At 41.1% G+C, this 72,089-nt stretch overlaps 1 protein-coding gene across 1 annotated transcript; it reads left to right on the top strand.

Annotated features, from left to right (window-relative positions):
- Nucleotides 1-23,508: 23,508 nt before the first annotated feature.
- On the top strand, nucleotides 23,509-53,798 carry TH (tyrosine hydroxylase). Its single transcript, XM_089523443.1, has 14 exons — nucleotides 23,509-23,598; nucleotides 29,824-29,832; nucleotides 31,997-32,203; nucleotides 36,207-36,381; nucleotides 38,960-39,048; nucleotides 42,568-42,635; nucleotides 43,042-43,092; nucleotides 43,602-43,747; nucleotides 46,617-46,752; nucleotides 46,881-46,950; nucleotides 48,934-48,990; nucleotides 49,313-49,408; nucleotides 50,231-50,364; nucleotides 53,397-53,798. The coding sequence occupies exons 1-14, from the start codon at nucleotides 23,509-23,511 to the stop codon at nucleotides 53,554-53,556; spliced, it is 1,488 nt and encodes a 495-aa protein (XP_089379569.1). The 3' UTR covers nucleotides 53,557-53,798.
- The last annotated feature ends 18,291 nt before the right edge of the window (nucleotides 53,799-72,089 follow it).

The raw sequence follows: 72,089 nt of genomic DNA, 5'->3' as shown, positions 1-72,089 counted from the left end.
TCAAAACACTGTCTTTTGTGACATTTATTTCACGTTCTGAAGTGTTTCCTTATAAATGAATTTAAGAAGCTTATCGCACACAGTTTTTTAAACGGTCTGATGTTCAAATGTGTCTCATTAACAAGACGTTTTCACCCAGTTCCCTTTCCGTTCCATACGCGTGAAATGTTTCTAATGATTGTCTTCTGTCCTTTCATTCCAGTAAACATTATAAGGCTGTAAAATCTACTGTGTGCAATATCTTTGGCATCTTGATTGCACCCCCATCCGATCTCTACTGTTATAATGTGCCATGAGACCTCTCCTCCAGACTTCTCTTCCCTTGCTACTTTTCCTTCCAAGATGTGATATCGACTTGATCTCCTCAAAATGATTGAACATTTTGGATTAAAGACATTTAATAAAGCAGGATTCAGTGGATGCTACCAGAACAGGATTTGAGGACAGGCCACTGTAGAATAGATATTTTATATTGATACAGTCTTCTTTTTCCAATCCCCTCTTTTATAATAACAATATCCTGTTTTGAGGAAAAATAACAATTTGAGGATGCAACATGGGAAATGTATAGAATGCTGGTGCCACAAACATAATTGCTCAATTATTTTCTGGGACACTAAAGGTAAGGTGATTACATGTGAATTGAAAAATATTTTTAGTATGATGTATTTAATGTTAAAGCATAATGGCATTATATGTGTTTGATTATTGGTACTTAATTAAATTGCCATAGAAAAATATTTTCTTCTTGTACACATTGTAATCACCATTGTTACCATTACCAGTTTTATTTTATTTATTTGTTTTTTGGATATGCATGCAGCATGTGTACAATACAGATATATTTGATGTGTTTAATAAAGATGTGGAAATTATGTCTTTTGGTGGATAAGACACCACAGAACACTGCACGATGGGGGACTGTGGAACTGCCCTAAGCTCCCTTTGAAAATCGCACCCAATTCTATTTCTCAAGCACGCATGCGCAGCAAAAGGGGATGGGTAGGGCACGCTTGGGATGGGACCTGGCTGTGTGGTGATATCCATTCACAGCCAGGTCCAAGAACAATAACAGGTTGTCTTCTCCTTTAACGGTGTGCGATAGCAATCATTCTAATCATGTTAACATATTGCTAAGAACACTAGACATGGTAGCATTAGTCCTCATCCCATTTCATGATCTGTCCACTTTGTTAACAGGAACAGAATGGGAAAACTGTGAGTGCAATAAGCTTCTAAGACTGTTGCCTACATTCAAGTAGTTATGCTCGATAAAGGCTGTGATCAGCTACTGTTTACTCATAAACATTTGGGGGGCTTGGAGGAAATCTTCCTCCCCCATACCTTCCTGCAATTACATGGCTGGCCTAATTTGCTCAGGTCCTACTCATTTCAAAAGTAAAATTAAACTATAGAGAAGAGAAATCAAAATGTTACTGATGACAGATGGAAAAAGGGAAGTAGACACAGAAAAAGACAAAGAAATCCTTCTCATATTCCATTGGCTGAATGCTGAGAAAGGCTTGAGTGGGCCCAGGGCTCACAATGAATATTAGCTTCAAATGGGCCTTAACGTTCCCAGGAAAGGTGCTGGTATTCACCTTCCCAAGACTGGAACAAACAGAACCCATCTCCCCAATGTGGGAAAAGAAGTAATTAGAGTAATTTATAAAATTAGTAAATTACATGCCAGAATGTGAAGGATATGGCAACCTCTCCTCTTGTCTAGGTGGTCTCTACTTGCATAACTGAGTCAACTGGCAAGGAATGGTAGGGTCAAAGATGGTTGGAATAGATTATATTGGTGACAGCATCTTTGACAGTCTCTGGCTTGGTCGTTTTCTTTTGTGCCTGTAGAAGTTCAAATTAGTCCAAATTTTGATCAAACAGGGGCTTAATAGAGACCTTTGCTACTCTGTGCTCTTGCTGAAAGCAGGAATTGCGTCAAGGGTGGCAAGAATCAACAGACAAACGTCCATGCCTTTTCCCTGCATGGTTTATCCACACACCAGCTCAGGCTCCTTCATTGAGGGCAGTGTTTGCTTAGACTGAATGTGACTTTGAGATAGGGCTGTGATGGGTTATATGGTGCTTTTTTCCATTTCCTTTCCCCTCTGCTGTGACGCGAGTCCTTATGTTCTCTACTTATACAGGATTCTGATTGGATTTATTTTCTGGTTTAAATGCATTACATTGAGGCTACAGTCTTGCTGTTCTACTGAGCCCATGTATCCTCCTCAGGATCCCATTCTGTGAACAAAGCAAAAGCAGGCCAGGGTGACCTTACGATAAAGTGAAATGAAGCAGGTGCCCTAGGTATCCAGCTGCACAAAAATCCAGCTGCACAAGTAATGCCATATAAATAAGAACTGCAGCAGGAGGATAAAATATACACATCTATAAAATTCAACGTGTGTGTGTGTGTGTGTGTGTGTGTGTGTGTGTTGCATGCCTTCAAGTCATTTCCGACATGGAAACGCAAAGGGTAACCTATCATGGGGTTGTCTTGGCAAGATTTTTTCAGATGAAGTTTTGCCATTGCCTTCCCCTGAGGCTGAGAACATATGACTTGCCCAAGGCTACCCAGTTGGTTTCCATCACTGAGCTGGGAATTCAGCCCTGGTCTTCAGAGTTGTAGTTGAATGCTCAAACCACTATGCCACACTGATTTCTTATATCTAATGAGCACACAGGAAGCTGGATTATACTATGGATCTTATCCCATTAAGATGGCTTACCTCTTCAGGCTTGAATTCAGGATCCGGGATTCCCCAGATGTTATCATCCCTAAATCACTACCTATCCAGCCAGGATGCCACTGCCCAGGTGATGCTGGGTTGAAGCCACACTCAGCCAACACTTTTTCAAAGTTGGGAAGCTTCAAAAATTGGCTGGCTGAGTGAGTGTTCGACCTGGGATGCATCCAGGCAGCAGCATCCTGGCTAGATTTAGGTATGTGAACATCTGGGGGTATCCTGGATCCTGAATTCAAGCCGGAAGAGATAAACTGGTTTATTTGTTAATAGGATAATCTCCTATGTCAGACCACCTAGGCCAGTGTTGTCAATTTGGACTTCCATCCCCTCCATGAATTTAGCCAGGATATTTTTCTAGATCTACCTGGAGAGTCAGGATGATACTTTAGGTTTCAGGAACCATATATTCATCCGATGGGAAAATCAGACACATGGAGTAGCATGAATTATGTTTTTTTTACCTACTGATCTGAAGTGAAATGTTTAATTTCAGGGTTGTGATGGAAACTTGACTAGGTGTGTATGTACATGTGCATACATGTGTGTGTGCCTGTATACATGTGCATGAATAATTTGCTGCCCTTTCCCAGCCTGAAAAATTGGCACTGAAGCCAGCTATCTAGAAAATGTCTCCTTGTCCCCAATGCAGACTCAGGATTCTTACATTCCAAGGCTGAGATCCTTCATCAGGCTTGTATTATGTATTGATTGTGCTACACAACCCTTGTGTTGAAAGACAATGTTGTGCAACTGAATGCACAGGTGAATATGCAGTTTGTAGGCACACTGTGCATGCACGTATACATATGCACCACAGGTACATCATATGTTCATCATAAGCATACGTCCTTGAACTGAATATGGATGTTCCACTCTGGACATAAACGTTCAGCCACCTCCATAGAGAAATTTATGTATAACACACACACACAAGATTATGGTCTACGCATTTTTTTTTTTTTTTTGCAGCAGACTCTGGTTTTGCATCCCAAGGTTCTTGTAAATGTCTCCAAAGTATATACTACAAGCCTGAAGTCTGCTCGCTTTGCTCTAGAACTATTCTCTGTATTTTAACAAGATTGGAAAAATTACATTCAACTGACTTGTAAGTTCTGGAAATTGTAGTCCAAAACATGATTGGAAAAATTACATTCAACCAACTTGTAAGTTCTGGGAATTGTAGTCCAAAACACAACATTTCTAAAATCTGTTGTTTATAGTGTTGGTAGATAATGCAAGGAGTGTATGTAAATGAAGAAAGTGCTCCCCCCAATATCTGCTCTCCCTCATTGATGGACCTTTGAATTAAATGAGTTTCCAATTTTTATTCATTAAAGGGAAAAATGCATTTTTTAATTTAAATTTTTCACTGAATCATACTCTAGAAATTAAAATAGAGTTTCAATACACTCTGTCCAAATCCAGATCAATGGAACTTACTTTATAGAAAATAAGTTAAGGATGGGGACGTTTATTTATTTCTCGTTTTAGAAATCTGATGTATGAGACAAAGCTCATTGGGCTCTTTCACATGGACAAGACAAGAATTAATAAAACGTGATTAAAATGTGGTAATAGCATGATTGGGGGAAAGATGATTACACCCCTGCATGTTTCTCCCGTTCATGTCCTATGTGTATACTGTAATGGAGGTGTCATTGGGTAATAATGGGAGTTTTTGTTATTACCCAATGACGTGTCCATTACAATTTACACATGGGACACAAACAGGAGAAACATGTGGGGGTGTGATAATCTTCCCCTCAATCATGCTATTACCACATTTAAATCACATTTTAACACTTACCTCCTGTGTGAAAAAGTCTATTCTCCCCTGAAATCCACCTTGTTTGCTCTGTCTCTCCACTTCTAATTTCTCACCCCAAAGTTCCAGCACTGTTTTGGCTTTTTCTTGATATGTGCATGCTTATCCACTACTGTTCATTGTCTTTATAGACAGTGCAGATTACACTTCATGCATCCAAATCTCTTGATTTCCTTTGGAAATCTAAAATGATGTGGTTACATTCTATTGAGTGCTAGAGACACACAATGATATTGAGGTCACAACCAATCACACTTATAAGAGTCGGAAGGTGCTACAAGAAAATTTCTAAGCCAATTTTAGAAATGCAATCTCCAGTCTCTCTGTAATGGAGGGCTTCTTCTAATGATGATTTTACTATACCAAGGAGAAAGCAGTGTGGCACACAATATAATTACATGCTGTGATCAGTTGTCAGTCTCCTTCATCATAAACATTTACTTTTGCATAACTACAAGCTGACTTGAAAACTTTTCTCTGTTTTGTTCACCCAAATAATTTCAGTGGCCTGCAGCACTTCTCTGGGTATGATCTATACCCTCTATGGGGTCATGTCTTGTTCCCTACACACATAAACCAAGGATTTCCCAATCAAGAGATGTTCTCCTTGGCGGGATACAGACGGGCAGGGGAAGACGTCTTGGAGGTGTATTCTGCTGAATACGGAGCCTCCAGACCGCCCGCCCTGGGGGCATGGCTCAGGAGATGGGGCTTCCACATGGGGGGCAGTGAAGACGCCTCACCTGGGGCCGTTTCAGACCCGGAGTTTCCAAACCGCCGCCTCGGAGGATGCTGCAAAGAGAGAGGCAGCTTCCTCATGGGCGGCCAAAAACGGGGTTTTTTTCTTTTGCCGGCTGGCGGGTGCGCAGCTGCAGCGCTAAGCAGTGGCGGCAGAAAGCCTATGGGCACATTTAAAGTGCCCAAGCCCCTTTAAAACTTTTCCCCCCGCTCTGCCCAAGAACAATGCGTTTTTTATTGTTAGGTGAAAATGGCACAGGAATGTGTGTAGGGGTTCGCTTTAAAGTCCAAACTTTCCCCAATTCTAGCAGCGCATGCATACATGTTGCTCTAGGGTTAGGGTTAGGGTTAGGGTTATGAGTCTTAAAATGCGCTGCAGCTGTGCTGCAGCTTCCACACCTGCATGGCAGCTGACGCTGCAATTAAAGCCTGACTGCAAACTGCGCATGTTCCAGGACCCCGACTCATTATGCGACGCAGCAGACACGGAGCTTTTAAATGGGCAACTTAAATTAGCGGCGTAGCAATTCTGGCATACCGGTGCAGCAGCTTACAGACGGAGCTGCGCAGCTGCGCATCAAACGGAAAAGAAGCGGAGAAAAGCAGCACCTTTTTAATGCCGCTTCTTCCCGTTTGGGGCGTGCGGGGGGCGTGTTCATGGCGGCATTCAGGTAAGGCCCGTCTGAAGGCTCTACCTTCATGACGTCATGAATACACCCCTTTTTGCCCGTCTGTATCCCGCTCTTGTATGCTTTCTAAGACACATTTGTTTGGCCACTATGGAGGAGAGAATGCTTGTCTAGAGATGCCTTTGGTGTGATCTAGGAGCATTCTTCTGACATTCTTTTAAAAGTCCTCACCTGGTACCAAAAGTAAAACCAGACATGGTGTCCAATAAGTTTCCTTGGGAGTAGGGTTGCCATAATTCTCTACTAAAAACCGGGAAAAATGTAGGACAATATTTATACCAAAATATAGGACAATTGTAGGATAAAATTTAGCCAAAATGTAGGACATTTAAGAAAAATGGAAGACATTAAATGTCCTACGTTTTGGGCTAAATTTTAGCCTACAATTGTCCTATACTTTGGTCTAAATTTTGTCCTACATTTTGTCCCAGTTTTTAGTAGAGAATAATAATAATAATAATAATAATAATAATAATAATAATAGGATTTATTTATATGCCGCCCAATGACTGGGAATCCGGGCGGCTTACAACAGAGGGGATAATAGATAGTTCCCTGCCCTCAGACTTACAATCTAAAAAGACATGACACAAAAGGAGAAGGGAATGGTGATGGGGGAGAGGACAAGGTCCAGTATTCTTCTCTCCCTCTGAGGCCTGGACCAAGGCAGATGGACCAGAGGGAGGGCTCTTCTTCTTCAGGCTAGCCCTGGTTGAGCTGGCCCAGCCTATTCTCTCCCTCATAAGCCGAAAGATGACAGTTAAGGAGGGAGGAGCTTCTTTCTTCAGGCTAGCCCTGATGGAGCTGGGACAGCCTATTCTCTCCCTCATAGGCCAAAGGATGACAGTTATGGAGGGAGGGTGCTCTATCTTCAGGCTAGCCCTGATGGAACTGGGCCAGCCTATTCACTCCCTCACAGGCCAAAAGATGACAGTTATGGAGGGAGGAGCCTAATGGCAACCCTACTTGGGAGCAGCATTGCTAAGATGGGTTGGTTCAACTGAAAATACCCTTTTCAGAGATCATTGTAATTTACCACCTCAGATCTTCAATTAGAAAAAAAAAAAATCAGATCTTGGAGAGTATTTATTTATTTATTTATTTACTATAGTTCCTAGAATCCCCCCAGCTACCATGTTTTCAGATGATTTTTGCAAGTTGCTGTAAAAAAAAGTAATTTTTCTGAGCTGTGTTCAGATTTCCTAACTTTTCATATATGAATTATTTTTTATTTTATTTTATTTTTATGCTGCCTTTCCCCGAGAAGGGACCCAGAAGGACTGAAAAACTTGGCACCAGTATTTTTCATGACAGAATATTCAAATAAGTAGTCACCAGGCTAAGATGCAGCACCTCAGTCACTCTTTCAGTTATTTTTCAGATCATCCCAGTAAATCTGTGATATTCCTTTTCTGCACAGGTTTTGAAAAGTTCTCTTATTTGCCTTCTTAGCAATCCCTTCTTCTCCATTTCTTCAAGTTATATTAGTTTTTTGTGATATTTAGGATCTGGTTGAAAGTGACATTTGCCATGTTTCTACAGCAACTTCAGAACAATAATATTCTTGTAAACCTTTTGCTAGGCTCACCTAATCCTCATGCCCTAGTAGCTCTCCAAAGGATTAAAATAATAAAATAGTCCCACCATAAATGTGATACCAGCCAGACCTACCCCCTACAGTCCACGCCTGGAGAAGACCACCTTACCTGGAGAAGTTTCAGCCTTGATTTCACTAGTTAGTGCGTAGAGCTAAGCTCATGCTGCTCAGATGGCATTCAGCTGTTGCAGCTCTAGTGATTTTTTAAGTTATCAGAGCTGGTTTAATGCAGGTTGTTTTAGGATAATGATTTCTCTTGGTGCTCTATTTTTTATTTGAAAATGTGGGTGGGTGGGTTCCACTATGAAAACTGGTGTTGAAAGGCAGCAGAGAATTTTCAAAAATAAGAAAATAAGAGCAATTTTAAAGGAAGGTCTCTTTCACATTATGAAATTATGAGAACTTTCTTACCATTTCAATTTCTATGGTTCCATCCTAGTATCCATAGTTTTGTAAGGTATTTGGAATACTCTGTCAGAGAGTCCCATTCCCTTCTGGAGCTACAAATCCCAACATTCCACAGGATGAATTAAACTGGTATCAAAGTCTTTTTAATGTGAAAGAAGCAGACATTTTGTGACATAGCTTCAGACTTTTCTGCAAAATTTGGAGCAAAAGGTAAGTCTTTAAAAACTGTTTTAGGCAGGGATAGGAGAGATTCAGTGGTTGGCCTCACATAAAGACAGGCCACACTCAGATTGGAGATTTGGCCCTGCATCTTGTAGACAGGTCATAGCGAGGATGGGGGGAGCTGATTTAGTTGGCCTGTGTAGACATGCCCAAAGTCCGTAGGTTCCTGTAACAATTTTGTTATTATTGAAGAAAGCAAATAAATGCTTGTCCCTATGTTAAAACCAGTAGCACATTCTCCAAGTAACAAGTTAGACCAGACAACGCAGCATGTGAAAAAGGTCTGAGAGAGCAATTTGGTGTAACAATATCTGGAGCAAAACAGAAATCTACTATTCCTTTCATCCAACTTCCCTCCCAAGCTCCATCTCTTCCCACAAAGCTGGAAGCCTTAAAGGAACAGGTCTTTACTGTGAAACTTCTCCATCTCTCCAAGATATTATGCTTTTGGTGGAGATTATTGCACCATCAATTTGCCTGCAGGATAGACACAGGATTTAACAGTCAAAGATGGATTTTATCACACTGCTTCGTGTCTAGACAATATGCAACCTGTATGCAATCTGCCCTTCTCCAGGTTTCTAACACAGTTTTTCAAGAACAGGAAAATTCCATGTTTGAAAAACTGCACGAGAAGCCCAGAGAAGTGTGGATTGCATATGGGTTGTATAGTACCCAGCTACAGGGCAGTGCAATAAAATCCATCTTTGACTTTCAATTCCCACATCCCTCTCCCATGGGCAGAATGACTTCAGTAGGCACAATGATTCCACTGACCTCAGGGACATAGCCTTGCTTCTTAACCAGACTGGTTTCCCAGACAAAGTACCTTCCCTGCATGGGGAAAGTAAAGGAAGAATGCAGATGGGGACACTTAATTGATGCCTTTAGAACTAGCTGAGTGTTCTCACTTCCATTCACATAATATGAAAGGAAAGCAGAATCACTGACAGCTGGTGCTTCAAGAACTGAGTCCAAAAATCTAAAGGCAAGTAAAGGAAGGGAACATGATTAACAAACAAACAAACAAACAAACAAACTTCAGACAAAGAGTGGTGAATGTAATTTTCCCCATCCTTATGCCTTGCTGACAGAAAACACTATGTTGGCTTCTTAAGTCTCAGGACATTCTCATCATCCACAGTATTGCCCTGCCCAAATCCAGTATTCATAAAACTGGCATGCTGCATCAACAGCTCTCACAGAATTGAAGTTTTGGTGGCTAGTGTTGTAGCAAAGCCTGGGCTTATGGAGTCAAAATGCTGGGACTTTTCCTAGTAGCAAGGGCAATGATATGATTTGTCATTCCCCATGTTCCCTCTTAGCTTAACTGCAATCCTTACAGTACTTGGAGAGATGGATAGATTTTCCCAGCAACTCTCTTTCTGTATATGTACATATAACACACACCACACACCACACCACACACCACACACCCACATGCACACATGTACAGAGAGAGAGAGAGAGAGGCTAAACTAGAGTAAATCCATACGATCAGTGGAATTTATGTACAAGTGTACACTTCCAACTCAGGAACTGATCATATGAATTTGCTCTATTTAGGGCTACTGAACAGATTCAGGCCACAAAGGAGAAGTGGGATGTATAATGCCCTCCACATGTTGGACTACAACTTCCACCATTCCTGGAAGTTGGCTATGATGGGTAGGGCTGATGGGAACTGCAGTCACTCAGTTGCAAGATTCCCAGCCCTGCTGTAGATATAGGGGCTGAACAGACTGCCCCTATGGGGCGGCCTGCAACCACCCCTTTCAGTGCCAGATTGGAGCTGCAGCAACTACATGCCGCAGCCCCAATCTGGCCTTTCCATGGCACAAAAAGGAGCTTTTTTGCGCTGTGGAAAGGGCACCATAGCTGCCTTCGCCATGGCTTTTTGGCACTCCTTTGGCACTGTGTCATCTGGACACAGTTCCAGAGGAACATCATGACACTGCCTGCCATGTGGTGGGGCACGTGGCATCATGCCAGCATTGGAGTGGAGTGGGGGCATGTGTCATGTGGACACCACAATCCCACTCTACCCCAATCCTGGCCTTTGATGCCGATCTGTTGAGGCTCATAATCATCAATGTATCAGCAACCTGCTTTCAGGGGCTCTGCTGGTAGGTGTGGCTAAAAGGACAGTCTTGATGAATGAATGCCCTTTAGAATTTGTCACTAGACCTTCGTTGGTGACTGTACCATGGTTTGGGGAATCAGACAGAAAGCTTTGCCTGATCCAATGCTTAAAGGAGTTGCAGATGTGAAAGGATACTGGCCAGATGTTTCTCTGACACAGAGGAAATCACAGGAAAGTGTTAAAACAACTCTCCCTTTTCTATTCTTTATGACCCAAAGAAAAGGAAGACTCACAAAGGAGATAATCCTTGCTTAAATATCACTACTAGCAGCTGAGACAATGGGAGCCTAAGACTGAAAATGTCAGGGAGGAATTTAGATTCTCTGAACAGTTGAGAGTCTGCAATTATCATAAGTCACTTATGTGGTCCCTCTCAACCTTCCTTGGCCCCAAATGATACATCCCCAGGAGGGAGAAAGGGGGGAAAGGGAGGGGAACACAAAACAAGACTCCTCAGAGCAGAGGGAAGAATGAGTCAAATGTGACCTGAGCCAATGGAAATAGTGTAAGCTCCTTTCTGGCAGAAAGGAACTGCAGCAAAGCAGGACTCAGGAGCCCAACAGAAGGCACTAGTTCAGGAGTACATGACCTTTTTAGGTTCAAGGGTCACATTTGGTGCTAGCTTGGATATAGGAGCCACATGTGCCATGCACCCACATGCATAACTCATTCTGTGGGGAATGGGATTTTTTTTTAATTTAAATATTTCTTTTCCGCCCTATATTGTGGGGTCTTAGGGTGATGTGCAAGTAAAATTATTTCAAGCAGTTTAAATCACTTTAAATTTTAAAACAATAAAAATAATTAAAACAGACTAAAAACACTGGACAAGTTAAAACAGAGTTAAGAAAGTTAAAACAGTATACAACCATGCACATGTAGATTTTGGAATAAATAATTTAGGTCCCCAAAGCTTAAACAAAAAGCCATGTTTTAAGGGGCACCAGAATGAACACAAATCAGGTCTCCAAAGTGAGAGCATTCCACAAGCTCTGAAGAGGCTCTCTTCTGTGTCTTGGGGCAGTCTATTGCCACTAATGGGAGATCTCAGAGGCCTCTTCTAGCAGATGTCAGTCCTTGGGCAGATCTGTCTACCTGTTTCTATTTTGAGAGAAGTCCTTCTTAAAGTGTGCAGGCCCCAAATTTCTCCTTCTCGTCTACTAAGATCTAAAGATTGCTGACAGCAGGGTTGGAAAGTATAAATAAGAAAGTCTCTTCTATCCAAAATCTCCATTCAAACTGCTGTTCTCCCACCACTAATAACAGTGGAGGGAACAGCAATCTTGAAAGTGTATAAACATCTGCCCAGCCCAGCTAATCGAGTGGACTATGTGGAAAAGTGAGTGGTACCTCTTTAGTTTGGGAGCTGCACAAATCGTGGGCAAGGAGTAAATGTACCTTTTCCCTACACTTTATTGTGAGAGCCACCTGAGAGGAAGCAAGAGGCCAAGAAGGATATAAGGGCTTGGTTTATACTGGGGTATTGTTTCCTTTTCCCAACTGTATCTGGGTGGACATCTGCCTTTATGTCTTGGTTTAACTCTCCTTTCTACAAACTAGTGACAGTGAAATGTAAATCTGTTGCCATCAGTAAAGTCAATCCAGACCTTGGAGAAGTTACTTTGGTGAACAACAACTCCTAGAATTCCTCCAAAAAATGCTCATTTTGAATGAGGAAATTATGGTAATCATAATCAAAACAGTAACTTTTCCAAACTTTGAGTTAATTGTTGTTCTACCTGGAGACAGAGAGTTAGACCATGGGTGATTAGGAGGAAATGTTAATGTGTGAGACTGTTAGTATGGGGATGCTAAAGTATAAACTTCATAAAAGAGGTCTGCATTGAGTCATACATTTGGGGGGGGAAAGTGGGATACAATAAAGAGATTTTTTACATTACTCTTTGTCACAGCTTAACAGTATCAAATATTCCAGAGCTCCAGTCTGGAGGACCACAAAATCTAATTCAATAGTCTCAACCTTATTGTTAATCTAAACTAGATTATGCAATCATCCTATGGATGTAGATAATTCAACAGTTCATTCAGTGGATCTACTGTATTTGGGACTATCCAATGGGATTCAGGTCATCATCTCCTCTGACTGACAGCAGCTGCTCAAGGTCTTTGGTAGAAGGACCTTCATCATTTGCAATGTGGTTCTTTTCATTGAAGATTGACAAGGAGTCTGCTGCCTGCAAAACATATACCTACAGAGGGTGTAGGCCTAGAGTGGACAAGTGAAGTTGGGTCTAGGGGCTAGTTTTCTGCTCCTGTGACCCTTCAAAGACCACACAGACTGTCAAAAATGTCAAAAACCAAAAGTGGCCAAAAGTAAAGTTTTAGTTTTGAAAAATGGCACTTCTTTAATGCTATATTTTGAAAAAATTCATTGCTTTCCTGGGAACTTTCTGGAAAAGCAATTCATCCTTTTTCCCATAAGAACAAGCACTGCCAAGAGAGTTTGGAGCGGCCATGGGTGATGCAAAAAGCATTGGGGTACATATCTGGTGTAAATATGCTCCCTTGTGGAATTCAGGTGTTCAGTGAACAGATGTTTTGGCCCATCATGAATGGATTGCTTTCAAGACATTCACATTAATATCCAGTTTTGCCGATAATAGCAAATCAGTTATATTCCTTCATTGTTGTACGTAAAGTGATCTATATTTAACTATGACTAATCTTCATTTGAAATGATGACATTTCAATGAGTTTAGACCCTTGAGTTTATGACTGAATTTTTCTTGTATCATATGGGGTAGGCCAGTTTCTGCCCGAAGCCCTCCTAATATGTTTTAATAAAATTGGGGTGGATATTATATTTTCTTAGTTGTCTTGAACTCCATGGTCCAAAGGAAGTAAAATGGACCAGAAAGAGTGTGCTGGAGTGGGAGTGTGGGAGGATATGTGTGCATTTTGTTCAAGTAATTCTTTGTTACTGAGGGCAGAAAATCATGCAGCAGACAGTGAAAAAGAGATGATATAGAGTGGGAAAGTGATTGATTTTTCTGACCTTGCCATTTTTCATTTGCAACTAGAGCTAGGTCCCGTGGTCTGTGGTAAGTTATTCATATGTGCAGCACTATGCTGTAAACATCTATTCATGGTATATCAGTAGCTTTGGCTTTTCATACACAGCTGCATAATTTTGCAATCCTAACCCCAAATTATTATGGAAATTATAATAGGACCACAGCATGAAAAACAGTAGTCAGCAGCAACACTGTCCATACATTGAAAGTACAATATACAACTGAGAGCCTGTGAAAACTCATTGTTGCCTTCAAGTTGACTGTACCTTATGGTAACCTTATAGATTTTTCTCAGCAAGACGTAGAGAGAGGAGGTGTGCCATTGCTTTGTTCTAAAAACTTATAACACATGATATTCCCTGGTGTTCTCTCTTCCAAGTACTAATCAGGCCTGATGCTACTTAGCTTCCAAGATTAGCTAGGCTCTTGTTATAGTGGAACCTAATACCCTGTTCCTTTTCCTGGGCTCCCCAAATGAGTGAAGAAACATTGCCCCTGGAAGAACTACAGAAGATTTGCAAGGACATATGTGCTCAGAGGCAACTCCTCATCCCTTGTGATCCTTTGAGTAAATCACCCCACCCCAATATACTAGGCTCCAAGTATGCCCAAAAGATTTTCAACCAGGTCTCTTCTCTTTGCAGTTCTTTCAGCAGTGAAGTAAGAATCAGAACTTGGAATCATCATGGCCAGGATGGAGTCTTATACATGTATAAGTTCCCCTAAGGAAACAACTGGACATTTTTGTTTGATGTTGAATGTCTGCCTTCAGTTAAAGGTTCTCAAAGTGGACTTGCCATGCAATGATGCTGTTCATTCAGTTGCCTAGTGTTTCTATTCAACACAAAAACTGCATAGCACAATCAATGCACAACTCTAAATGTGGATATTTATATTTTATAGTGTTTAATGGGGGGATTTTAAAATTGTTTTTACATTTTTACTGTAAACATGCTTAATTTTTAATCTGCTGTTTTTGGAACCCATCTTGGGTCCTACTTTGGGAGAAAAGTGGCATATGAATGAAGTAAATAAAAAAATAAAAAAATTAGGATATGCATCCTCAATGGAGCATCTTAGACTATTTGTTTCTTGAACCACAGAAACCCCCTCAAACATAGTAATTGGATTCTGAGAACTGCAGTTTGCCAAAAGTAATGTTTCTAGGTTTTGACAGCAATATAATGAAAAGATATGTTTCTTGGGAACTGCCAAATATGAAAATCCTGTGGGAGACTAGTAGTGTAAGCCAAGAACTCTTGCAATGTGAAAGTGGTCTCAGCAGAGTCAATCCACCCAGCAGTTCCTTGTTTTGGCTGAGCTGAGCTGAGTTGAATTACCCTTGCTTTCCCGTAACAAATGCCATTTAAACTTACTCCTGAGTCCTAAAACCAGGGTCTGAGCTTGGAGAGACCAATTGCCAAGTAATATGCCTGGGATTGCAGCCATAAGCAAATATGAACATTATGTCATTGTGCACATAATTTCTTTGCTAAACATGGATGGAGATATATATAAAAAGGAAGAGCACTTTGATAACAGCCACATGTACCTAAACCCTAATTTTGTTTTTTTCTTAATTGAACCCTTGAAATCAGATGGAGCATAAATACTTCCATATCAAGCATCTTAGAGGATATCAGAAGAAACTCTGCTATAATAGCCAATGGCTTTCCCCATTTTACTTTGTGAATTTTAACTAGTGTAACGAAGGCTACATCCACACTGCAGAAATAAGGCACTTTGACACCGCTTTAAACACTCAGTGCTATGGAATCCTGGGATTTTACCTTTGGACACTTAGCCTTCTCTGCCAGAGAGCTCTCATGCCACAACGAACTACAAATCCCAGGATTCCATAGGATGGAGCCAGGAGAGTTAACACACTTTACAACTGGATTATTTCTGCAGTGCAGATACAGCCAATATATATCTATTTTGTCTCTCCATTTCTTAGCACAGACCATAATTTCAAATAACCTTGCTCTAGCTTAATTCTCCAGACCATTTCTGAATTGTAAATTCTATACAATTATCAAAAAGAAACCTTTGAGGGCTTAAAAATTAACAGATTCCTGTAGTTTTCATTAAAGTTTTCTCCATCATAAATTAGAAGATAGAAAATGTAGTTAAAATAGGAAATCAGTTGGGGAAGTAGAAGAGTGTGTGTGTGTGTGTGTGTGTGTGTGTGTGTGTGCAAGAGAGAGAACATCCCAATTGTAACCATCCATGGTTCCTTACCACAGTACAGCTGCTGATGTGCCTGTCTGATGAACTAATATCTCACAACTTTGGGATACCACTAACTGTTTGGTATACTGGTAATTTGTCCCAGGTTATTAACAATTGAATTTTGATTATTTCACAGGTATTAAGAAAGGAAATTCTATTCAGGAGAATTCTCTTTAAGTGAAAATCTTACAAAGGCCAACTCCAGACACTAAGGGCTCTCTAGCTCAATCTGTTGCAGGAATCCACAACTGCTACATCCCTGAGAGATGGCCATTAACCTCTTCTTAACAATTAGGAATGTGTGCTTCCTCAGATTTTGTTGGACTGAAAATCCCATCAGCCCTATCCAATATGGATAATGGCAAGAAATGCACTGCAGCCCAAGATTAGCTCTGATTAGTACTTGGATGGAAAACTGCCAATGAACATGCAGCACTGTAGGCTATATTCCAGAGGAAGGAACTAGCAAAATTACTGCCGAGTATTTTTTGTTTAAGAAAACCCTATTAAATTCATGAGGTTGCCATAAATCAGCAAGTGACCTGAAGGCACATACACATACAAAATGACACACAGACATGGCTTCTATTAAGACCTCAATGCTCTAGAGCCACTAGAAACCATAGGAATAATATTTCCTATGGTCTTTAGTTGTCTTTTTTTCAATAGGTAGGATGAAAATTGGAGTTATGAGCCTTTCCTGCTATTACTGGATATGTGTCTGTCAGTGAAAGCATGGAAATGGACTTTCAGGGGCCAAGGAGCAGGTTGCAGGCCACTGAGTCATGTTTTACTTATGGATGGGCCCAAACTTTCAAATAAGTTCTTTTTTTTTAAGGTTGTCTTTTGGGTTTATTTTGATAATAAATGGTATGTGTTCCAAATCAAGTCAAGCAGAGTTCACCCCTCACAACTTTTTATCTGCAACCCTCCAACTTTTGTCTTTTGCTGCCAATATTTTGAAAGACTAAATTATACATTAGTGCTTCCACACTGACTGAAGAGGAGATCATTGTTTGGGACTTGGCACTGCTTTTTGAAGCAGCAATATGACTTGTCAACATTTTTGGCTTGCCTGCTCCTTTTTCTCCAGCCTTCCTTGTTGAATTTAATTGCTACTGTAGCATTTCTGCCTCTCAGATGGAGCTCTACCCACTCCATTTTCTTACTCAGAAATAAAAGCTGACTTTCTAATCATACAACAGAGCCAAAACATTGTGCTTTCTGTTACAAATATAAAATTACAGCTGATTCATGGAACAAGAATCCCTCCTTCTACTGGTGATGAAGATTTCCCCCTCCAAATGCCCTCACTCCATTAAGTCAGCTGTATGATATGAAAGGATTTTAAGGCTTGTTTTTCAAAGTAGTTAATGTTTTGCTTAGAAAGATCAGAAAAAATAGATCTGTACTATACTGGAAAGGTTTATATATTTAACTTTGCTTTTACTAGGAAATCTACTAAACAGTGCTAAATTGGTGGTAGTTCTTATATTGGACCATAATATCTTGCTGAAACAAAGCAGAATGAGATGGGGAACCCTTGGGAACCCTTGCTATGCTGTCATGCATTCCATTATAGGAAAAGGATAAGAAAGAAATGCTATTAATTAATAAATAACTTGCACCAAGATATCTGCACCTGAGTAACTATGAAATTTTCTCTTGAAATTGCATCATGGCCAATGGTGAGGGTTGTTGGAAGCCAAGTTGTAGTTCAACGATATCTGGAGGACCACACCTTCCTTACCCTTGCCTGGGACACTGGAGAGGATCTGTAGCACAATAGCTAAAGTGGTTTGACAAGAAGAAGAAATAACAGTGATTAAACAACAAGAAGAAATAATAGTGATTAAACCTGGGAGCTTCTGCATGCAAAGTCTGTGTGTGTGTGTACCTTCAATTCACCTGTTTCATAGGGTTTTCTTAGGCAAGGACTACTCAGAGGTGGTTTTACCAGTTCCTTCCTCTAAAATATAGCCTACAACATCTCATATTCATGAGCGGTCTCCTATCCAAGTACTAACCAGGAGTCACCCTGCTTAGCTTCCATGATCAGACAGGACTTGGTGCATTTAGGGTATTTGGGCCTCTACGTTTATGTTTACCACAGTGTGCCAGGTTTTGTTCCCTCTTTTACACCTATCTCCACTACCAACCCAACACACATGTGGGTGACAAACAACTGCGGAAGAGGGAGGGGAGGGATTACAGTGGAAACTGCCTGGAAAGGGAAGAGTTAAGCAGTCTCATTCATCTAGTAAACTGACAAAGCTTCTGAGGCCATTACTGGTTTTCTTTTTTTAAAAAAGAAGTTTTAATAAAATAACCTATGTTTATTTGCAGGGGAAAACACAGATGCTGGCACAGTCCCATTGACTTTAATGAGATGAGAGAGGAGTACGTAGTTTGCATGCTAAAGCCAGCATCCCAGTCTTGCTATAATGAGAGGCTGCAAAGTTCATGTAGCAATGTGGATTTTAATTCTATTTTTCCTGTTGTTGCTTAAGTCCGAGAAAGGTTGCTGGTGGTGGTAAGGCGTGAAGTATCATTATGGGTTATTAAACTCTATTGCTTTGGGTTTTGTTGATTGGAGCTGTAAAACAGGAATGGCACTGTTTTACAGCGAAAGCTAAACTGTGCTGTAATTGCTTCGAGTGACAGACTGTAATTATTCAAGATTATAGGAAGGAGAGTGTGGCGGAGAAGGAAGGGAAGAAGGGACAGAAATTGAGAGGGGGGGAATGGCAGAGAGAGGAGAATCTGATGGCAAATGGGAGATGAAAGCTGGTGTTATTCCGTGTTGATTTCATCCAGTAATATGAACAGAGAGCAGCTGTCATGCCCACAACCTTTACACAGGTTTTGCTCAATAACAACACAACTTCTACTGCTTGTTAAAGATACAACTAAAAAAAGTCACACCAGAGAAAAGTTTAAAATGTCATTAAACTAACAATAGAATTAAAAGCAGTTAAGACTGTTAAAGGCAATATAACAATTAAATAATATTGTACATTCTCAGTGGTCATCCTTGCCCTGAACAATCAGCCCTCAAAGTCTTGCCAAAAAAAGGGTCCCCACCTGCCTATGAAAGGATAGCAAGGAGGGTGCCAGTATAGCCTCTCTAGTAAGGGTAGACAAATTGTGGCCTGCAGGACCTCTGTGGCCCCAAGACTGTTTTTGTGGTGCTCAGGATCCCCCAGGCATAAACTGAACATGCTAGGGTGTGGGTTGAACAGCAGGTGATCCATCTGTTGTGAGGATAAAGTATAAGATGAAGAAGTAAAGGTCACATGAATATGAAAGGAACTGTACTAGGGCTGTAACTCTTCTGTCTGTGCCTTTTTATGTAAATTATTATGTTGAAAGATGTTAGTATTTTATTTATTTATGTATTTATTTATTTATGGCCAAATATCACAGAAGGTCTAAAAATGAGGCGCATCAATGGTGGCTCACAGCATCCATGTCAATGGGTCAGTAAATCTCTGCCTTTAAAAGAGCTATCCAAGGTGCTGAAAATAGGATTAGCACAGCAGAGAGATCCTTCAGACAAAAACCCAGATTAGATTCATCACCCCACTGACATGAGAGCCACCAACTTCATGCTATTCAGTCTGACCCACCCCACCTTCTCTCCCTAACACAATACTGTGAAGAAAAAGCAGGCATCTAAAGGATGCCCTTGAAAATGCTGTTCTTTTTATCTCCTTTGGACCTTTGTTTGATCAAACTCTGAATTATATCTCTCCTTTTGATCGGTTTAGCTAAACCAATCTTCAGGGTAGCTTTCTGTTTTCCAGCAACCACATCACACACATTCCTTAATTCATGTACTCCCGTATCCTTACAGATAGCATCTTTTTGTTCAGATGTTGGGAGAACAAAGTATGTATGAAGTGCACTGAGTGTCTCTTTTTTATGTGTAATTCCCTTCAAACTCTCCCTACTGGCTTGTCTGTCTCTATTAAGAGGTTGACTACCTCATTAAAAAACAGAGACCCAAATACTAAGAGGGGTATATATTCTCAAATCACATTTGACATTAACACTAAATGTCAATAAATTGGGATGGAAATACTGCCACACCTAACCAAGCGGTGGGCAACTGCAGAGGGCAGGGGAAAATTTTCATTCCTGCACTCCTCCAGATGACTGCAATAATATGTAAAAGCCATCAGACCCCATTCATTTTTAATTCAAGTTTCTCGGTGATTTTTAATAATAATAATAGTAATAATAATAATAATAATAATATTTATTTGTATATCGCCCTCTGGCAAACCAATCCGGGCGGTTAACAACAGTAAAATATAAAATATGACAATTAAAAACCCTTTATCCCTCCCCCCCCTTAAGACAGTATTAAATAGTATAACATATTAAAAACACAATATCAAGCATAAAAACAGCAATTAAAACTAAAAACCCTGATATCCCTCTGTTGATCCTCAACCATCACTAAGATGGGGCCACGGGAGGAATGAGGGAATCAGGGAACCTGGGAACCTGGGCCGGGATGATTAATCTGGAAAGGCCTGCCGGAAGAGATCCGTCTTGACCGCTTTTTTAAAGCTGTCTAATGATGTTATCTGACGGATCTCATCTGGCAGGTCGTTCCAGAGTTTGGGGGCGACAGCAGAGAATGCCCTCTGGGAGGTTGCCGCAAGCCTAGATTTTAGAGGCTGCAGTAAGTCCTTCCCAGAGGACCGGAGAGCGCGGGGAGGATTGTACGGGAGGAGGCGGTCCCTGAGATAGCTTGGACCCAAGCCATTTAGGGCTTTAAAGGTGATAACCAACACCTTGTACTGGGCCCGGAAGCTGATAGGCAGCCAGTGGAGGGACCTCAAAACCGGAGTAATGTGGTCCCTCCTAGATGTACCTGACACAAGCCTGGCTGCCATGTTTTGAACCAGCTGTAATTTCCGAGTCAAGCACAGGGGTAGCCCCATGTAGAGTGCATTACAGAAGTCAAGGCGTGAGGTTACCAGCGCGTGCACAACCGTCTCGAGATCCCTTACTTCCAGAAAAGGGCGCAGCTGGCGTATCAGCCGAAGCTGATAACAGGCACTCCTGACCGTCGCATTTACCTGATTTGTCATCAGGAGCGATGAGTCAAGGAGCACCCCCAGACTGCAAACACAGTCTCTGGAGGAGAGTGTGACCCCATCCAGGACTGGAGGTTGCAACCCAATTCTTGGTTTCGGGGCCGCTACCATGAGCACCTCCGTCTTGTCTGGATTCAGTTTCAATCTGTTTTTCCTCATCCAGCCCATTACCGCCTGAAGACATTCATTGAGAGAAGAGATGCCATCGGAATTCGAGGCCGACGAATGAGATACGGAGAAATAGATTTGGGTGTCATCAGCGTACTGATAACACCCAGCACCATAACTCCGTATTATCTCACCCAGCGGCTACATATAGATGTTAAATAACATCGGGGACAAAATAGCCCCCTGAGGAACCCCACAAGTGAGGTACCTCTTACTGGAGCTACAGTCCCCGAGTAGCACCCTCTGAGACCTGCCCGAGAGGAAGGACCGGAACCACTGCAAAGCAGTGCCCCCGATACCTAACCCCTTCAGGCGGTCCAAGAGGATGCCGTGATCTATAGTATCAAAAGCCGCTGAGAGGTCTAAGAGCACCAACAGGGTCACACTCCCCCTGTCAATGCTCAGACGCAGATTGTCGGTCAAGGCAACAACAACAACAAAAAAAACCTACCTAAAGATGCCACAAAATCACAGCAAAACATAGCAGTTTTGCTTCCCCACCATCCAAGCTCACCATATATTTTGAAAGTCCTGTACGTCAATTGAAAATTAGCTGGAATAGAAACAGGAAGTGAGCAATACCACCTTCTTCCTTTTTTTCCCTTTCTGTGTGCTTTTCAAGGTGTTGGGATGGGGAGAGGGCTCAAGAGGGGAAAACTACTACACTTTGCAGAAGTTTTGTGCAGTTTTGAGGGGGATTGGATTTTAAAATGGTCATGTAAAATTTAAAGAATTTAAAGAATTGTACAGTTGACCCTCCACATTTGCAGTTTTGACTTTTGCAGATTTAATTATTTGGTCTTTTGATTAATATGTTCTCTCTAGGAATTTGTCCTCCAGTACAATTCTGCTGGACTTTGACCATAGAGTTGTTCTGGAAGACCTAGAAGTTCCTAGAGAAAACACTTCTCTAGGCATTTTTAGGTCCTCCAGCATGATTCTATGACCAACCTTTGGCAGATATTGACCACAGAGTTTCTGTAGAGGACCTGGAGATTGCTAGAGAGATGTTCTCTTAGGTAAAAAAAAATAGTGGTTTTTTATTTGCAGTTTTTCCACATCTTTGGGGGTCCGTCACCCCTAACCCCAGTCAATGTGGAGAGCTTTGTGGGGGCTTTAGTGACCATAGGCTACACTTTGCCCACTACTGTCTGAAGCAATGCAAATATTAGAGCTGTCTGTTGTTTCTAATAGCATAAAGTTTCTGTTGTGACTGAAAGGCTAGCAACTGTGGAGGAAAAGGAAGAGGACCTACCTGCTACCTGAAGATCTGGTACTGGGCTTTCTCCAGTGTCTGCACTTTCAAGCTGTGTAACCTGTGAACTGGGATAGGCATTTGATCTATCCCAGTGATTACAAGTTCTGATCATGGGACATGTAATCCGAGGAACTCGTATGGCTACATCTTGTTCCAACTACATCTAGGACCCAGAGCAATGGATTCCTAATGCTGAGATTCCACCTCAACTTTAGGAAGAACTTCCTGACAGTAAGAGCTGTTCAACAGTGGAATATGCTGCCTTGGGGTCTCCTCCTTTGGAGGTTTTTTTTTTGGTTTTTTTTTTTGTTTTTTCCTGACAGTAAGAGCTGTTCAACAGTGGAATATGCTGCCTTGGGGTCTCCTCCTTTGGAGGTTTTTTTTTTGGTTTTTTTTTTGTTTTTTCCTGACAGTAAGAGCTGTTCAACAGTGGAATATGCTGCCTTGGGGTCTCCTCCTTTGGAAGTTTTTAAGCAGATGCTGGATGGCTATCTGTCAGGAGTGCTTTGATTGTATCTTCCTGCATGGCAGGTGGTTGGACTGAATGACTTTTGAGACTGATACACATTTATATCAGGGGATTCAGTTTTCTGGAGTACACTGAATTGGGACAAGCCTCAAGTATGCATTTGATAGAGGTTCAGCTTTGGTTCTCCAACCCCAACTGAGGGCTTGGTGCTACTTCATTCTTCCTTTCTCAAGTAGCTGTGGGGGGATCCAAAGCAGGGTAGTCAGTACACCATTGGGCCAATATTTCAGTCTAATGTACCATTTGCCACATCAGCTTCTAGCCTGATGGACTAGACTATATCCCCCTTTAACTCCTCACATTTATTCAGTGTAAATATCTTACAGCCTACTAGACTTCCCTTTTGTTATCCTTACAGTACATAACGAGAGCCATAAATTCAGAGAATATGCTACTCATTTGCATTATATTCTTTGTTTGTTGTCTGATAGAGTTTTATGATACCCTTATTTACTCCCAGTGGTATTGAGTTTGAGAAAATATACAGTATGCTACATAGAACATTAAGATACAGGGGTATCCTTAGTCTAGCAAATACTTTGGGGTGCAGAAAAAGAGCAGCAGTGGTTTTTCAAGAGCTGGATGCCTGCAATCTTAGCAACAATTAGATTTAATGGGACACAAGCACTTCTTTCTTCTGCATCTCCTCCCTCCTCCCTTTTGCTCTCCCTCAGGCTGAAAGGAGGGAGGTGGGCAGAGGGGGATAGGAAAGGGTCCTTGACGTCAGCCCTGGCCTATAAAAGCCCAGCAAGAGAAGGCAAAGCAAAGCTGAATGCTGAGCCAGGGCACCAGCCAGGATGCCAACCCCAAACTCTTCCAGTTCTTCAGCCAAAGGTTTCCGGCGGGCAGTGTCTGAGGTGGACTCCAAGCAAGCAGAGGCTATCATGGTAAGAAAGGGAGAAAAACCTCTCTTGAACTTTCCAGTCTAGCCACCTCCAGCAATAGTGCAGCTCATGGTAAATTTGACTGTCAGTCCAGTAGATGAAGGGAATAGAATAACTTTATTCCTAAAAATTCAGTTAAAGGGAGATCTTACTGGACAAAACTAGTTGTTAGAAGTGTTTTAAACCTGTCCTTATAATCCATATGTAAAGATAATACCATGTCCCCACCAAAAAAAGCCACTTGTAAATGCAAGAAATAAAAAGCTAAAGAAAAAAAAAAATCAAATGGTCAAATATGATCAATGATATGTTAGGGAGTCCTAAGAAGCATGAGGTGGTGTGTGGATTTTTTTTAAAAAAAATTACAACCACTATCTAAAGCTGTCTTGCTTTTCAGGTAATTTGATTTCCCAGGGTTAAAGTGAAAACTTGCTTGTTAATCAAAATCTGGAATTTATTACATGGGGGAAATCAGGCATTTTCCCAGGACAGTTGTGCGACTGTGGCAAAGATTTTCACATGACATCACAATTAGAGAGACCCTATCCTGGAAAGAACCAGGAATGCTCCAGCAACAAATCATTCACAGGGAAATACCATGAATGATTTGTTGCTGGACCATTCCTGGTTCTTCTTGGGAAAAGTCCTCTCTAATCATTATGCCATGTGAAAATCTTTGCCATGATTGTGCGACTGTCCTGGAAAAATGTCTGTTTAAACCCCCAATTTTCCCATGTGTGATAAAGTCCTCTGTTACATTCTGTTTTTCTCCCATTTTTTCATTGAATCAATGTGACAGCAGGGAAGAATAGACCCAAAAAGCTATCTGTTGCCTATGCAATACTATTTCTACCAGAGTAGCTTGACATTCTTATACCTGAGTTTAGTTTAGATTTTGTATATTGCAGATGCATGGGGAGAAAAGAGCACCAAATCTAAAGAAGCTTTTATGTATCCAGGCTGAGCAGAAGTCTCACTGACTCTTTCAGCCTGTTTGGATGTGTGTAGTCTTTGGTTTTCATTACCCAAACCTTTTCATTTAGCATATGTGATCATGTGAAATTGTTCATTTCTCCATTTCCCATAGATGTCACTGTGGGATGATGTATACTTCCACTTTTTTGTCACTTGATGATTGACATATTCTGACCTACAGCCAAAGACAAAACGTATTTGAAATGGCTTTCATCTGACATGGTTCACTCACTCAGTTGCCACTCTCAAGTGTAGAGTTATCAAGAGGCCTACTTGTCTCTGTGCGTCTCTCAGTCTTTTTAGGTTGAGAACACAAGCTGCTTACCCTGAAGTATTCATATACTTCAGGGGGACGTCAGATGAACAATTCCATATAAGTAGTGTGAAATCTGAAAGCTAAGGATCAAACTAGATAGGTAATAATAGATAAGATAATATATAAAGTAAATTATATTCCTTTGGACTTTGTTGTCATTTTTGCCAATAAAAGGTTTTGAGGAGGAGTCAGGACCTCAGCCACAATACTCAGGAAGAGCAATGAAACATTTCCTTTTTTCACACAGTTAATTGAAAATTACCCACTTTGCCACAAAACTGCTGTTTTCTGCAGCAGGGAAGCAGCTGCTGATGTTAATAACAGCACCACATTAGCAAGAGATAGAGTTTGAGGTTGCTGTCTGCACTGTGATGCTGGGGAAAAAATGTTAAAGCCCCTCCCTAAATGTTGTGGTTGTAATGCTGAGCACCCCATACAGCTGCTATTTTGCAACAATAACAACAATAACATATTATGTAGTTTGATGGTTAGATGCTATATTTTAACTGTTGGAGGCCCTTCTATTATGTATCAATACAGGGCTCCAAAAACATCCCCAGTTCTGTAAGATTCACACTGGCTTCATAACAGCTAGTTTGATGTGGCGCAATCCACGAAGGATTTCCTTACCGCTAATAAAATGAATGGAAGTCATATAAGATCTTAACTCTCCTTTCCATGGACCTTGGGTAAAATAAGCCCTCAAGTGGTTTACCCTCAGGCAGACAACTCCATGCTGCCTCAGAAAGCACAGTGCTCTTGCTTCCCTATAGGGAAATTCCCTCTGTGAAGAAAAGCATACAATCTGACATGTTGGCAGCAACATATGGTGTCCCTACATAAAAGGCGCACCACTGCATAATCACAGGAAACTGCAGCTACTGGAATTCAGCTGCTACATGCAGGTAACAGCAATTCACACCTATTCGACATCAGCATCTATTGCAACCCTCAGTTCAAATTCAGACAAGTTATTTAATCCATGCCCACATTTCCTCCACTTTTCTGCCATGTCTTAGCCATTGCTATATATTGTAGAAATGTCCATTCTAGGATTTTCCCCTCCCACTCCTGTTTCTATTATGGAAAAAAAAAGAGGTAAATGGGAACTGAGGTCTAGAGATACAATAACTAACCTGCCAAATCAATTTAGATCAATGACCAGTTCATTTACCTATCTTAGACCTTCCTCCAAGGAATTTAGATAGTATCTTTGAGGGTTATCTTTACAACAGTCCTGTGAAATTATTAGGCATCTTCAGTTGTGTGGATTTTTTGTCCATTTTTTTTCCTGGTTTATCTAGGAAAACACCTCTAACAATCTATCCATTTTAAAATGTCTGCCACTGTAGGGCAAGGTGAATGGAATCACCCAAAATTCCTTGCTAAACTGACCTAACAAATCCAGAAGCAGAAGAAATTATATTTTTAAAAAAAATATTTATGCTAGAGTTCCATACTCCATTAGCCAGCTATTAGGAAGATTCCGAGAGCGGTTGTCCAGATCTCCACACCAGAAAAAGAACTCTGCATGGCAGTAATGTTCCAGGAATAACAATCTCGTGCTAGTATTCTCCTACAATCTCATCCAGGTGGCATTTTCTCTTATGGTGATGAGGGAAGCTTGGAAGCTGTGTCCCTTGTACACAGATTAGTGTTATCCTATGTTATCATATGTGAGATATGTCCCCCAATCCCAAAGGATATGCAAAAAAGGGCCAATTCGAAAATAAGCCAAATTACATGATTAATTACCACACGTGAAGAGCGACACTGCAGTTGTTCCAAATGCAAAATTGTAAAATAAAAATAAAAGTGTAAGATAAATTATCACAAAAGTACATACTATACGGATTCTCCAATTTGAATTGGGATCCTTGCGCATGCCCAGTGGGGCTCTGAATGCATCATGAACTTGAACGCTTGTGGGGTGAAGAAGGGAGCCGCTTCCCCTGTTTCCTGTATCCTGTTTCACATGAATGCAGGCTCCACATGAAATATAGATGTGGGCATAGACATATATAAATCTATGGGTGCAGGCACTTGGTGTACACACATTATAAGTGCACTTTATACATGTATATCTGCACATATAGATGGAATCCCCTATGTGCGCACACACACACACACACATACACACATATATATAGGTGCCATCATCTATATGCACAGATGTAGCACTAGGAAAACTGTCAGCAGGTATGCCACTATATGCTCTAAGCACATGTAGTTGTAAACAGAATGTGTGTGCTTCAGCTCTTCAAGCTGCATATATATATATATATACACACACACACACACACACACACACACATATACACACACACACGTATATACAACAATGTATATATGTATGCACACACACATACACACACACACACACACACATACACACACACATATACAACAATGTATATATGTATGCACACGTGTATACACACACACACACACACACACACACACACACACACACACCTTACTTCCCCCATAGGCATGCCATGGGCATGGGTGTGCATATGTATATATACACACACACATATATATGTGTATGTATATATATATATATATATATACACACACACACACACACACACATTTGTATCTGTATGTATATGCATGTATATGTACAAGTATATATATGCATATGTACACATATACTGTTTATGTGTGTGTGTGCATATGCATACATTGCTCCTACACACACACACACACACACACACACACGTGTGTGTGTATCACAAATATGACATGTGTTGGCAAAATAAGACACCTCCCTCCCCATCACATCAGCTGGGCAACACGCCTGGGGAGATCAGAATATGACTACCCAAAGGAAATCCCCATTTGCAGATCTGGGGGGGGGGGCAGGAGGCACAAACCATACACTGCTCTCTGTTCACGTTAAAATGAGCACATATGCATTTTCCAGTAGCTCTCCACCCATACCATCGGAAACATCTGCTTTCCCCCCTCACCAGCACTAGAAGTGGAAGGACTACCAGAAGCAAAATAGAAGCAAGATTTCAGCAAGGCTTCATGGGAATTGTAGGAGCTTTCTAGGTTGGGGGGGGGGGGAATACCAGGACCGAAGCAATATGCATTCCACACCAATACAACTTCGAACTGAATGCGAATCAGCCTGGGAGAAGGATTTGTGAATTCAGTAATTCACCAGATTTAGCTATTCCAAGGTTGACTTTGGATTGGCCTCAGAACAACTCCGCAATAACAGCGATTGTGTGTGATAATCTCTCATTAACGTGAATACCCATGATTGACTTTGTGATGATTTTGGAATAGACGAAGTTTTTGTCGTGTGATAACGTCCACAATGAAGTTGTGAATCACTGATTTCCTACTGAAATTTATTTCCTGAAATTGCTCCAACAATTCCAGAAACAAAAGTTTAAACTCTGTGTATTTGTCTTTTTGAATGCAAACATTATTTTACTTGCAGCGAGGAAAAACAGGCTTAGAAATGTAGCAGTGGGCAATAACCTGTAAAGGTCTGTGGTTCCCAAATGGCATGACCTATAACAAAAAATCTTCTGAACTAATAATCTTGAAAGGTAACACTAGTAACAAAACCAAAGGCAACCAGCTTTTGACACCTCCTACAGTTTATAGCATCTATGTAATGTGGTTGCATTTTAGAAAAGCTTCAGTGGTATTTCCAACAAATGATACTGGGTGTCAATTTTATGCAGTTTATCTCACAAACATATTCTATTTGCCTTCAATAAGAAACACACCTTGCCTTTAGATATTAGAGAAAATACACATACAAGAGTATATAAGATACACATTGTGTTCCTGAAGGAGTAGGAAGGGCTATGGCTTCTTCAGTTATAAAGCTGCAAAATAACTTGACATTGGAGAACATAAATGTGGCAGTGTTTGGAAAATAGTAAACTGTAGGACCCTGCAGTCACTGCCTAGGGGCAGGAGGAGTCCATAGTTCTCTCTACATTTGCAGCCACAGACAATATTTCACTGAATCAATATTTCCTCAACAGCGGTTGCTAATTCAGGCTAAAGGCTTTTTCCTGTCAAAAAGAAGAAACTTATAAACTGTATTGCATGATTTAAGTTACCATGTCTAGTCTTTTATTTCCTTAATTTGGTTTGTACCAGAGATCTATAACGTCACAACTGCTGTTGAAAATTGGGAAGCTTATTTACATGGTGAACATGATTGTCTTGATTGCATGGTATAACCAGGAAACAGGAAAAACACTGCAGGGTTGCTGGCTGCCATTCTAAGTGCATGACATATAAAGTGGCATTTGAGCCACTTATGACTAAGCATGCTTACAGTGAGAGTGCATAACCTGTGCAACTTCCTTTGCTTACTGACATGGCTACATTTTGACATTCATCTCCTTTTTCATATATTACATTTGGTGAAAGGTACATTTCCTTGGCAAGAAATTTCTAATTGCTCTCTTAGTTAAAAACTCAGTTTTGCAGATCATCAGCCAATCTAAAGATAATGGTCCTCACACTCCCCCCCCCCCCCCCATTACATCTGGCTCTTAAATATTTTAAATTTTTGTTTGGTAAATACAACATGCTGAAGTGAAATCTACATCTGGCTAAAGTTACCAAGACATCCAAATTTGTTGATATTATTGTTATTTGCTTGCATGTTTAATTAATTAATTAATTAATATATTTATTTATTTATAAAGCACTGAAAGTATTCCTGAAGTTCCTGTTTGTATTGGGAAATCTAATAATTAACAGTAAAGAGAGCAAAGACATCAAGTAACGATCAAGCATGCTTGACTGATATTTTGGCTAGAAATTGACAAATCATTGTTTCACAGTACTGGAGGCAGACCCGAATAGATTTGCTCTTGGCATGGGGACTTGCCTCACCCTTACTGTTGTTCTCAGGCTTATAAATTTTCCTATGCTTTGAAAAACCCATACAGTGCCCAAAAGTGTTAGTGAGAGAAAATAATTGAGGAAGCAGACAGACAACTATTTTAAAAAGCATTATTTGCCCCCCACCATGTTCCCTCTTTCCAGCAACTTACAACAGCAAAATAAATGAAAAGGTCTCAACTTACCAACCAAAATGGGATTCTTTTCAGGTATGCCTCCAAACAGACAAAAGTAAAAAATAAATGCATTTCTTTTCAGATAGCAACCATGTGAATGCCTCCGAACACACTGCAGAGAGTTTTAGATTAGCTGTGTGATGCCTACAGCAGCTGGATATGTTTTGGGCTGAGTTTTTTGTTTCTCACTGGATTGATGGGATGCAGCCTTGACAGTTGTAAGCCCAGGGAAAAGATCTTCACTGCAAGGAGATATTGCTTTATTTTATTTATTTCCACCATGCCGCCTTTGAGTGCAAACTCTGCCAGGCAGCTTATGATGGAAAGGTTAAAAGCAAAAATTATCTCATAAAAATACTCAACAGCAAATAAAAACAAATATACAAAGGGCAGTAAACAGAACAACCAAAGCTTTCATGGAATAAATGACTAATGATTTTTCTGATCAATTGATCCCAAACACATTCACTGGAAAGTAAATTGTTGAAATGTAATATGGTTACTTAGTTTTTTGTGGGGTTTTCGGACTATGTAGCCATGTTCTAGAAAAGTTTTTTCCTGATGTTCCACCTGCATCTGTGGCTGGCATCTCTCTGAAGATGTAATGTCGGGAATAAATTCTTCTAGAACATGGCCACATAGCACAAAAAACCCACAAAAAACTATGGATGCTGGCCATGAAAGCCTTCGACTTCACATTAATCCTGTTACTATTTGCAATTGCTGTAACTTCACTACATTGTTTTTACTCTTTTTCTGTCCACCTTCTTGTGAATGTGCCTTTAATCCCATCCTAAAATACCGGTGTTTAAGAAAGGATACTGTATATCTTTAAAAACCACAGATAAGCATCATATTATCATTTAAAAGGTATTTTAATGTGGTATTTGTTATCACATTTTGAGTATACTTATTTGAATTTAGTTCAGTTACCATTCTGTGATGATTTCCTCAAAATATATCTGTCTCCTCAGACTTATTAGCACATCAAAAAGATGCAACTAATGTCAAAGATATAATTCTAGATCCTGTTGGAGCAGTGTACAAGGCTAATTTCCCTATGAGTGTATCTTATTTGATTTAACTTTATTTATTTAATTAGTTTATATTCCACCTTTCTTCCAGCACAAGATGCAAAGTGGCTCACAACAAACTTAAAAATAAATAGACAGTACAACTTTAAAAATATCTGTTTTGTTATTCTTCTTTGTTTCTAACATTCAGATTTTGCATGTCCATTTCTAACATATATCTTTCAAAGACCTTCACAACTACTTATTTTTTGCCTTGCACTTAGTCAAACAATTGGTTTATCTCAGTGTTGTTGACACTGGCAATGGGTTCAGACAGGAATCTCTCCAACCTTACTCAGAGATGTCCAGGTATCTAGGACTTTTCATATGCAAATCATGTACTCTACCATACTGTCCAACATTTCACAGATGAAAACTGGGACATGTGTGGCCAAGCAACACCAGAGTATGGTCAAGACAGCAAAAGTTAGGAGAGCCAGCATAGCATAGTGGCTTGAGTGTTGGACTACAACTCAGGAGACTAGGCTTCTATTGCCAGCTTGGCCATGAAACCCACAGGGTGACCTTGGGCAAGGCAGATGCTCTCAGCCCCAGGGGAAAACTCAGAAACAAATGGGTAATTGCTGTAGCTGTAAATTTTATAATCAGATGGCAGGCTCTAAATAGTATCCCAGAAACCCCAACCTGTACTGACAATCTCCATGGACAGCCCCATGTACAATGCATTACAGTAATCTAACCATCAGAGGTAGGGCATAGTAGACAGTCTTCTTATTTTAAAGGTGATTAGAATTTCTCAAGAATTCCCAGATTAAGTATGGCTGATAAATATATGAATTTATATTTCTTTTATGATTATTGGGCTATGCTGGTCCTCTGAAAAGTTTCCCTTTGTACTTTGCTGAGTTTTAGCTGTGCAAAGAGATGAAGATGTTTTTCTTTGGCTGTTGTGAAATGACAGTTCTATTCCTTTGGCCCTGTGTTTTTGTTTTTTTTCTTTGTCATCACAGTTCATTGGGAGACGACAAAGCCTCATTGAAGATGCCAGAAAGGAAAGAGAAGCTGCAGCAGCAGCTGCTGCGGCTGCCTCTGAAGCTGCTGAATCCACTGAAACAATTGTCTTTGAAGAGAAGGATGGGATGGCCATGCTTAACCTGTTATTCACACTCAAAGGAGCAAAGACATCACTGCCATCCCGGGCTCTTAAAGTGTTTGAGGTGAGCCAGTCTTCTTAGCTCAACACAGGGTGCATTTTACAGTGATAGAGGGAATGTTTAGAAATAGCATGGTAAAGAATGAGAGTGCTATTATTCTACTTTAAGTACTATGGTTCCATCCTATGGAATCCTGGGCCTTGCAATTCAGTGAGATGCTACAGCTCTCTGGCAGAGGATTCTAACTCTTTCTTCCTAAACTGCCAGTCCCAGGATTAAATAGGCTGGAACCAAGGCAGGAAGAACTAGAGAGATGTATTTTCATGCCTTGCAGTTCTTATGGGAAGAATCACAGAATCATAGGATTGGAAGGAATTCCAAAGACCATTGATGTCCAACCCCCTGCCATGCAAGCATGCATAGCTGAAGCACTCCACAGCCATGATAAACAACCCTCTATTTAAAGATCTCCAATGAAGGAGAATCCAACATCCTTCAAGACAATCCATTCTACTAGCCAAAGTTAACTAGATATCCTCTAGACATCTAGTAGACCACAGAGAGAAACAACATGCTAGACCTTGTAATTTGGTGAGAAGATATAGCAGAGAATTCTAAATCCTTTGACCCAGCTTTCCCGTCAATCAACATGGCTATAAAACTCTTAGAAGACATTCAGGATACAAAATTAGAAAATTCTTATGGAGGCTAGGCATTTCAAGTCCCAGACACTGCATTTGGGTATCTGTCAACTATTAGCTCTGATGGAATAGCCATAGTTCTCTCTTCAGTCGAAAGTTCTAATATTAGAGCTGTGCTATATGTATGCTCTGAGAACTTCGAATCCTCTGTTATAGTTTTGATTTGTTCCCTGCTTCTCTATCTCACTCCATTCCTCTAGATATTATTTTTTTGTATGAATCTTTTCCTTTAAGAACAGGTTTTCCCTGTATTCAAGGGTGGGTGACTACAGGGATTGGTGATTACAGTTGGTTTGACAGAGAGAAATTTGCTGCCTCAGAACACACAGGAAATTGTAAGAACTGCCAAAAATATTGCCTATGAAAAAAATGACAAAATTGAAGTTTTCAGAAGTCCACTGCTAATTTTGAAGAAAAGGGGAAGGTATTTCTAGGGTGAATTTGTAGGTGGGGAAATTTAAGGGAGTTTGAGTGGTATCTGGGTTGAGGGCCCACACTTTGGCCATCTCTGCAAGTTTGTTTGCTTTTATGTTTTTCCAATAATGGGTGTACAAGCGCACATGCTTCCCAGTAATAGGTCCATTTAATATTGGACAATTATAGCAGTTTCATGCTACTTTAAATGCCATGGCTCTATTCTATGGAATTCTTGGATGTGTAGTTTTCTGAGGCACTAAAGCTCTCTGGAAAAGAATTCTAAGTATCTAATGAAACTACAAATTCCAGGATTCCATAGGATGCAGATATGATGGTTAAAGTGGTATCTAACTGCTATAATTGTACCATGATCAGGTGTGTCATCAGCTGTGAAACTATAGATAAATAAATATGTTGCTTCAGAATATAAATAAACTGATTGATTATTTTAGTTGTAACATTTTGCATGGTTTTAACTAACTGTAGCTTTACTTGCGTCACTTTAAAGTTTGCCCCATTCTTTGGAAAAAGGCAGAATATAAATAAAGTGACTGATTGATTGATTCCTTGGTTGGTTGATTGGCAGCTGTTGAACAAGCTTCAACCAATCTGGGAAGAGATGGTTAAAAACAATAATGACAGGGACAAAATTACTACTTAGTCATTTTGTTTTTCAGGCTGTCCCAAGCATAAAAGTACAAAAAGTATAATGATATAGTAATGAGAAGTCAGCAAACACTAGCAAGCAGAATTGAAACTTGGACATCTCAAGAAGTCTCGCAACTTTAGTACCTTAAATAATAATAATAATAATAATAATAATAACAACAACAACAACAACAACAACACTGGATCAGAAATATCTTTACAACTCATCTAATTTAACAGATAGGCAGTGAGAGGGCAATTGCTGCTTCTACACTCATCATGAAAGGCTTAAAAAGCATACACACAAGATACAGGAAGCAAGAATCAAAGGTGATTTGTTATCAAAGAATCCCTAATGTTCACCATCACTGTGCCTCTACATTCAGTATATGGGGTGGAGGTGGGGGGCTGGTTTACTTTACAGTCAATTTAATAATATGAATAATAACCCTCTACACAAGAGATATATTAGTGGAGCTGTGAGAACAAAGGACACTGACTTCTCCAAATGGCATTCAGAACCTTCAGGGGGAGATTTACATGAGCTGAAAAGCAATCTTGGTTTATTTTGAAGAGCGCTTAAGGAAAGCAAACACCAATGCATGCCAGGCATCCACCACGAAAGATTCATTTCCCTGATCCCTCCGGCACTGCAGGTACAAGATATGAAAACAGACGGATGTAATGACATTTGCCTCACGATGAAATGGGCTGTGGGGAGGCTGGTTTCACTCTCCTGTTTTACATTACATACAACTCAAGCAAAGGTAATGCAATCAGATCTGTCAGATTAATGTTAAGGTATTGATTGTCGTGGAGGGCCAACGTTCTAGGGATACATTAGAAAAAGAGGGTGCTAAATTGAATTTGTTCATGACATTGCCTTCTGTCCTTTTTTGGTCCATCTATTGCAGCCTTCCCCCTTACTGAATCACTAAGGAGAAGCTAGATTAACTCTTTCAGAAATAGAAACAGAGCACTCATTTTTAGCAGAGAAGGGAAAGATCTGGAATTCCATCAAGAATTTTTCATTGGAGCTAACCAACCTTTAATGAAAAGGAAAACAGGCAAAAATGAAATGATGAGTTTGGGAAAGTTATCTTTCGGATTAGAATATCCAACTCAACATGGCAGTGATGGGCCCAGGATCCATCAAATGGAGCAGAGTGCAAAAGACACACATAAGAATGAAAGAATTCTGCTAGGTTCTCAGAAGGGCAGACATCTGTGAAAGAAGGAGTGTTAAAAATTGTGATCAGAACCAAGTTAATAAATCATTCCTGGTCCTCTCCACACACCCAAGTATTCTTTTCAATAATCTATTTTTTAAATGGTGATGGGAGTTATTGCTAATATTAGGCAATTAAAGGCAGAAATTGTCTGCCAATAATCTGCAAATCATCCAAAGATCTTCCACTAGATCCTCATCTACTTTCTGCCCAGGTACAATCTGTGAGTGTGGAGAGGAAAATCAACCCCCCCCCCCCCCAATATGTGTTTATGTATGCTTAAACCTTTTGTCCTGCACCACCTTGATCACATCATGTCACCATCACTATCACCCCTATATTATCTGCAGCTGAGGTTTGACAAGAGGAAAAACTATTATGATGGGGAGTTCAATTGCAATGGTGGTCTTGTCTACATGGGTGTTTTACCCTGAGTTCTCACTTGGTTTGCTGTGTCCTGCTTACATGACCCTTCCTAGTCCTCCTTTGCATAGAAATGGTGCCTAGGAGTTCAAGAATGAAGATAAGAGGAAGAACTGGTACCAACCTACATCTGCTACTCCCTTTGAAACTGCATGTTCAGCACCTTGGCCAGAGCAAAGCACTGCTGCTGTGCAAATACTGTATGGGAAATTTAACTGGTTTCTTTGATTTAACCAGACATCAATTAATTTATTCTTTAAATAGCTCTATTTACTGATTAAAATGCTTTGTAGGATTTTCAGTATTAATTTTTATTAATGGAATAATAATAGTCATGGTTCTTGAAGAAAATTCTCCAAAGTTCTCTAAGGCTAGATTCCTGTATGGCACAGCATAGCATAGTAGGTCCACATGCAAACCCACACTATAGCCATAGTGATTGATGGAAAGTGGTGATGGGGGACAGAGAAGTATCTGACTGTGTCCCTATAGATGGGTATGAAATGACATTTCTCTGATCCTACTCTCTGCTCTCCACTAAACATGGAGTGGAACTACAATGGTTCAATGGTAAGGAGTGTTTTCTCACTGTGGTTTTTTTTAATGCAGTGATTGCTTCTCTTTGTGTCTGTATGTCTGTTTTTGAAGACATTTGAGGCCAAAATTCATCATTTAGAAACAAGGCCCAGCAAGAAACTGCGGGAGGGGATAACTGACCTGGAATACTTTGTGCGATGTGAACTCCACAGCTCTGACCTGAGCACCCTCATCAGCTCTCTTAAACGGGTCTCTGAAGATGTGAGGAGTACAAAAGAAGACAAGTGTAAGGATCTTGGTGTTCATGATATTAAAGTAATTGTGGGATGTTTTCAGAGACAAATTCTTCTTCAGTGTATTGCAGACATTGTTTCTGGCCTTTGCTTTTTATAGACTCATACTGGAGCATAAATTTTAAGGAGTGATACACATGCAGAATGTCACTTTGTAAGAGACACCATAGCTGCATCCTACCCTTTAAGATCTACACTAACTTATTTACAAAGTGCTTTCCAGCTCTATGATGCTATGAGAATACCCATCATTAGAGTCTGATTAACACAGCACCATGCAATTTACATGTAGGATTGTATGCATGTACATGTGCATACACTAAAGCTTTGCAAAATTACTTTCTGGACTATAACTACCAGAATCTTCTGGTCAGCATCCCATAATCCCTCATGCTGACTGAGGAATTAATACATGCACATATAAGTGTGAACTTCTTGAAATTCCATGAAATATATTGAATGGCCTTTATTGTTTTAGCTATACAAGGAAGATGGGATATATGCTTTTTTAAGGCAATCTTTTCTGATCCTTTTGTATAACTTGTCCAAAGATATTGATACAAACAAATGGCAAGAGATAGAAATCCACCATACCTATGAGAGGATGTAGTGAGAGACTTACTGTAGAGCAGTTCAACTGCTCTTTCTCCCCTTCCTACTACCAGTGTTTAAAAATCTGACAAGGCATATGTTCCAGCCCATGTGCATATAGCCTCCAAAGCAATATTTCACCACCAAAAAGAAAAGTTCACAAATGGCAGAGCATCACTGTTGACGTTCATCATGCTGTGGTTAAATAGTGTCTTTGTTTCCACCTTCTTTGCTACTCTATTACATTTTCTTTTTTCTCCTCTTTCCTTCCTTTATCTTTGCCCTTTCTTCATCTCCTACATCACCTCCTAGTTCTTCCTTTTTGGGAGGTGTATGTCATGATCCACTACCACTTTTTCACCTCAAATGGCCAGTCATACTATTGAGGGTACACATTTGGTTATTAGATGCTCCTGGTCAGTTTGAGGCCTGTGGAGACGAAGGGCCTTCTCCCCAAAAGGGGTCACTTTCATGGGGGTAGACGCAATGGGCCTTATAAGTTTGGGAACAGAAAATGGAGAAAAGTGCCTAATGGTAAAAAATTGACATGGTGGGGGGAAGTTTTTGAAGCTATGTTAAGCTACTGCTCCCCAACATATTCAGTCTTGTCTCATTTCTTTTGTCTGATTTCTGAAGCTAAGTAGGTTCTGGCCTGGTTAGTACCTGGATGAAATGCCACCAGGGATCTCACGGTAGGCCTAAGAAAGAATCCTGACTGAACCCTGGAGTACCATGGCTGCTAGTCAGAGTGGACAATATTGGCCTCAAAAGACCAACAGTCTGGTTCAATATAGAACATTTTCTGTGCTCCTAGAATCACAATGTGTCTTGGCTACAAACATGGATACAGAGCTAGGCATTCATGGAAGAGGCAGCTTGGAGCTACCCCTCTGCAAAGATGGAGTGTGTCAGACTACTTATGTTATGGACCACTGCATGAGCAATTGCCACTACAGGAACCTGGTCTTGATGAAAGTTAACATTCAAGAGACAATTGCTGTGTCTCTCTTAATAGGCTGTTATTTGAAAACAGACCTATACCATTTATCTGTGGAGAGCAAACTGTCAGAAGTTCTTAGAATTAATGGAAAATGTCACTCTTCTACTTCTTGCATGGTCCTCTTCAATCCATTACCTGCTCAGGGAGCTGAGAATGATATTTTTTTCTCCTGAGTGTATCCTACCTGGAGGGATCCTTGTCTATCTATTTTGCATTATTTTGATACCTTGGGTGGTTGCAGTTTAGCTTTCTTGTTATAATTTGGTCACACTTTGATGTATAGTGCCTGTACCCAATGAGATAGGTGGGCTACCTTGATGAGTAATTTGAGGCACCTGGGAAATGAAGGTTTGCCAAATGATCTAACACTTATTGCTGGCCAATTCAAGACAATGGGAAGAAAATAAGCCTTGGTTCTTGAAGTTCAACTGGATGCTAATCAGCACTGCTTGACTAGAGTTTAGCCCTCCTCTCCTTTAATTTGCTTCATGGTGGACAGATGATGAAAGCCCAGATTAGCTTCTGTTTGATTTGGTTTCTCAACACAGAATGCGATCATCCCACTGTACAATGGCAAAGGGTGTTCCTACATCCTAGATTAACTCCTCTTTCATATACTTGATGCTAACACCATAATACATTTTCAATAATGTTATGAAACTTTTGTCCAAAGATTTTTATTATTTGTCTTCATTACAGTGCAGGATGGCAGACTTGCATGTGAACAAGTGTGTAATGTGTAGTAGTAAGGTCTACATTCCCAAAAGCACTAACACAGGTGAATCTGGATTTCATGTATCATACCATTGGAAAAATTATACAGGTTGCTAAAGAAGCAGATGGGCAAGTGTGCCTATTATCCCTGCTTCTTGATTACATAAACACTTATTTTATCTAGGTTGACGTGAGAATATGATTTCTGTGCTGACGAAGTCCTTTTTAATTCTCACTCCACTAACTCTTTTTTCTTTGAATTTTAGTTCACTGGTTTCCAAGAAAAATCTCTGAACTAGACAGATGTCACCATTTGGTCACCAAATTTGATCCTGATTTGGATCTGGATCATCCGGTGAGTTTCACAAATCCTCTTCCCCTAAAAATTCTTTCTGCTTCGATCTAGTCACTTTTAGTTATGCAAGAAAGCTTGGATGTGCTGTTCTTTTGAATGAACCAGTATTGTAATGGAGCTGGGGCTTGAAGGATATTTTTTGTCACCATCTTTGGGGTGCCCTATTTGCTCCAGCAGCACTTATAAAAGGAGAGACACGTTTTTCCCAGTAGCAATATTTTGTTGTGAGCCAGAGGTGGGCAACTGTTGGGAGGCCAGGGCCAATTGTCTCTGAGCCCCCTGGGGCCACAGACCCCGACAGCAAGCGAAAATACCTGTTTTCCTCTGCAATCCCTCAGAAAATGATGAAAGGAAGCGATGTTATGCCATGCCCTGTCTTCATTTTGAGAGGCCATGCAGGCTAAACAAAAATATTGGGGGTTACTATAAGGTTCTGGGGTGCTTGTGAGCATGAGGAGGGGATATTTTTATGTAGTTTCACACATTTCACACAAAAATTGTCTGAAAATACCAGTGAGTTTTTGGAGGCGTTGGGAGACTGAGCAAGGGCTTCAGGAGTCACAAAACTGTGATCCAGATGCCATGTGTGTCCCATGAACTGCAATTTGCTCACCCCTGTTGTAAGCAATCCTTGTTGTAATGCAAATTATTTTGTGATGGCTTGATTATGAATGTAAAATTGAGACCTATGAACATTACAAAAGGCTTGCTAAATGTAGTGAACCTCAAAACTACTAGCACCAGACATGCTATGCATACTAGAAGGTAATATAATTGCATTACAATCTGTTCAAAATGAACCACACTGGCATTGCTAAAAGCCAGGCTTCGCACTGCATGGTACTCTAATGTTCCTCACATGTTTATCCCAATTGTCTTTTATTAAATACAAGGTGGCAGTGGGTTTCCTCCCCCTAAGACCCTGTATTTGTTGTAGTTGTTGTTGTGTGCCTCCAAGTCATTTTTGACTTATGACAACCCTAAGGTGACCCTACCATAGAGTTTCTTGACAAGTTTTATTCAATGTTTGCCATGGCTGAGAGAGTGTAACATATCCAAGGTCACCCAGTGGGTTTTTATGCTTGAAAGGGGAATTAAAACTTGGTCCAACATGCATACTAATTCTATGAAATAGACTAGACTAGTTTTAGGAGTTTATCACACAGGATGAATCCCGTGCAGAAACTAGATTTAAAGTGAAAACAACTTGCTTTTATGGGTTGTTTTTCACATTATGTTTAGGGTTAACCCAAACAGAAAGTAGAAAAAAGCAGCAAATGCAGGTTGTTTTTCAGACAACATTTGCATGAAAAAGAAATAATGTGAAAATAACCAGAACAGAAAGCCGACAAAACCCGCTTCTTATTGCTTTTGGGAAATTCTGAAAGTAGAAAGGAGTGGGTTTTGTTGGCTTTCTGTTTGGGTTATTTTCACGTTATTTCTCTTTCTGCCAATGTGACTGAAAATCAACCCACATTTGTGAGTGTTTAGCAGATTTTAAAATCCTATATCTGCACAGGATTTGCCTCCGTGTGCTAAACTCCTTAGTGAATTTAATGGTTAAAGAGGATACACATCCACATGATTCCAGGAAATTCTAATTTCCTGGAATCCCTGTTGCCAATCTTGGGCAAGGTGATCGAGAGAGCGGTTGCCTTCCAACTTCAAGCAGTTTTGGATGAAACCGATTATCTGGACTCATTTCAAATCGGCTTCAGAGTGGGATACGGAGATGAGTTTGCCATGGTCACCTTAGTCGATGATCTCTGTCTGGGCATCAACCGGGGAAGTGTGACCTTGTTGGTGCTCTTGGACATCTCAGCGGCTTTCGATACCAGTGACCACGGTATCCTTCTGGAACGCCTGAAGGAATTAGGTATCGGGGGCACTGCACTTCAGTGGTTCCAATCCTATCTCTCAGGCAGATTCCAGATGGTGCAGTGGGGGACATTTGCTTCTCCAAGAGGGAGCTGACATCTGGTGTCCCTCAGGGAGCTATTTTGTCCCCCACTTTGTTTAACATTTACATGAAACTGCTGGGAGAGATCATCCGGAGACACGGGGTGTGGTGTTATCAGTATGCTGATGACACCCAAATATGCTTCTCTGTGTCTCTGACTGATGCAGTGACTAAGGATGGCGTCTCTCCCCTGAATGCCTGTCTGAAGTCGGTAATGGGCTGGATGAGGGAAAACAAACTCAGACTGAATCCAGAGAAAACAGAAGTACTTGTGATAGGTTCCTCAGGTCCAGGGAAGTAAATTTATCAGCCTGTTCTGGACGGGGTCACACTTCCCCTAAAGGACGAAGTTCGCAGTTTAGGAGTACTTCTGGACTCATCCCTGCAGTTGACATCTCAAGTAGATGCGACGGCCAGAAGTGCTTGCTATCACATTCAGTTGATACACCAACTGTGACCCTACCTGGGCCAAAGGGACCTTGAAACAGTGGTACATGCTCTGGTAACCTCTCATCTAGATTTCTGTAATACACTCTACATGGGGCTACCCTTGTACCAAGTCCGGAAGCTTCAGTTAGTACAAAATATGGCAGCCAGATTGGTCCCTGGTGCATCTAGGTTTGACCATTTAACACCTAAGTTGAAAGATCTTCACTGGCTGCCCATTTGCTTCCGGGCACAATACTAAGTGTTGGTTATCACCTATAAAGCCCTACATGGCTTGGGCCTGAGTTACTTGAGGGACCACATCTCCCCATATGATCTGCCCCGCACACTTAGAACATCTGGTAAGAATTTATTGGAAACACAATCTTCCAAATATGTTTCCTCATCTCAAAAGGCCTTTACAATAATGGCCCTGAGGTTGTGGAACAGTCTTCCTGACGAGATCCGTCTCACAACCCCCTTGGAAACATTTAAAAAGAGACTTAAAACCGTGCTCTTTCACCAAGCTTCCCCCCCCCCCCCCGAGGAGTGATAACCAATCTGCCTGTCTGACAACGATATTCTGCCCTTGCCCCTGGATGTCTGATGGTTTGATAAGCTATTGATGTTATATTTATTCTTCTTATTTTATAAGATTGTTGTATGTATTCTGATTTTAGTAACCTATAACCCCGCTTCGATCCATCGGGAGAGGCAGGGAAACACAAATAAAATTTTATTATTATTTTATTATTTACTAATGCATTAGTCATTGCCCTGCCTTGGTCAGCCCACTATTCTGTGATGGCGAACTGATCCAAATAAACAGAGTACAGAATGGGACATGGTTCAACACAGCTATCTTCATTTTTGTCCTTTCCTTTGGAACAAACAAGCACTAGCAGTTGAAAATTTACTACTATCCCATGTACATTCCATTGTGCACTTTGTAATTTGTATTGTTGATACTGCTGTGATCCTGCCTCGATACGCAGGGAGAGGTGGGAAATAGAAATAAAAATTTTATTATTATTATTATTATTATGTAAGAAATTTAATTCATTGGGATTATTATTAGTATTGTTTAGTGCCAAACTATGAAGTAATATTCTTGCTGTGTTCTTTCCTCCAAGGGATTCTCTGACCCAGTATATCGGCAACGAAGGAAAATGATAGCTGAAATTGCCTTCCATTATAAGCAGTAAGATTTGTTGCATTGCATAGCATTACTGGTTAAAACAGCCACGTACTTTCCTCTTTGTTCTGTCCATTGCCCTTGTACTCCCTTGGTTTCATCTCTTTCTCACTTTTCCATCATGTTTTCAGTGCTGCATAGTTACCAGTTTCACAGAGCTATTATATCCATTTTGTCAATACAGAGAAGGAACCAAGTGAATTGTTGAAGACAACAGTTTCTGTGATATTTACAATATCTTTGGCCTCTGTATAGGATAGATTTACAAAATGAATTTTATTGGTAGGGGCAGAAATTTTTTTGGCTTTCATTTTACTGTGAATATATTTGTCTCCCAACATTAGCAACATTATGCTTTTGAACAAACTATCTTTGTTTTTTTAAAAAAACTAACCCTATACTTTTCCACTAGTGGTGACTCAATTCCTCGCGTGGAATACACAGCAGAGGAGATCATAACCTGGTGAGTATGACTATACCTTTCCTAATTCCCCCTGGACAAAATGCAAATCAAATATTCTGGGAGATTCTCTGCTACATCTCCACCTCAAAATTTCCCACGAGTCTCTCAGTGCATGGAATTGTTCCCATTCATTCTGGATCTTACTAACTGTTATTAGTGAATTCAAGTTGGGACTTTTTGAATCCTATTGTTCCAGCCAGCCTAATGATAAAATCGAAAAGGATACCAGAAAACTGGCTTTGGTCAGCAAAAAATGGGAGTGGTGCAGTTTCCTCTCCCCATTTAGCCCCTCTGCACCCTCACAATATGTATTGGAGGACTGGGAAGCCTTTGAGGACAGCTATCCAGGAAGTGCAGAGGTCTAATGGGACATTAGGTGAAGAAGAAAGTCTCATTGTGGTAATGATCAGCTTCTAGTTTGGTGCTGGATTTAGGACCAAGGCACCTGTCTCAAGTATGTTAAGTGGGTTGGAGATGGAGAGACCTGACATTCCTCTATTGTTCTGAAGGAAGGAGGTGTACAGCACACTGAAGAGCCTCTATCCCACTCATGCCTGCAAAGAACACTTGGATGCTTTCCACTTACTGGAGAGATACTGTGGTTATAGTGAAAGCAACATCCCTCAACTGGAAGACGTTTCCCGTTTCCTAAAAGGTGGGCATTTTTAGTTCCTGGAGAGATAGGGCTCTATTATGAACAGTGTTTGAAATTTACAGAGGAGCAAAACTGAAAAAGAAGAGACTTTCCTCCAAACAGTGAAGCCACAAGCATTCTGAAAAGAGTTTAATCAAACGATAAGTGTTGTGTATTCTGAGCTAAACTCTTCACTGGGGGTACAATCCATAAAACAATATGGACCACCTCAAAATAGGTGGTTTTTACATCACCACAATATTCCTTACATTAATTCATAGAAAAGAACTGCTCTAATGCAGTGGTAAAGCACATGTTGTGTATACAGGAGAACCCACAACCAATAATTCTTCTGCAGTATCTCCACCTAGAAGGATCTTAAGTAGCAAAGTTGAAAAGGATCTATGTGATTAACAGAACTTGCAAATACCAACCACAAGCATAACTACAAACTTTGGACTTCAGATCTCCCAGCCAGATTGGCCACTAGTTGAGGAATTTGGTCATTTTCCAGTTTGGACATAGATAGGCACAATTCCCACCTCTTGACTAATGTGCAGATTTGCACAATTCATAAGAACATTACACTTCTCTGTATTTTCTGCAGCACTCCTCAGTTTTAAACAGTAATTACAAAATGATGTGTTTTAGAACATGATACGTTTAGGAACATGTAGTTTGAGAAGAACAGGTTAAGAAATGTGTATTTTGTAATAATGTATGTTCAAAATATGTATTTAAATATAGGCCAAGATCCTACATCAATGGACATAGCTACAACAACAGAGCTCTATTGTTGTAGCTACTTCTGGCAATGCTATACTCCCTGCCCCCTCCAAACCCCTACCTTTTAAGCCAGGCATCACTCCAACCAAAGATTTCCAAGTTGCTACAGTTCAGGATATTGGGAAATGACAAGATCATGGGGTGTATTGAGAAAGACAGCTGAAGAGACCCATTGGGATCCTGCAGCAGCTGCCTATTTCAAATGCACTCCATGACCAGGACAGCACCCCAGTTGTCATTTTCCAGTGCCTCAATGTGCAGCACCTCAAAAGCCTTTGGATGGGGAATTTCCTGACTTAACAGATAATATTTAGGTTATATTTGGTCATTGATGACCATAAATGTGTGTTGCCCAAGTTACAAGATTGTAAAGACAGCTCACGATCTTGTAAATATTGAACAGGATACCAGCCAATTTTTTAAAATGTTTTTTTAAAAAATGTAGAGTGATGTTAATGTGGAATGGAATAAACCCATAAATGAAAATGTGCAAGATTACACAGTCTCCAAATGGGTTGAGGCATCCATTTCAGATCACTTCTGAAAATGAACCCATTTCACAGATTCTGTCTACCAAAGTTGACTGTGCTATTCCCAGCGAACCAAACTGAATGGAACCTCCATGGGGATCCCTTCAAATGCCACAAAATAAAAATAAAACATTGTTTTAAAACAGAACAGCATAAAGTAGGCCCTTGGTATACTGGGGTTTGGTTCCAGGCCCCCTGTGGATATCAAAATCTGTGGATTCTTAAGTCTCATTAAGGCATAGTAAAATGGTATCCCTTATATAAAACAGCAAACTCCATGTTTACTTTTTGGTACACACACACACACACACACACACAAGCCATGGATGTTGAATGCTGAATCTGTGGATACAGAAGGCTAACTGTAATCAGATGTGGTGATACAATTGGCTCATGTTGCTAAACAGAAGGGGCATCTGATGGACCTGTTGCTGCTGGGATGATGAATTCACTCTTGATCTAGTTGCTCTTCCTACTGTGTGGGATCTCTCCCATTGCTGACACCTGTGTCTGCGAAGGATTGGCTCTGGGTGATCTACTCTACAGCCTATAATAGCGCAGAAGCAGCAGTCATAAAACCAAGAGTAGATCTATCATATCCAGGAATGGATCTGCAGAACTATGTAGTTAGAATATTCCAGAAAAAGAAATATGTTCTTTTTTTTTAATGTTCATCTTGTCTATGTGCCTTCAAGTTGCCTGTTGACTTATGGGAACCTCATGAATTACGTAGGGTTTTGTTAGGCAAGGGATACGTGGAGGTGGGTTGCTCTGAAATATAGCCAATAGCAGCTGGCATTTGTTGGCAGTCTCCCATCCAAGTACTAATCAGGGCTGACCATGCTTAATTTCCAAGGTCAGACAGGATCTGGTACCTTTAGAGTATTTCAATGCTATATAAAGTATATGAGAATGTATTTATAACATATTTGTAAAAACAGGCAAATATAATGTTATGTCTTCATCTTCACTGTTGTGAGCCTTCAGGTTGATCTTGACTCATGGCAACCTATTCTAGTGTTTTCTTTTAAGTATGTTTTATGTTTTAAATTCCACATTGTTTAATTGTATTTTAAGGGGTGGATGGGTTGAGGCTTCAGACTATATATTTTAACCTTGTAAGCTGTCCCGATTGCATTTTGTAGATAGGCAGGATAATAATAATAATAATAATAATAATAATAATAATAATAATAATTCTATAGGAAGTTTGCCTTTGCCTTCCTCTGAGCCTGAGAGTGTGTGACTTACCCAAGGTCACCAGTGAGTTTCCAAGGCTGAGCAGGAATTCAAACTCTTACCTTTTAGAGTCCTAACCACCACATCAAACCTCCATACAAACAAAAATATGATTTGTAGTTTTTTATTAATATGAACAATACCTACTTGATCATAAACTTGGTGATTTTGATAGAAACTGATATACTGGAAAGGCTTTTAAAAATCCTTAGGTCTCCCTCCCTCCCCCCATTTATGAAACAGATATTTGTTTTCTTAGTTGGGAACAATTATATAACCCTCTGAAATGTGGCTCAAATTATATAACCAAATCATCAAGGTCTGGTTTATTTCAGAAAGAACTGGGTTTCAGCTCCGACCTGTAGCTGGTCTTCTTTCTGCTCGTGACTTTCTAGCCAGCTTGGCCTTCAGGGTGTTTCAGTGTACGCAGTACATCCGCCATGCCTCATCTCCCATGCACTCCCCAGAACCGTGAGTACTGCCTTGCAGAAACACCTCAGATCAACTATGCTATTATTGTTTGAGAACCAGCGTGTCAGAATTTGGCTTGCTGTTCCAAACTCAACAGCTAATCAGTCGTCTTTCTTTCTGAAATGAAGGGACTGCTGTCATGAACTACTGGGACATGTACCAATGTTGGCAGACAAGACATTTGCACAGTTCTCCCAGGTGAGCAAGATGTGAATCACCTTATGCTGAAATCACAGCCTGTGCTTGACTAAAATACCCCTGGAGCATTGCTGCCATTTGTTGAACTTTCTGAAGCCAAAGGCCCTCCAGGGAAGGATGATAGGGAGGAATTAGGTTATAACAAGTAGAGCAGCCTTCCCTAACCTGTAGCCTTCAGATGGAGAACTTTAGGCCTGTCAGATATTTTGAACTACAGCTCGCCCCACAAGCCTCAGGCTGAGCCATCATTGTGAAAGGTAAAGAATAATGGAACTTGTCATCCAAAACATCTGGAGGTTGACGTCACCTAGTGTGGAAACTCATGATGTCATCCCTCACTTGCTGGCTCCCATTTCACACCATGCAGAACCCTTAGTAATGCTTTTTTGCACTAATGTTACTCGTAAATCATAATTCCCATATACCACTGAATGTAATGATAAGAGTTCTGACATAAACAACCAGCAAAATTAAAATTATACCTTCAAATTACAATATGATATGCACAATCTAAATGTATTTATATATACATAGTGAAGATTTGGTTAAAATGTTATATTTTTAAAGAAAATTTTTTAAAAGAATTTTAAAAATTAAAAATTTAATGTGTGTATTTAAAAATTACAATTTTGAAATTTGAAATTTTAATTTTAAAATTTTGGGGGCCTTTCTTTTCTCCTCCCACTGAGCTTCACCCTACTCCCATCAAATCTTAAAGCATTTTTGAAGGGAAGCAGATGAATGCCACAGACCATTTCTGCAAAAAAGTAGGTGTTTGAGGAGCAGTGGTATCATCCCCGCTTAGGGTGTCACCTTGTGCAGTCTGCACCCCCATAGTGATGCTACTGGAGGGCCAAAGGTTTCCACCCAATAGATCCTGGTTGTGTAGAAATTATTTCACTGATTTCAGGGTAGCAAAGCAGGCTGTTTTGGGATCAGTGGATGGTATTTTACATTTTGCATTGTTAGTCACCTTACTGGGAAGAACACATTTTAAATTTTCATCCTTAGACATCATACTGAGAAGAACACAATCTGGAATGAAACCAATACTTCTCAACTGATCTAGTGCTGTCTATTGTAATGAAAAGTGTATCTACACCATACAGTCATAGAACTTAGCAGGCATTTTAGTTGTCATGCCTTCCATTTTATGGATTTCTGGAAACTGTAGTTTGAGTTAGAGTTCTCTGCTATGGAGTTCTGGTGCTGTCATTTATCGAAGTGGGCTAGAGGCTCTCTGACAGAGAAATCTAGGTACCTTAACAAATTACAAAACTGAGGATTCTATAGGATGGAAACTATGGCATAATGATGTACTATAGATACCTTCTGATTTTTTTGAACCATTGGCTTCAGTAATGTGTGGAATATGCATGTAAAACACGAAGTCCTTGACAGAATTTGCTCAGCTATCTATGGTCCTGTCTGCACTGGCCAGGTTGTCCAGCGGCAGTCCTAAGTATCCTGGCTCCAGAGCTGCCCCAATTCTCTCCCCTGCTCCACCATTACCTTGGGGAAAGAGCATTGCCCCCATTACCATTACCAATCCAATGCTGGGTGACTGTTCACACATGCGCCCTAGTCCTACAGTGGACTTCACTCTAAGGACAAAATGAGTTGCCCAGCATCAATCACATGGCTGTACACCTTGTTCTGACTTCAGAGTGAGTGAGTGACATGCAGTGGCAGCACCAGGTAGCACAATAGGATGCATTTTAAACAGCCACTCAGTGTTGGAACAGAGAGCTCCCAATATTCCCAATCGGGAGCAAACAGGAGTTATTTTAATATTCTTAAAGTAATATACATAATTCTGGTTCTGGACTAGACATCATCTGGTCTGTTTGCACCAGGACCAGGGTTTGGACCATGCCATCATCTGGTCTCCCTGTCAAGAAGACAAGAGAGACCTTTCTGTTTGGCCCATAAAACAGGAATCTTGTTTGTTTTTATAGACCGTTTTCTTTCTTTTGCTTCTAGGATATTGGACTTGCATCTTTGGGAGCAACTGATGAGGAAATTGAAAAACTTGCAACAGTAAGGTCCTATCACTGGATTTATTTGTTTGTTTATTTAAACCCATTGAGTCCAAGTCTATAACTGTTTGTTTAGATTATAAATGTATAAAATGCCTGGTGATGAAGACATATTCTTACAAGTAGCACCTACATCTTCTCCTAGGCTATGGTGTGTGTGTGTGTGTGTGTGAAAACAAGCATCCCAGCAGTATAGAATTGTAGGTACTTTCTCTGAAGAAGATGCCATGGGGGAAGGAAAATGGAAGTGCAGAAATGTAGATAACACAATCCAAGCTGTCTTCAATAACTGACTTTCTCTGAGATCTCATGTTTCTTCTCAGCTTTATTGGTTCACAGTGGAGTTCGGGCTCTGCAAACAGAATGGAATTATCAAAGCTTATGGAGCTGGGCTCCTCTCTTCCTATGGGGAGCTAATAGTAAGTTTTCCTGACCTATTTCACTCAGTAGTCCTCCCAACGTGTGCTGTTCCATTCTCATGAACTAGACTTGTTATCATAGTAGTCCTGTTAGAGTTTTTTCAGAACTTTGTAGTAAATAGTTATATTACTGTTAACTGTTGTTAAGTTGAGCTGACTATGGCAACCCTAAAACTGAAAAACCCTATCTTCAATGACCTGCTCAGGTCTTGCAAACACAAGGCTGTAGCTTCCTTGATTGAGTCTATCCATCTGGGATGTAGCCTTCCTATTTTCCTACTGTCTTCTACATCACCAAACCTTATTGTATTTTCTAGTGAGAACAACAGTCTCAGTTTAATCATCTTGACTTCTAGAGGAGAGTTCAGGATCGATTTGCTCTAGGACCCATTTATTTACCTTTTTAGCAGTCTATAGTGTTCATAGACTCCTCTCCAGCAAGAGTTGCTTCTCTTCCTATCAGTAATTAGTTGCTAAGTAACTGATTGTTCTTTCCAATAAGAAAATTAAAAACTAAGTTACATTACAGTTGTAATCTGAGAAGGGATAATTCCATTCTTCCATCAATGTAACAAAGTAAAACTAGTTAATTTTACAGTTATGAGAGTGCGACCTCAGTAAATATGGAAGGATAAATATTACATGGCCTTATGCTTTGTTGCGGGGAGGGCTGAGGCAGCATTAGGGTGAACAGAAGAAGATCATGTTTTGTACCTCAGGTTAGTGGAAACATTCAGATATTTTTAAGCAATCGAATATCAATATTTTAGACACTGACATATCCTGCAAGAAACCTTGACTTTCTTTTATCCCTTCATTTAGCATTCCTTGTCAGATGAACCAGAATTAAGAGACTTTGAACCTGTTTCTACTGCTGTGCAGCCGTATCAAGATCAGACCTATCAGCCTGTTTATTTTGTATCAGACAGTTTCAGTGATGCCAAAGCAAAACTCAGGTAAGATGTCGCTGAACATATCACTACACCAACAGGGATCTATGTGTTCTTATTAAAGCACAAGCAAGGGATTTCCTTGTTTCCTTGTTTGAAAAGAACATCCCAAATCTGCAGGTGTCTTTTAAAAAATTCAGATTAAGGGTATACCTCAGTTCTGGTGTGGAACATGCTGGACATCATCTGAACTGCTCAGCCCAGAACAGAGTTTCGGCATCCATACAGGATTACACCAAAACAGAGAGAAATGGGCCTTTTGGTCCTTGCAGTCTGGGGCCTATGGCTAAAGTTTCCCAGGAGTAAACTCCAGTGATCTCAGCAGGACCCCTGAAGAGACATGCATATAACTGTTTTGTTAATCACTGTTGCTAAAGAGAGTAAAGTAAGTTTAAGTTCAGTATGGATGTAAATAGTCAACACATACACACACACTAATTTTCTTCAAAATTTTGGGAGGTTTCCCCAGAAGAAAAACCAAGGTCAGATGTTTTCCCTGCATGGCATGAGGCACATGTTTTACAACTCTAATGGACTTTATTTGCATACACTGGCGGGTTATAAACCGCCGCTTTGCGGCGATCTGCCGCCACCGCTGTTTGCTCCATGAGGGAGCCGCTGCAGCCAAACCGCGCGGCTCTGTTATGGAACTTCTTTCCATGGTGCAGCTATGATGCCGCGAGGCGCCACTGGCGCACTCACAACGTCATAGGCGCCGCGACATGTCTGGATGCTATGTGTCCAAGACGTAAACATGGCGGCGACTGTCTGGAACGGCCGCTGCCAAAAAATACGTAGTGACTACGTATTAGGGTTAGGGGTGTGTGGAAGCACCGCACCTTCCTAACCCTAATACGTAGTCACTACGTATTTTTTGGCGGTCTGTAACCCGCCATTGACATCAAAAACAGGAACATCTGTTTCTTAAGAAGCCATTGGGCTTTAGCATCCATATTTCTCACCAGCATAGCTAATAAAAAGGGATGATGGGAGCAATAATCTAACAATGTCCAAATTACAGATCAGCTACATAGTTAAGTATATGTAAATAAATAGCGTCTCCTGTCCCACTCCTTCCCAAACCTGCCTTGCTGAACAGCAATTGCTGCAAGATATGGAGGTCTGTTCTCCTGTTGTTTGGGATGCTGAAGACTGATGTTTCCACCCCCTCCTGCTGTGATCTCTGGTGTGACATTCAGAAGCAGAATCCCTATTGCAATTCCTCTTTGCACCACATATTCCTCAAGAGAGGGGGTAGAAAATTAGATTGCTGTATCTGAATTACAGGAGAATAGACCTCTGTTAATTACAGTGGCTGCTGCCTAGTGAAACAGGGTTGGGGGCTTTTACAATTCCTACACGTTCCTTACACTATTGCCATGACTGTGAATATTTATGGATCACAAATACAAATCAGTCATGGATTGGTATTCATGATTCCTAAGTAACTGCATTTGTGTGGCAGAATAGTATATGACCATGACATACTATGTGGTACTGTGGTGCTATGTAGTGGATTACAGCCAGACAGTTCCAAACCCAATTTACTGCCAAGCAGCCACTAGGATTTTTGGGAGTCCATTCCACTGTCAATTGAGAAGCAGCTGCCTGATGGCCTACCCCCTTCTGTGAGCAATCGTCAGTGCCACAGGCAAAAAAATGACCCCTGTTGCAAATTCCCCTCACACCAGAGATTGCTTGAGCAAGAGGTGAAAACGTCAGGAAGCTGCTTCTTGATTGGGTGGGAACTGATCCTCATTGATCCCAGTGGCTGTTTACCAGTAATTGAGGTTTGGGGGATTTTCAAGGTCCCTATGTAGCCCCTAAACTAGGGGCTATGCAGGGTTCATGAATTCAGTTAAGAATGTTTAACCATAGGTTACACATTTGTAATTGCCAAAAGGATTCTAGCTGTGAATTCCAGCCAACTTATGGTATGATGTTATGAACAGTTTTACACTTAAATCTTTCCACTGCCTTAATCTCCACTCATGGCAAGGTAGCCCCTGCAACCTGAGGCAGAGGTCTATTGGTTAACTCACAAACATGTTCCTTCTTGAGAAGAAGTTATAATTCAAGGGGGAAATCACTTTAAATATGATAGGAACTAGCAGTCAAATGTACTAAAATGAGACATGCTAGGGAGGGTATGAATGATGGACATTTCCCTTCACTTTTTCTTTGTAGCTGAGTATGTTTAAAATTGTCACTAGATGGTGCCATAACATAAGCAATGTGAAAGTGGCAGGCTGGCTGCTTAGAGGTTGTTTGGTTGTGTGAGACTAGTGAGGGCCTAGTAGAGCTTATTCCACCAGATGCAGCAGAAAGAAAAAAAAGACAGGTAAGGTGATTTTAACCTCTTCTATGCATAAGAGGTACATGGTCTTATAACCAGGCTTTATGTTCCTTGTGCCTACTCTCATCTTGTCCCATCTATATTTCATTAAGTTAACTGACTTCTTACAATGGATTATGCATGTGTCCCATCTTTTTTTGAACCACATAAATGTATATTTGGGATTGCTATATGCTCTCCCATTTGATGAGACTCTGGTCTGCTTAGCTTCAACTTAGTCCAGTCTGGGCCTTGTTGAAGAGGTAAATCTCAGCTTTTCCCAAGTGCTGTCTTCCAGACATTTGGACTACAGCTCCCCACCAGCTCCAGGCAGCATGGTCAATGGGCAGTGGCGATGGGAATTATAATCTTTAAAACCTCTGTATGACACTACACTGGGGAAAGGTGGTTTACTCAATTGCCTTCCTTCCTTCTTTCCTGTTCTGAGCCTTCAAGTTGACACTCTGACTTATGACACCCTATCAAGGGATTTTCTGATGGTGCCTTCTTCTAAGACTGAGAAAGTGTTAAATGTCCATGGTCATCCAATGGATTTCTATATCCAAGCAGAGATTTGAAGCCTGGTCTCTCAAAGTTCTAGTCCAACACTCAGACCACTATACTATGTTAGCTTTCTATTGTTCCCTGTTTCTACTAGCTCAGCTATGCTTACTACCTTTCATGTTTGTACTCTGTCTTTTAGAACCTATGCAGCACATATCAAGCGTCCCTTTTCAGTGAAGTATGATCCATATACATACAGCATTGAGCTCCTGGACAACCCCCAGAAGATCCACCACTCACTGGAGAATCTGCGTGATGAGCTTCACTCATTAATTGATGCCCTCAACATTATCAGCTAACACCAACATTTAGTAGACCTTTTCCTCCTCTCTCTCCTGCTCCCGTTTCCTCCTCCTCCAAGCCAATGTCTATTCCTGCAGCTGCAAAACTGGCCTCCTTCTGTGGCTACCTATCATGGCATAATTGGGGCTAATAACATCCCTGTGGTTTCTTTTCAAGTTCATGCTGCTACCTATTGTTGTAGTAATGGTAGTCGTTTGTGTTGCTACCCATTTGCCCACAGCAGGGAGAGGGAGGCATATTTAGTGACAAGCTAGATGACATAGAAATGAAAAGAGTCTTGTGAGCTCTGTCAATAGACCCATGAGTGTCTTTTCTGCTGTCTCCCAGTTAAAGCAGGCACAACTGTGGTGGATTTAGAGGTCATTTTTGTATTTCTCGGACTGTCTGGAGGCCGCAACCCTGATTTTTGATTTTGCAAAACTTTTTTTTTCAAATATTAAATCAAAGAAGGGGCCTCTGCAAGCTATTTAAAAGATGAATTACCTCTCCCAGATCCTATCTGCACTGCAGTGGGACAGCCCATGTTATCCTGCCTCCTCCATTACAAGGCCCTCCATTCTGAATTTGGTCAGTTGACTGCAGGCACGTCTCTTTAAGCTGTTTGGTGCATTTACCACCACTGTGGGCTATTTTGCCCTGAGGTCAGAATGAGGCTCTCAGGGATAGTCACATAGCCAGGCACTTCGTTTTGACCTCAGAGCAAGTGACTGGTGGCAGCAGTGGACACTCTAACAATTTCTGCCAAGGTGGTGAACCTGTAAGAGCAAATCCTGTGATAGACTGTAGTGTGTCTAATTTTACCATTTTTCTCTGTTTTGCAAGAAAGACATTGACAACTTTGCCATTTTCAAAGATTATTTGAAGTTCAATAAGTATTATTTGCAAGAGGAGGAAAAGGAAGAAGAAGATGGGGCATTGTACAGAAAATGGCATCTTCTTCCCTAAAAACAAGTTTCCTGGTATTCCTGAACAGAAAACAGCATTTTCTATACAGAAATTATATTTTATATGCAAACAATGCTATTTTCTGACCATAAAACATATTTTCTGACAAGAAAATGTCATTTTCCGCTAAAAATAACAAAAGGACATGCATTTTTGTGCAGAACAAGTCTAGAACTGAAGAGGTTGTTTCCTTGTTCCATAGCCATCATAAAAATAAAAACCTTCTAGAGTAATTTGAAGACCTGTGTAAGCATATTCATATGTGGTAAGCCTGCCAAATTAAGTAGGACTTGTATGTTTTCAAGTAATTTCTCACTTATGGCAACCCAATCATGAGGTTTTCTTGGCATAATTTCTTCAGAGGAGGTTTGCCCTTGCATCCCTCTGAGGCTGAGAGAGTCTGATTTGCCTAAGGTCACCCTGTGAATTTCCATGGCTGAATACGGATTTGAACCTTGATCTCACAGTGTCCTCAACACTCAAACCACTACATCACTCAGTATGACATAGTAGCTGTACATTCTGGTGGCTAAATGCCACTCCTTTGTGCCCCAGATGGAGGCCATGGCAACCGCATGCCACAGCCTCTAGAGGGAGCAAAAAGAAGCCCCAAAAGGGGACTTCTTTTTGTGTCCCGGAAGGGGCGTCATGATGCCCCTTCCACACAGCACAGTTTGGGTGCTGCGCCCAGTGTGTGTCATCATGGCGCATGCTGTGCAGATAGGTGCACACCATAATGGCAGCCGGTTGGCACAGTAAGGCCTTTGAGCATGTAGATGCTGAGCCCTCACTGTGCCTACAGGGTGGCACAATGTGCCAGTCTGTACAGCCCCTTACTCCCTAATAAATAACTTCAGTATTGCAGCCATCAACTTCTTATTTTACAAGAAAACCAAAGGAGGGCAGTACAATACGCAGACAAGAGTGGGGGCGGGAGGGGGAGAGCAATATTATCTAACTAGAATAGCTCAGCAAATTGAATTCTTGGGCCTGAGGAAAGATTTCCAGCAAAGTGCATTGGGCAATTTATTATTTTATTATTAAAGTTTCCTACATTTTCTGCTAGAATTTAAAGCCTCTGTTTTTGCTAAAGTCATTTTGTAACATACTCAATATGACTTCATGAAAAGACCAAACATTTTTTTTCTGAATTCCCCATTATGGCAAGAATCCTTCTTCTAGTCATGCTCTTTCAGTGAACAGAGGCAGGTACAAACTCCAGTATGTTTGTTGACCCACAGTAAAATGCTGAGGGTGCAATGAACTCTCAAAATGTCAATAGGATGACTCAGAAGAAGGTCCACAGAACTTCTGATATCTGTTTTGAACCACCTTCTCACCAATTCCAATGCCTTGGCATGGGAGGAATTCCTCCAGGTTGAAGCAAACCTTTGACTAATAGATGTTGGCTACAATTCTCTGTGTACCTTTCTTTTAGTAGAGTCACATGGAAATCAGTTGACCTCTGAGTTACTATTGAAAAGCAATTAGTTACTGTTAGGAGCCCCCCAGTAGTTACCATGATAGTTTTAAAAAGTAATCATTTTTGTTATTCAAATGTATCTATTTAGGCAGAATAATCCTGGAGGCTTCTGCTGCCACAGTGGTTTCTTATTTCAGTGTGAGGAGTTTTTTTGAGCAGTGCAGAGCAGTAGAAGGGAGAAGAAGGAAAAAGCACCACCAAAAGTTGCCCTGCACTGTCCTGGACAGCTTGGAATGAGTCTACTTTATCTCTTGACAAAAACAACTTCCTTTGTCACTTACCTTCCATTACTGTGTTGCTTGTGCCTATCTTATCACTGCTTTTCTCCCCTCACCACTGGCACCTCCACCAGCAAATCTACAGTGCCCAAGATAACTGCAGCCTTAATTTTGCTGTTTGAAATTAACACTTTGATGCTTCAAGCCACTACAAAAAGCAACAAAGAGCCTTACTGTATGACAAAAGAGAGCTGAGGCACAGCAAGAGAAAAGCAGCTTTCTTCTTGCATCTCTGCATGCTGCTGTAGCACTTCTGTTCTCCTTCCAGAGGGAGATGGTAATAAAAGCATGCCTTTTGCCAAACTGACTTTTCCAGCATGACAAAACACATGCTTTTTAACTGTCTCGCTCAGGAAGAGAATTGAAATGTTTCAATGGCATGTGGAGATGCAAAGAGAAAGATGTTTCTCTCTCACTGCTTTCTTTTGTCATGCAATAAGGTTAGTGGAGCCATATATAGTCTATAACCAGAAAAATAACTACAGTCCGTCCTTGCCTTACGTGGGGGATCCGTTCCGGATCCTGCCGCGTAAGGCGAATGCCGCCTATGCTCGAGCCCCAGTGGAAACAATGGGGCTCGTGTGCGGTGGCGCGGCGGCACGGCAGCACGGGAGCGCGCGGGGCGCAATGGGCATGCATGCCCATTCAATTGAATGAGATGCGCCGCCCCTTCCACCCCACACGTGCCCCGCAGCTTGAGCGCGTATGCCGCGCCCGCGTATGGTGCGGGCGCGCTGTAAAATAGTTAATGTTATACACTATTCAGTTATGGCACTATGATTCCACTCTAATGGCCACAGTTCCATCCTATGGAATCATGGGTTTTGCATGTTAGGGAAGATGACTTAGAATTCTTATCCACAGAGCTTCAATGCCTCATCAAAGTACAAGGCTCAGCGTTCAACAGGATGCAGCCACAACAGGTGAAATGGAATCATAGTGCTATAGTTGCGTGATGTGAATGGAATGAGAATATACGAAAAGGTCATTGCCATGGTGCTTTGGAATGGATGCTGGCCTAGTCAAGCTGGAAGCAATTTCTAGTACCTCCAGCCTCCATGCTTGTCCCAGAGGGACATGTGCTATAGGGGGCTCTTTTGGATTAAAGCACGGTGTCATTTGATGAAGGCTGCAACACAAGGAATTTTAGAGTGACATTCTGCTCAGGGACTAATAAAAACTTAGAGCTTTTCCTGATTCCAAGAAAAAGATGTATGAGGCCCTTCTATTGTAGAATTCTATCCATTAGAAGCAAAGAGAAACATAAGTTGGTCACTTGAGAAATTAAGGCAGAGTTTGTATTTTTGCAGAAGTAAGAAAGGCATATTTTTTGTTTTGCTTATCCTTTTTCACTTTTACTGAGATGAAAATTAATGAAAACACCAGCTTGGATACATGATATTATCAGGGAAGGTATTTGAAGCTTCCTGGTCAGGGATGCATGTGTTTATTTTAAAATGTGAGAATTCCCTCTGCTTAATTAAGGGGGATGTCAGTACTGAATTCTTCATTAACTACAAAGGACTCTGGCTTATTGTGGCATTTATGAAAAGTTTAAAGTTCAGATCTCATGTTTGTCCTATCACATTTGGCAGCGCCATCTTTGTAGAATGCATGCCATTGTAAAAGTGTGCATATTATGATATTGCCTGATTATTAGCACAAGAATTACATAACCTGTTCTTTCTTCATAGTTGGTGATAATGACTGGTTGTTATTTACATGTACATCAAAAATAGAACTATCCAATTTCTGATTAGATGGACACAAATGTCAGAATGGTACAGAACCCTCTTTTGTTTTGATTTTTTTAAAAAGAAGAATGTACTGTTGCAACTTTTTTCTGTAGAAAAAAGACAGAGGAAGCCTTGGGGCAATGCAAGGGGGTATATATTTTGTTAATAGGAAAAAATTATATACCAATTTTTGTGTTGATAAAAAAAACCCAGATTGGTTCACAAAATAAAAATCTTCACCAAATATAATAGCACAAATCAATCAGGGAAGAGAACTGCAAAATGTGTCTTTCAAAATAAAATGATGTAGTCTGCTACCAGAAAGGGCCTGGGGAAGTAAATAAGTCTTAAATTGTTGAAATGAGAACCTGCCACATTAAGGGATCACATGGTCTCTACAGGGAGATCATTCCATGTGATGGATACTTCCAGAGGTTGGGAAAGTTACACTTCGGGGCTGTTTCCAGAATGCTCTAGCCAATACAGTCACTGGCCATGCTGGCAGAATATTCTGGGAGTTATTGGCCAAAAAAGTAACGTTCCCAAGCTCTGGGTATCATATGAAGAAGGCAATGTTGTCTGTGGCACTGTAAAATGAAGAAGGCAGGGTAACGGTACTATGAAGGCTTCCCTTAGCAGCACCCTTTGAGCAGAAGGAAAGAAGCAACAGTTATGGAAAACTACCATGATACTAGTGTCACAGTGAAAGAACATCTGAGCAATAACTAAGGAAATATTTTTTGTGATGTTTCCAGGTCTCACCAGTGCATAATCATTCACTAGGTGGCTAGCACCAATGCCTGTAAGCTCCCATTGTACGCTAGTGATGGGCCGACATATGTGGGCGCAGAATAGCAATGGTGTTGAATAGATATGTATCAGAGAATGCCTTTGAGAGATGGATAAAAGAATGAGGCCACTAGATCAAATTCTTGAGTTGGAAAAAAATGGGATTCAAGAAGAAGAGACCCAAAACCTCCTTTTCTGTCTGGCTTTGGATTGTTCATGATGTTTGTGTGCCCTAAAGCCTCAAGGAATGGATTTCAATGCTATTGCTGCTTCTGCTGTGTGGGTGGATCTACCTGTCTTGCTGTATAGTGGAGGTATGTATCTCTGAGTCATGCTGCTGCTGAGATACCAAGCTTATTCATAATAAAATTATATTTCTGGTCTAGCATTTGGGCTTTGTCTTCATTATCATTTTCAGCTTTCTCCACAGTTTTTAGAAGTCCCCCCCCCCCCCCATTCAAGGGCTGGTTCCCCTCAGCAATTCATTTATTTGTTGCACAAACACCCATTCCCTCCAAAAGCTCAGAGCAGCTTTCCTGTGCTTCTCAGGCAATCCATTCATCGGCTTTAAAATGAGAGTTTAAGCTGAAGAAATGCACTGAGGACCTTTAGCAAGGTATTTTCAGTAGTTTGACCCCAAATTTTACATGGTTTCAGATTGAATCAGTACCTTGAATTGCTTTTGGAAAAAAGATTGGTAATCAGTGAAGCCCTCATTTATGGATGTTATGACATTTATTTGGTTTATATTTTGCCTTTCTCTCAGGATGGTAGTGGTTATAAGGAAGTCATGTGTTTCCTGTGGCCTGCCACAGTCAACAGTTTGGCTGCAGCATTCTGCACTACTTGAATTCTCTAGTAACACTTTAGAGGCAGTCACCTTTTGAGCATGTTACAGTAGTAAGCATGTGTGACTGTGACACATCCAGGAGCAGGTACTGTACAATTGGTGCAAATGCATCATTGGCCACCACCAAAAACCTAGATATTCAGAAGAGAATAGAATCTGAAAGCATACTTAAATTAGGAACATAAGTCCTTGAGGGAAGTGTAATCCTATTCAACACATGTTAAATCCCTATTTCCTGTGCTATGTTTTGAATGGTCTGGAGCATTACATTCTTGTTTGGATTAAGCTTCATAGTTATTTGTGGGGGGTTTGGGGCTATGTTATTTGCCTTTATCTAGTCCAGTGGATTTCAATAGAAAGGTGGCATCAGTGCAAAGGTGGCAACAGCTTAATGGTGGTGCTGGACCCTAAAATGTAGTATGATCCCTTTGAGTGGTTTTATGATATATTAAATTAGTATGAGGGACTTGGTAGTGCCTGATAGAACCCATAGCCTGTAGTATTCAAACAGAGCATCACATTACCTCTAACCAGTGGTAGCAGGTGATCTCTGTGTTGGTGAGGAAATGAATTTGCTCAGAGTTTGAACTGGAAAGTTAAAGGCTCTCTATAAGTTGTAGAATTCTATCTCCCAGAACCTTGGATAGTAGTGATGGAAATATTATTTGAAATTATTCACAAAAGAGTAAAAAAAAAATTTTCCCCCCGAGTGATGAGGTACCCTGACAAGAGGAATATAGGCCCGTTACAAACGGGCCAGAAAGTATGCGCAGAGTGCGTACTAGGGTTAGAAAGGGGCGGTGCTTCTGCACCCCCCTAACCCTAGTGCGTGCTCTGCGCGCACCAAATGGCAGCAGCCGTTCCACACGGCTGCTGCCATGAGGACGTCACGACCGCACCGCCTCTATACGGGGCGGCGCGGACGGGATGTCCTCGCTCCGCGCCAGGGCACTTAGTGCGCCCTTAGTGCGGAGCAGGAAGGAGCTCCTTCACATGGCTGCGCCCAGCGGACCAAAGGAGAAAGGGGCCAAGCAGCCCCTTTCTCCTCCTCTCCGCCGCCTCTGGGATGGGTACACCCCTTTCCAGGCTGCGGGGAAGGGGCCTTTTGCCACTTCCCCGCAGCCTGAAAAGCGGCGGATTGGGGCCTCAGCGGCTGCCGCTCTGGACACTGAGGCCCCGATACCCCAGGGAAAGGGGCGGGTGCAGCTCACCCCAAACAGGCGGTCTGTAACCCACCATAATAATCTTTACAGTTCAGCACTTACTCTGTGCTAAATTCACATGTGGTTGTTTTGCACAGAAATCAGCATTTTCTGGTCTTATCCTAGACCAGTAATGCAAAATGGTTGATGGTATCAAAAGCTGGAGAGCTCCAACTGAACCATCAGGGACACCGTCTCCCTCCATATCCAATTCCTGGCATCCAGTGGTACCAAATGTCTGTCCATAACCAGGCCCAAGGCCAGATTAAGATGGATCTCAATAGACTCTATTATGTAAAAGCAATTGCCTGTTAAATGGCAAGTTATTAAATAATTAAATATTTTTGTTTTAATATATGTATGAGGTGTCAGGAAGGAGTGAGGCTATCTGTGGGTTATCTGGGATGGGTACAATTTCTCTACAAGAAAGAAACTTCTGCACTACTTGTACATTATTGTTCAGACATAAATTCATTTTACATGCTGGTATAAATGGGCTCTTTAAAAGCATGGAGGCTTATTCTTAAAAAGCCTGAGACTGCAGTCCATACTTATTAGGGAATAAACCCCATGCATAAGAATGCTCAGTCCTAAAATGAAATAAAATGTGAATGACTTTGGCCAAGTACAGTGCTGGACTGGGGGGATAACAAGGTTGACCAGACGAACCCAAAGGGTGCTCAACAATGGCACCTTTTCATCCTGGAGAGAAGTGACCAGTGGGGTTCCACAGGGGTCTGTCCTGGGCCCAGTACTGTTCAACATCTTTATCAATGACTTGGAGGAAAAAATTGGGGGAATACTTATCAAATTTGCAGATGACAGCAAATTAGGAGGAATAGCTAATACTCCAGAGGACAGGATCAAAATTCAAAATGACCTGAATAGACTAGAAAGCTGGGCTACAGCTAACAAAATGAACTTCAACAGGGAGAAATGTAAGGTACTGCACTTAGGGCGAAAAAATGAAATGCACAGATATAGGATGGGGGACACCTGGCTTAAGGAGACAACATGTGAAAGGGATCTAGGAGTCCAAGTAGACCACAAGTTGAACATGAGTCAACAGTGCGATGCGGCAGCTAACAAGGCCAATGCAATTTTAGGCTGCATCAATAGAAGTATAGTGTCTAGATCAAGGGAAGTAATAGTGCCACTATATTCTGCTCTGGTCAGGCCCCACCTGGAATATTGTGTCCAGTTCTGGGCACCACAATTCAAAAAGGACATTGAGAAACTGGAGCGTGTCCAAAGGAGGGCGACTAAAATGGTGAAGGGTCTGGAAACCAAGCCCTATGAGGAACGCCTTAGGGAGCTGGGTATGTTTAGCCTGGAGAAAAGAAGGTTAAGAGGTGATATGATAGCCCTGTTTAAATATTTGAAGGGATGTCATATTGAGGAGGGAGCAAGCTTGTTTTCTGCTGCTCCAGAGACTAGGACCTGGAGGAATGGATGCAAGCTGCAGGAAAAGAGATTCCACCTCAACATTAGGAGGAATTTCCTGACAGTAAGGGCTGTTCAATAGTGGAACACACTTCCTCAGAGTGTAGTGGAGTCTCCCTCCTTGGAGGTCTTCAAACGGAGGCTGGGTGGCCATCTGTCGGGGATGATTTGATCTGGATTTCTTGCATGGCAGGGGGTTGGACTGGATGGCCCTTGCGGTCTCTTCCAACTCTATGATTCTATGATTCTATAAGGTCTAGAATGCATTTACAGTTCCAGAGATTGGCCCTGGAACATGTTAAATATTAAAATGAAATTCTGGAACATGTACAGGGTGCCCCATCCTTGTTATAGCCAGCCACTTACATATATTACAAGTAAGGTTGCCAGTATAAAAACTGGACATGGTTCCTATACCTTTAATGGTTGTGGAGAAGAGGGATTTTCAGCGAATGTTACTTCTTACCTGGTTGAATGGCATGAAACACCTGTTAAAATTACTTCTTCTGCACAACCATTAAAAACACAAGAGACATCTCCAGTTTTCGACCTGGCACCCTGAATTGCATGGGTTTTTCAGATTGAAGTGATGAATTTGGACATGTTTCAGCACCCTATAGATGCCATTTTAAAGACCTGTGCATAAATAACAGGCTCACATTCTTTTCTTCTGCACTTTCCTTTATCTCCTTTCCCATTTTTTATCCATATGTCTCCTCTGCCTTACCTCCCCTGTCTGGAGAAGACAAATGTTTTGAAAGCAGTTGGTTGGCTTTAAATTTCCTGCCAGCATATTTTCTTTTTTAAAAACAAAAAGCCTAAAAGTTGAAGGCTTTCATGGCCGGCATCCATAGTTTTTTGTGGGTTTTTCAGGCTATGTGGCAATGTTCTAGAAGATTTTCTTCCTGACGTTTCACCATTGTCTGTGGCTGGCATCTTCAGAGAATGTTTGCCTGGAAAAAGTGTGTGTGTGTGTGTACACACACATATACACACACATACACTGTTTGAGCCTGGGAATGCAGGAGTGATTTGTATGTGTATTGTTCTGTTGCTGATGGCAGGCCTCAGGCTGGGAGGCTAATGCAAAAGAGGATTAGTGTCTGCTAATTGGTGATCATTATCTGCTGGGAAAGCCCCGCCTCTGAATGGTTTCCCATTTGCATTTGCTGAGTCCTAATTTTGCTGTTCCTCAGGACTGGTAGCCAGATTTTGTTCACTTTAAGGGTTTCTTCTTTCCGGTTAAAATTATCCAGATGTTTGTGGATTTCGATGGCTTTCCTGTGCATCCTGACAGGGTAGTGGTTGGCATGGTCCAGAATTGCAGTGTTTTCAAAAAGTATTTTATACCTGGGATGGTTTGTGGCATGTTCTGCTACTGCAGACTGGGCCATCCAGAAAAATCAGGGGCCTCATTGTTGGGTCATTACCAAGTGACATTCAGGTGAAGGAGTTTCCATGCAGATTTGAACAACTGGGAGGTCAACCTGGGGAGAGCCACAGGGCCTTGATCACGGGGCACCTTGATAATAGAGGATTCTCTGACATACAAATAAGTTACCTTTCCTTCTTGCTAAGTGATTAATTGCTATTATTATTTGTTTACTAATTTTGTTAGATCAATGTGAGTTTCTTGGCATAAAGAATTAATTGATAGCTGAATGTTACAGCATTATCCAGTACTTGCATGACATTGTAATGAATAAACCTTTAGTATAGCCAAGGAAAACTTCAGTTCCATCCTTACTTGCCGCAAGAAACAGAGAAAGATCAAGGACCCCACCTACTATTAATTATATTTAATTTTATTTATTCATTTCTACTCTGCCTTCTTCCCAGTAGGGGATCTAAGATGGTAACAAGCAACTAACTAATTGCATGTAAACACGCTTTAAAAAAACTTTTATACAAATAATATGGCATTCTGTTTGCTTTAATATGTGAAAAATTCTAAATGTCCGCACCCTCAGAAATTAATTACTTCCTTCCAGCAGAATGCCCATTTTTAAAAAATACATCCAACCCAATTTGTATACCCACAAAAGAGGCCTGAATACATTTGAGATCTTCTCACACATTTTCAATACAGCTGCTTCTAAGTGTAGCCTTAATTACTTGACAACATCTGTTTAGCATTAAATCAATGCACCATACAGCAGATTTAGCTGGAGACTGAGGTCCTGGTGGAAAACTTGAATGTCACACTTGCATGAAAAGCCAGTTTAAGAGCAAGGTGGCTTGTCAGTTCAATGGTTAATGTATGTGCATGTGTGTGGCTGTGGAGCGGGTGTCCTGCAAGAGGAAATGGCTTGCTGTGTCTTTACCCATTAGAAATGCCAGATGCTCATCCTAACAGATCTGCCCCATTATTTCTTAGTCAATCTCAGGCCATTCTATAATACTATTCTGGAAGCCATCAAGATGGTGTTTTTTAAAAAGTTCAAAACCAGGTAAACAATCACATAAAATGTAATGGGCAAGAGCCTGTTGTTGCACTACACCAGTGTAACTATGCCAGCATAGTCAGTGGTAGCAAGAAAGAAAGGCAGCAGGTATAGCAGCCATGAAAGAAGCCAGGCACTGGAGAAATTGTGGACTTGGGAGTAGATTGATTTTGTCTGCAATGCTTTTTGTGGTTTTTTCAGGCTGTGTGGCCATGCTCCAGAAAAGTTTCTTCCTGACGTTTCGCCAGCATCTTTCGCTGGCATCTTTCTCTGAAGATGCCAGCCACAGATGCTGACGAAACATCAGGAAGAAACTTTTCTGGAACATGGCCACATAACCCGAAAAACCCACAAAAAATATGGATGCCGGCCATGAAAGCCTTCGACTTTGTCTGCATTCCTTTGCAAAAATGGCATGACCCTGGAAAAATTGCATCTGCCAGCATAATGCGCCAACAAGATTCTGGACAATAAAACAATAAAAATATTGAAACTAGAATAAACCATTTTAAAAGCCAAGCTAAAAGTCTTGACCATCCCTCCCATAACTGAATTTGGAGAGACTCTAAATTACAACCCCTACCAATCTGTGCTAGCTGTGGTAATCTTGGAACTGTGGTTTGAAAAAAAATCACTTTTCCAAACTCTGGTCTCACACCAGTGCCACAGTAGCTCATACAGACTCCATCTTTTCTCCTTTCCTACCGCCTCTTCCTAAAGCCAATACAGCCAGATTATACATACCAGAAGTTGGGAGTAAAACAGAACAGGCCTCTGCATTGCGGGAGAGTCTTCAAAGGGGCTTCTTCTACGTATCTTGAGTGATGTGACTATGATGTTATGCACCAGTAAACAGCCTAATTGCCACATATTGCATTCATTGAGGCTTCTGGTGCTCTTCAAGGGAAGCCCAACATGGAGAGAATTGCTGCCATGATGTAGTCAAGGCAGTGGTAGCATGCAGACAGTGCAGATGTTGGCAGTATTGGTTTTACAAAGAGGAGACAGGAAAGAGAAAAGATGGAGGTTGTATGAGTTACTAAGGTACTAGTGACTATATAACAGGACAGAATTTTTAAAAAGTGATTTTTTTCAAACTATGGTTCCCAGACTACCCCAGCCAGCACAGGTTTCTGGGAATTGTAATCCAACTATAAACATTTTCCAAATGTTGGCTGTGAGAGTAGTAATGGTATTTTGCCTCAAAACTGCATGTACCTGAAAGAAAACAGAATAGCTTCCTCTTTAATGGTGCAAAGAGCAGCTAGGAATTTGTCTGCACTGTAAAAAGTGCCATACTCACCCTGAAGCCAGTCCTGGCAATCCTGATGATGTGTGGCTATTTTCAGGGAAAGATCTGTGTTTTTCTGCCCTTAATCCAATTTTGCTCCAAACTAAGCAAAGTGAGGGGACTAGAAACTCCTGAGTGAAGTTGTGTACTTTTGCCATGTTGTCAGCTGGGTCAGGTCCACTTCAGCCCAATCCAGTTGTTCATGTGCCAAGAGCAAGGTTAGCCTTTTCAACCTGCAAGACCCACTCCAAAGTATTTTTCTCCATACTGCCTTCAGTGATTACCCTGAAAATACATTTGAAGGAGATGGAAAATGTCACTAGATATCTCCAAAGGTGCCCCTCACTATGGCTGTAAGGGGATGATCAAGAGTGTACTTGCTTGACAATCAGATGCAAGGGATGAAAGCATGAAAACCTTTGCTCTACAAATTGCAGACTCTCCTAACTAATGTGACTCCTACACATTCTGGCTGGGATATGTTGATGTTCTAGCCCCCAAAATGAACCTGTCCAAAAGGAGAATGCAGGGAACCATACTTCTGAATAAACTCAGGAGAGGAATAAGCTGCCCTGGTGATTTAACTGGACATTTCTGGATTGGTGGTGGAGTTGCCACAATTCACTGGGAGATGTGAAAGAGCAGTATGGCTTCAGGTTTCAGGGTTTTGCAAGCCTGTTTAGTTTATCTGTGGCTATCAGGGTTAAAGGCAATGTTTTTAAAAAATTCTTTGATATGAACTATATGTCATAGATAGAAAGTCATGAAGCTGTGACAAAGTGGAAAAAGCTTACTTGAAGGAAGATGAATCTTAAGTCCCACTTTGTTCTCCCTTCCCTTTCGCTCACCACTCACAGATGTGATACATGTGCACAGCGCATGGACACGAACCTGTGTGAATAAACAAGAACTGACCTGGACCTTTAGCTACAACTTATTCCAAAGTAAGCTTATCTTTGAATATAAATAAGAGAGATTCACATGATTTTGAGGGCTTATTTTTGTACTTCACAACATCATTTAAAAAGGGCCAGCTGTTGAATCACCCTATTTGGGTACAAGAAGCAGAAGTGTCAAGATTGTTAGGAAATCACTATTTTTACAAGAAATCAAGAAAACAGGAAAGATTAACACACATGTGCAGACACTCAATATCTCTGCAAAGACATTTTTGCAGTCCCGTTTCCCTGTTTTAAAGACAGCTTAAAGCTCAGATGGGGAGGCTTGAGCTTAATGGACTGTAAGGTGAAAGCTGTAATACCCATTTGCATGTGTTATAGTCAGCTCAGCAGATTGGCTCTGATGGACATTTGGAAACTTATAGTCAGAGGTGTGCTGATTTGAGCCAACCGCATGAAACTGTAGTGGGCTGGCCCTGTCATTAACCAGAATGAGACAGGCAATTTGAACTATCTTGAAAGGAAAGCACATTATTATTTAAAGGACGAAGAAGAAGTTTGGGAGATGCCCGTGAACTGTCAAAATAACTTGACAGCCATTGATGCAATATATACTTTGACCCCTGGGACTGGCAAATGAGTGCTGGGGTAGAATAGAACTGCCCTGCCTAGGTCCCCTTTAGTGTTTTCAGCATAAGTCTCAAATCCTTCAAGTCAGTTCAAAGATCCCAACAGGTAGATTATATGTCAGTAAGAAGACAATTATAGGCTGAATGCAGAGGAGGAGGATAGGTATAGGGCAGGGGTAAGAACTGAGCAGCCTATAGGACTCATGCAGCCCACCAAACCCCTTAGCACAGCCCCCAAGGGTAGCTGGACTTCCCGGAAATCCTTTTCACTGCTAAAATTCGTGGCCTAAAAATGGACAATCTTGCCTCTAGAAGCATTTAGGAAGTTCAGCTGACCATTTTAATACAATTTGCATTCCCCAAACCTTTTTTGGGAACCCAAAATAGTCATGTTTCACTTCTGTGGTCAGATATGGTGCACCAAGGTCTGGCTATTGGTGGGTAATGGGAGGTGGGTGCTCAGGACCTTCCGTAATCACTCATCATGATATAAAGGGATCCCTTCAACACTATACACACTTTGTCAATCCATTTTGTAACCCTTATTCTCTTCTACCTTTTCTTCTTTTGAACAGCAGCACTACACTTTTTTCTTTTATCTAAGCACTGCATCCTTCCTTCCTTCCTTCCTTCCTTCCTTCCTTCCTTCTTTCCTTTTTTTTTTTTAAATTTTGCCTCAGCACAGCCTCCTTTTTTCTCTTTCTCTGAATCTGGTCCTTTGTTCCAGTATCTGGTGATTTATTGAACCACATCTCACAGAAAAGTATTACTCTTATAGAGTGTGGCACTTCTGTAGTCCTCCTCTGCCAGGGCTCTTTTCCTTTTAACAGCTGCCTAACACAAGTGTTTGGGAGTTGGCTTTTTTTTAGCAGTACCTAAACTACAGCTAAATCCCAAAATAGATATATAAAATGAACATGGTAAGCACAACTACATTCCTAGATAGCTTTTGTGGGGTTTCAAATGATTAAAAAATGCCTTACTTCAAGGAAGTGGAATCTCTCTCAATCCCAAGGGAGAAATTCAGTTGCAGAGATGTTCTGGAGGGCCACACTTGAGTGCTGAGCCAATGTCAAAAGTCTGAACTTAAAGCTCTTAATGGCAGTAATTATGCCTTAGTAGGAGAGCCATTTTGACCTTTTAGACTGAGCGGGGGGAAAACTATCCAAAAACTGTGGCATCTTCATAAGGAAAAAGGCTTGGCCAGGAAGTCTTGTCACTAGGGTTCTCCTTGGGAGGAAGCTTTTATTTGGGACAAGAAAGAAGAGTATACCTTCTTAGAATTATAGAGTTGGAAGAGATCACAAGGACTATCCAGCCCAGCCCCTACCATGCAGGAGTACACAATTAACCTGTAATTGCAAAAGATGGTCAGAAAGAGAACAAACTGACACTGAGCCCATTTCTTCCAAATGTCCCAGTTTGGGAAACTGTCCCAATTAATTCTCTGTTTTTCCACTTTTTAGCTGCTTTTAAAATGTCCCACTTCTACCCTTTGTTTTTAGCATATGTCAGTAACTGCAAACTGAGTTCAAAGTACAAATGTACTTTGCACTCACTGGGGAGAGAGGAGAGAAGGGGTGGAATCTTGCTCTTCCCAGCAGACAGGCAAAAGCAAAGAGCTGCAGAGCCTCTCCTTACTTGTGTATTCATCCTCATTAATATTTGTAATCTTAACCACATGGTTGTGTTGTTTGGACACATCCATTCCAATTTTCATCCGTGAAATGTCTGAGTGGCATGGGAACCTGGAGACAGATTTGACACCAGGGTCTGAGATTCTTCACCCTTGCTTTACTTACTTGAGAGTAAAATGTCTTGAAAATCAGAACCTGGATATAAAGTAGAGATTCACTGAAATGGTCAAGACTGTGAGAGATGTTAGCAGTTGAAATCCTGAGGCAGGTCAGGTCAAGGCTGCCTCCTAGGCATCCTCTCCATTCTTATCAAAGTTTAGAAACAAAACTTGAAGCTGCTTGCTAGTAGTTTTTTATATTTTTCATCACTATCTTTGTTATCTCTGTCTCAGAGGAAAGCAAAAGAATTACTGAGAGGCAGTAGCAGTACTGGGGAAAATAATATAGGAAGAGAGAAAAAAGGAGTGTAGCAGTTTCTGACATCTCTCTCCTTTGAACCTTTCTAACCACAAAAAAACCTCTTTATTTTCTGCAAAGAATCATAGAATCATAGAGTTGGAAGAAACCACAAGGGCCATCAAATCCAACCCCCTGCCACTCTCAATCAAAGCATCCCGGACAGATGGCCATCCAGCCTCTGTTAAAAGACCTCCAAGGAAGGAGATTCCACCACTCTCTGAGGAAGTGTGTTTCACTGTCGAACAGCCCTTACTTTCAGAAAGTTCCTCCTAATGTTGAGGTGGAATCTCTTTTCCTGTAGCTTGCTTCCACTGTTCCAGGTCCTGTTCTCTGGAGCAGCAGAAAACAAGCTTGCTCCCTCTTCAATATCACATCCCTTCAAATATTTAAACAGGGCTATCATATCACCTCTTAACCTTCTCTTCTCTAGGCTAAACATCCCCAGCTCTCTAAGTCGTTCCTCATAGGGCATGGTTTCCACACCCTTCACCATTTTAGTCGCCCTCCTTTGGATACACTCCAGTTTCTCAATTTCTGAATTGTGGTGCCCAGAACTGAACACAGTATTCCAGGTGGGGCCTGTCAATCAGAATAGAGTGGCACTATTACTTCCCTTGATCTAGACACTATACATCTGCAAATTTGATAAATATGCCCCTAATTCTCTCCTCCAAGTCATTGATAAAGATGTTGAATAGCACTGGGCCCAGGACAGAGCCTTGTGGGATCCCACTGGTCACTTCACTCGAGGATGAAAAGGAGCCATTGTTGAGCACCCTTTGGGTTCGGTCATTAACCAATTACAAATCTTTGTAACAGTTGCCTTGTTGAGCCCACATTTTACAAGCTTGTTTGCAAGAATGTCATGGGGAACCTTGTCAAAGACCTTACTGAAATCAACATATACTATATCCACAGTATTCCCTTCATCTACCAAGTTGGTAATTTTATCAAAAAAAAAAAAAAAAAAGAGAGAGAGAGAGAGATCAGATTTGTCTGACATGACTTGTTCCTGTGAAACTCATTTTGACTTTTTGTGATTATGGCATTGCCTTCTAGATGTTCTGATCCAAGGAATGTGGCTTTCTGAGTGAAGTCATACAATCAGATAGCTTTAGGTGTCCTGTGGTAACTTTTTAATGTCAATTCCCTGCCCACCAGTTACTTTCTGGCACAAAACTAAGGAAGTGTCTCTCCCCAGATGCTCCCGTCATAAAGGGGATGGGAGATGACACTGGTAATTCCATTGCAAACTTTTATGGCAGTGTTTCAGTGAATGCAGAGTCCAAACATGAATCAAGGAACACAAGAGACACTAATAATAAATAATAATAAAGGCTTTATTTATATACCGCCCTTCGAAACATCAGGGCGGTGAACAGCAATAAATATAACAATACAATGCAGCATATAAAAACAATACAATTAAAACAATAAAAGAACTCATGCCAGGTCACCAGCTGCTAACGGAGGGGGGGGGGAGGGCATTCAGGGAGGAAAATCAGGGGTAGGCCTGCTCGAAGAAGAACGTTTTCAACCCCTTCTTGAACTGGGCCAGGGAGGTTGCTGAATGGGCAGCGAGTTCCAGAGGGTGGGGGCCGAAGTGGAAAAGGCCCTTCTAGTGGTGTTGACTAATCTGGCCTCTGGAACTCTTAATAGGTGCTGCCCGGTGGATCTGAGTGTGCGGGGCGGATTGTACAGAGAGAGGCAGTCCTTTAAGTACCCTGGGCCCAAGCCATTTAGGGCTTTATAGGTTATAACCAACACCTTGTATTGCACCCGGAAGCGAATAGGCAGCCAATGTAAGTCTTTTAAGACCAGTGTTATGTGACTGGTCCTAGATGTATTAGTGATCAGTCTTGCTGCCATGTTCTGCACCAGTTGCAGCTTCCGGGTATGGTACAAGGGTTGCCCCATGTAGAGCGCATTGCAGAAATCCAACCGAGAGGTTACCAGAACATGTACTACTGTTTCAAGGTCCCTCCGGTCCAGGTAGGGGCGCAGCTGGCATATCAGCCAAAGCTGATAACAGGTGCTCCTGACTGTCGCATCCACCTGAGACATAAGGTGGAGCGACGAGTCAAGGAGCACCCCCAGACTGCGTACTGAGTCCTTCACAGGAAGCGTGATCCCGTTCAGGACAGGTGGAACCACCTCCATCCCTGGGCCGGGAGAACCTATCACGTGCACTTCCTTTTTCTCTGGATTCAGGCTGAGTCTGTTTTCCCTCATTCACCCCATTACCGACTCCAGACAGGCCACGAGAGGAGAGATGCCATCCCTGGTCACTGCATCAGTCAGAGACATAGAGAAAATTATTTGGGTGTCATCAGCGTACTGATAACCCCGCGCCCCATGTCTCCGGATGATCTCTCCCAGCGGTTTCATGTAAATGTTAAAAAGCATGGGAGGCAGAATGGCTCCTTGAGGGACCCCAGATGTTA

Source organism: Sceloporus occidentalis, unplaced genomic scaffold (genome assembly GCF_023333645.1).
Source record: "Sceloporus occidentalis isolate IW3139 unplaced genomic scaffold, rSceOcc1.0.p SCAF_4, whole genome shotgun sequence".
NCBI classification, from domain to species: domain Eukaryota; kingdom Metazoa; phylum Chordata; class Lepidosauria; order Squamata; family Phrynosomatidae; genus Sceloporus; species Sceloporus occidentalis.
Note: the sequence above shows the minus strand (reverse complement) of the source record. Positions and strands in the feature narration are given on the sequence as shown.

What these genes read in the sequence shown, in the direction of transcription:
- TH (XM_089523443.1), top strand. Translation starts at nt 23,509, where the DNA reads ATGCCAACCCCAAACTCTTCCAGTTCTTCAGCCAAAGGTTTCCGGCGG. An exon ending in GAGTACAAAAGAAGACAAGT is followed by an intron (nt 36,382 to 38,959) that starts GTAAGGATCTTG and finishes TTTGAATTTTAG; the next exon opens with TTCACTGGTTTCCAAGAAAA. An exon ending in CTTCCTATGGGGAGCTAATA is followed by an intron (nt 49,409 to 50,230) that starts GTAAGTTTTCCT and finishes CCCTTCATTTAG; the next exon opens with CATTCCTTGTCAGATGAACC.